Below are 65,946 nucleotides of genomic sequence, written 5' to 3' on the forward strand. Positions count from 1 at the left end.
TATTGAGTACCTGAATGCGATACACGTGATTCTTGCAAGACTAGAAGGATTCATCAGGCGGTAAAAAGCATCAAAATGCCTATAGCATCACTTCGACAACTACCATCACTGGGTACCTCGAAAGCGTACACGTATTCATACAATGCATTCTTCAATCTTGGTAAGATAATATCATTGGTAGAAAAAGAACATTCATTATATGAAAATTATCAAAAATAAAACTAAGAGGATGAAGCAATTTACTTCCAATGCCTCCACTACTGATCGAATCATACGAACTCTGGATAACTACTATTCTGTTCAACCAACAGACATATTACTCCATATAAAAAATAAATGTTTGGTTATGTGTTGTTTAATGTACAATTTATCAACAGGGGTCATTTATAGTTATGGACAGCTTTCCCTGTTTGTGACATGCATGCGTGTGGTGATGTGTGCATAAATACATGTTTCAGGAGTCTGTAGTATGTTCATGTTTGTCCCCTTGTGGTATTAATCTGGAAAACTTTTAAACAAATTTAAGCTTGTTCCAGCACAGGCCACCTATGTCTTTCCCTTGGTTGTCCTATAGATTAAGAATATGGTCAATATAATCTCTCTCATTTGATATAAACAATAAACGCAGAGAATATTTCCCGAACTATTAAGTGCTATCGCTTCACACAAACTTGTATCACTGACTAGGATTGATGTTTAAACGGGAATAGACTATACAATCTCAACAAATGTTTGCATTTCAGGAAAAAACACTTTTGGGGGAAAACCTGTCAGATTTTTAAGGTTCAGTCAGGCTGATCTTGTAATTTCAAAGTAAGAGGAGGTAAAACCATTTGTTTGTATACATGTTTTTGAGTTAACTAACAGCATATTTATCCAATTACAAAAAATATTGCCAAATTTAAAATCATGTAAGCATTTCATTACCCATCCCCATTCAATTCTGTCAAAGGCTTTTTGTTGGTCTAAAAATATCATGGATCCTTCTTGGTTTTCAATGTCACAATAATTAATTATATCTTGCAAAAGTCTGTTAGCATCCATAATGTTTCGGCCTGCTACAAATCCTTTTTGATCTGTATGAATTATTTTTGGTAGTACTGTTTTCAATCTATTACTTTAAATTTTTGCAATTTTATAATCAGTATTCAACAGTGTCAATGGTCGCCAATTCTTAATATCTTCTCGCTCACCTTTCTTATAAAGTAGTTTTATAATACCATTATGTTGTGAGTTTGTAAACTTATTGTTACTGAAAATTTCCATAAACAATTTTATAATTTCATCTTTTATTAAGTACCAGTATGTTTTGTAAAATTCAGCTGTTATACCATCTTCTCAGGGAGATTTATTTAATTTTAAGTCATTTATTGCTGTAATGATCTCTTTCTGTTCTATAGGTCTTTCCATAAAAGTGCTTTCTTCTTCTGTTAGTTTGTTTTCTATACGTTCTGTTAACTGTTCCGCTTTGTCAATATCCAACCCCTCTGAGCTGACGAGTTTTTTTTTTTTTTTTGTTCATAAAGTATATTATCAATCCCAGTTACATAGTGTCCTTCCTCATTTTTTATTCTGAACCATTGTGTATTTTCTGCATTTTTCTTTTCTAATCCAAAGAAATACCTTGTTGATTTTTCTCCTTCTTCGTAATCTTGGACTCTTGATCGGACTTTTGCAGCATCTGCTCTATTATTATGGTATTGTTTGATTTTAGTTTGCAACTTTTCTATTGTATTAAGGGTTACTGGATCATTAAAATTGGCCTTAACAAGTGTATCTAGTTGATCTTCAATTTTTGTTATTTCCTTTACTTTAATATTAATCTGCTTTCCAACTTCCATTGTCAGATCTTTTATCTTTATTTTGGTAATATCCCACCATTCAAGAATAGTTTCATACATGTCTATTTCTTTTATCCAATGTTTCCAGCAAGCTTCTAATGAATTTTGAAAAATATCACTTTTAATAACCTTTTCACTTAATTTCCATGAACCTGGCCCTCTATCAGCCTCATATAAAAGTAATTTCATTGAAATAGACTTATGGTCACTATAAGGATAATGTTTAATTTTTATATTACTCAATAACGATGATATATTTTCATGTGTTAGAATCATGTCAATTCGTGACTTTGATAGTCCACGTTGAAAAGTATACTGAACTGTAACTGGGTAGTGTATTCGCCATATGTCCTGTAAGCTGTAGGTAGCAATCAATGTGTTTAATTCATTACAACCTATGTCATCCATATTTTGGTTTGAATTCCTATCTTTTGACTTATCCAAAACACAATTAAAATCACCAATTAAAATATTTGCAGTATTATTATCAGTTATGATGAGCCTACCCAGTGTGTTAAAAAAAATGCTTCCTTTCATTCCCTTTATTTGGTGTGTAAATGTTAATTATCTGAAAGGTTTTATTTTCTGTTGACATTTTACAGGATAAAATTCTCCCATGGTTATCTCTCAAATCTTCGGATATTTTAATGTAAGATTCTATTTTTCTAGTAAATAGAATGGCAACACCTCTCGATTCGGTTGTTCCATTATTCCAAATACTTTCTCCACCTGTTATATCCTTCCATTCATTTTTCCATTTTACAACATCCGAATCTACACAGTGTGTTTCTTGTATACAAATAATATCAATTTTTCTACTTTTCATCCAGTGCATTAATCTTGCTCTCTTGCTACTATTTCTCATACCATTTACATTTAAGGTAGCACATTTTAAAGTATTATTAGACTTCATTGTAGCACATTATATTTTATACATGTCTTATATTTACATATTTTACATTCTGGATTCATTTTCGACAATTTCCATTTTACCACATCCAATCCATACAGTATATTCATTGTATACAAATAATATCATGTTTTTACTTCTCATCTTGCTCTCTTATTACTTTTTTCTCATACTTAAAACATTTTAAAGCATTGTTATTATACTTTATACATGCATTATATTTATATATTATACACTTATTTGAATAAAGCTGCATTATCACCTTCAAACAATCAGCAAACTTAGTTAGATAATCATGATTATAAACTTAGACAAAACATTTCTGGTGTTTTCAAAATAAACACTTCAATCGCATAGCGCCACACCAAAGCACCTGAACCTCGTTTTGTAGCAAAAACTAAAGGCTATATACACATGTACATGTAAATATTATAAAGAATTTGTATATCGATTTAAGGGTGAACATGTAAATGGTATTGATTTGAGAAGTGTAACCATATATTTTAAACATTTGATCGCTGACACGAGTAATACTGCCAACGCTGCGAACAAATCACAACCATAATTTTAACACCACGCACATAATGGTGCAGTGAGTGTCAATCAACGCACCTGAGCGACACGTATCTCTAGTCACGGTACAATGCACTTGTCACAGATCGACACGTGTAAATATTTCACACATACGTTGTTAAATATTTTTCTTAATATTGCATAGTACGTACCATTTTAGGTCCTGAACTTCACATTCTATTTCACCGGTAAATATAATTCATTATAGCTATTAGCTATTATTATAATAATATTATAGCTATTAGCTATTATTATAAATTCATCATTACAGACTTACTTCAAAGTGTAGATAGAGCCGCGTAGCCCAATCGCAAGCTGAAAGGCATATACCCCCTCGCTCTCCAATCACAATATTGCTACAAATAGCACAAACACCAAGGCGGCAAAATGATAACATGTACATTACACATGTTAGGTATGAGTAGTACTAGCGGATCCAGAGGGGGGGGGGGGGTGTCCCCCTTTCAAATACCTGGATCCGGGGGGGGGGGGGGGGGGGGTCCCCCTTTCAAATACCTGGATCCGCGCCTGAGTAGCGTAGTGATTGATTTATTCTTATTCTTATCTAGAATATTACTTTAATTGAGACTGTTTAGTAAATTTAACTTTTCGATTTATCACAAAATACAGTGCAAGATACAAATAACAACATAGTGTTGAACTTCGCTTCTCTCGAGATCGTTAAAATGTTACATATATATAGTGTTTTGTTTTATAAGTGTCGAAATTTCATTTCCCGGTAAACATTTGCGCTACTTATCTAGGTAGGATTTAATCAAATAATTTGGAGTGTATATATGTACTATACATTTACAACACAATGCATCTCTAGTATCGCTAGTATCAATCGTGATTTCACTACATAAAAATGTATCCCTGTTTTTCACAACATTGGGCTGTGGGCTGAGATACTGTAAGTTCAAAATGTAAGTCCAGCTACAGTAATGGCCGTACAACAACAAACACATAACGATATCGGGCAGTGCACCTGTCAATCATGAGTCAAGTCCTTTGTTTCACTAATCCCCAACACTCTTCCACATCGTGTCGCGCGTTGTCAGTAAACAGGTGACCACTCGGGTTTTGAGCCTGTGTCAGTCGGTGTTTTAACCGAGATGCAACCGACTGAGTGAGTGGAATGAAGATATTATACCTCGCCACTGTGGCAGTGATTTGGGACCATACCACCTGACGAGTACTGTATTTAATTCAAAATTGCATGATCTCGTCAATAATTATGTATCATTGCTTTCATTTTAAGTTTTCTCCTTAAGGTTTTAATCTAATTGTGACAGGTTGTAATAGGGGATATAACTCCTTCTGTGGTGGAAATGCAGGGTCAGAAAGGGCATATAGTCCAATACAACATCCGTGTTGAATTGTTTTCTTCTGTATGGCCTATTCGATGATCACAATGTTTTCAAACTTGGTCTGGGACATTGCTGGCCTAAGTATTGTTCAAGAAACTTAAGACACTCTTCTGGCCCCAAAGGAGGGGGGAGTGGGACCCAAAAGGGCGATTCTGCAATTGTAATGCACAATCTGTAATTATGGTTACAAATCATGAATGCTACTTGGTTTGTTTGAATGAATGACCTTTACCTTCATTAAATACCACTGGAGCTAGACATGCAATAACCTTGTAAATCTTCAACTCAATAACCTTGAGGCCAAGATACCTAATATTGGGCCGGTAGTATGCTGGTGAAGAGATACAAAATTTGTTTACAAACGAGCAATATTGACGTATTTTCAAGGTCACATCAGACAAACATGTCTAAATGTTTTAAACTTTTTTTCTCTCAATATCAAAAAGAGGTCCAGAGAAGGTGATTAATGCTGGCCCATATGGCCTCTTCTTTGGTTGCTGCACAATACCTTAAGTACTCTTTCAGACTCGGATGTCAAAGGTCAATGCCACTATTTCTGTCAATGAAAATCAGTTGCTTGGAATACCACATGTAGCTTCAGATTTGAAAGTCAATCATTAAAGATAATGTAACTATCGATAGAAAAATAATGCACATATCAATCAAAGACCATGCTTTCCCTAGATGAACAAGAGGTCAAGGGTCATTAAGTTCTCTGGGCATGGTATTATTTTTTCTATTTATTGTTTTCAATTTTCTTGCATTTGGTAATTGTAATTTTTTGTCAGAACCAACATCTCATTTGCAAACGAATTTTTACAGTGCAGCGCTTACGACTTTCTCAGCTATACTTTATTGTTATCAACTCAACAACTTCACAATACCTATTATCTGGCATCACAATATACAGCCATGAATGCACTGTTAGGCTAAAATTCTGTTTACAAGGTGCAAAGCAGCAAAATTTTCGCCCGGTGGCTATAGTTCTCGGGGCTATAAAGAGCCCCGGAGAGCTAAAAATTATTAGAAGCCAATGCTACTGGTCACACATTTTTTTTTATATTCTTTACGTAGTTGGATACGGCAGCATTTTAGATACTTTAATATATAAATACTTATTACCGGTTAGCTTGTACCTAAATAAGTATTTATATAATAATCCGAATCTTTATGTTAATGACCGTAGCAACTAAACAACAACTATTCTGAATACATATTGATAAAATTATATGATCTGAACACACGGGAACATTGTACGATGTTTACTTGCCGAAATGTACGCCAATCCAGACCGCCTCACAGCTTCAGGTCGCCGTCTTTGTTCAAATCAAAGTATCTGTGCGTTTGAAAGTGTCAGTATTGCAAAGCTTCCAAAAGATCTTGTGATAAAACAATTAAGATTAATTTCAATTACTTATGCTTTAGGTTAGCGAATCGTAGCAATCATTTACGATGGAACTTTAATGTTGCACTTAATACTGATCACAATATCTTTATTTATGAATTCGATGACGTAACCGGAAGTCAACATGATATTAGAACGTGACCCGGAAAACATGACAATTATAAAAGATGAAGATCATTGAACATTACCGGATTATTTTCGCATTTTTTGAGACACCAATATGCTAAAATACAACGGAAGGTAACAATGATTTAGTTCATAGCTTTCGTATCAAGTTAAACGAACAGTTATTGCGTAAATTTCCGTTTTTGCTTCACCTAGTTGCCAGGGCTAGACCTACTTACGTTTTAAAGTTTACGGATACAGTGTGGTCATATAAATGATTCATCTTCTCAACCATAGTCGATCTAAATACTTAACCGCGGGATTTTTTCTATTAAGAACATTTGTACTTCTCAGGTACAGTGCATCTTTGTTTAAATATGACTGATCTACAGGTCTGATCTGACTACCCTCAGCTGACCCTGACCACAGGGCCACGTTACTATCGTATCCTTTTGTAAACACTTCATACTTAATGTCTGTGTATCCCATGTATTAACTTCATACTTCTGTTTACCATATGACTCTTTCTACTCTATAACTCATAACCTGTGTAAGGTTTACTGGTTATGAGTCACAGGGTAATCAGACACACATGTACAAGTATCAAGTGTATCACAGGTTAAAAGTCATAGGTAAACAGACATATAACAGGAGAAAAAGAAAACGTAGTAGCGAGACCGGGGTTCGAACCCAGGACCTTCCAAATTCTAGACGGACACTCTACCACTGAGCTACCCGGTCCCCGATGATCAACCCAGTCCAGTTCCGCAAGATTCCTCCCTCCTTTTATCAAGTCTTCGCCCCCACAGACAACATAATCGGATATCCCGTACCTTTAGCATCATCCCAATGCTTTAAACAATGATTTGGAAGCTCGCAAAATATGTAACAGGAGAAAGATAGTAGCCAGACTGGGGTTCGAACCCGAGACCCTGCAAACTCTAGACGTACACTCTACCGCTGAGCTACCAGGTCGCTGATCGATGATTCGTTTATTTTCATGAAATAATCCCAAATTAGCTTAAAGGATGATAAAAATGATTTCAATCAATGCCTCCACGACGGATCGAACCTGGGAACTCTGGATAATTACTATTCTGTTAAACCAACACACATCTACTCCATATCAAAATCAATGTTTGGTTATGTATTGTTTAACTCACAACTTCTCAACAGGGGTCATTTATAATTATGGACGGCCTTCCCGATAGTGACATACATGTGTGTGGTAAATGTGTGCATTGATACATGTTTCAGGAGTCTGCGGTATGCTCGTGGTTGTCTTCTTGTGGTATTAATGTGGAAAACTTTTAATTTTTTTAAGATTGTTCCAGCACTGGCAACCTATGTCTTTCCCCTGGTTGTCATTAAAATTAAGATATTTATTAATTTAATCTCTTTCACTTGATCATATAAAAACAGAGAATATTTCCCCAAATATTAAGTGTAATCGCTTAACACCGACCTTGTAAAATAATAATACTAATGATCACATTAAATCGTCTGCATGCAGGCATGCAAGATACCACGACTAATATAGAGAAAGATGATTCGCGCCCCTATAAATTGTGTAATCTACCAGGAATATCAGGTATGCCTTTGTATACTTCCTGGTATACAGTCGTTTCTCCTATTTGGATTCCATGACAACCGTATTACTTAGTTTTTTTTTCAAATTCTGCGTACATTCTTCAACAATACAACGTACGTTTATGCAAACAAATAACAATCACAATTATTTTAAGTGGGTCATTACAACCATGCTATATCAAACGATGCTAAAAATAAAAAGGTTTGAGGGTAAGATACTATTAACAGCAGCTGTTTTACAGATAGTATTTAAAATTTTGAGATACAAGAGAGGCTTGAAAGTTTTATTTATGTTGCGGGAACGGGGGCACACACTAATTATTTGAAATTCTAGAGGCTACTAGATATGTCATTTATCTTTCTTTTGAATTTGTTTTAAATATTTGTAGTAAATGGTAAGGACTGACAATGTTAAAAAACGCATAAATTTGCATTCAAAGTTGGTTTATGTTTAATTTTTTCTGCGATGCGGTAGACGTTCACATTGCCTGTAACCTAAATTACCATACCACGCCTTTGAAATATAACATCAAAGTGGATATAAAAGGATTAACCTCGAAAGGACTTAAAGAAAGATTTTCAAGATTCTATCTGATTATGTTTAAACAAAGCAGTTATTTTAATCTTGGTGACAAACTTTCATATACCTTAGCTGTATATAAACATGCCTGAATAATCTAGGAATATCCCTGGTTCAAATGCCTAACTAACGTTATCTTTAATTGTCTACCAAGTCAATTCTTGACTTGATTATATATGCTTTCTATGCACTTTTAGACGCGGGAACAAATTAGTTACAAAAAATATTTGTTTAGAAAATAACCTGTTAGATGTAACAACATCTAACGTTAGATGTTAGATAATGTTAATTAACATATGCCATTGCAAATGTAATGGAGTTTCCTGAAGGCGAATCCCCTAAATGCGCTTGATTTGCCCGCCGAAGGATTTTGTTTAGTTAGCATATTTTAATTTTATCTAATGGTCTTCCCTAAAAAGGCGTTATACATATTTTATGTTTTCGTTTAACTTAGAGAATAAAAAAAGCTTGTCGCCCATTTAATATTCATATTTGAAATGACGTCAATAAATTACTGTACTATAAATAATGTCTGCTCTGTGTAAAGCAAACAGTTAGTCTTATTAAGCGAAACAGTTCGTACTTATTGCAAACAGACTTCCTGTGCAAATTCTAAAATACACTTTAGAAGGAAGATGAAGTCAGCTTTCCTCATTCCAATTGCCGTCGTGGTATGCCTTTCTGTTTTCGTCGACGTCCAGTCATCTGCAATCGGACATAAGAGAAGCGTAAGTAAACATTTAGATACTTATTCTTATATATTTTTTTACACTTTTGAAGAATATTTTAGCTATATTTGAACTATTTGAACAATTCAAGGAAATAATGAAAAAAGTTGTTAAAACTTAAAAACTTAAAGTATTGATTGTGAAGTCGTAAAGGAGTTGCGTGGCTATTCTATTAAACTGAGGGATACTAAATTTACTCTAATTTGAATCTATTTGCATGTGGACGACATATCATTCCAAGATTTTTTGATTTTTTTTGCCTAAGGAATGTCTTTAACTAGATATGTTATGCAGTCCTTGAAAAGGATTGTTACTACATCAAAAGTATACCATGATTTAATGACTTGTTATATACTAACCTAGCTTTGATCGAGGTTTCCACCTGAAAACCTGATTTTTTATGTTTGATGGGACAGTGGAATAAATGAAATAAAAATTAGATACGGTAATTAAAAATATTGTCCATCTATTTACAATAGTGCGCACGTCACTTAAATTATTCTTGTAAAATTAACATGAATACGAATAGTTTGCCCTAAAAAAGTTACTGATGATGTACAGTATATTGCATGTATTTTATGAAAAAATAAATAATCAAAGATTTTTTTTATAAAATGATTTGGCATAGAAAATTATTCCATATTGAATCTCGATATAATTTCTATCAAGAGTTGCGGCGTTTCAATCTGAAATAATAAATTACTCTAAATTGTCTTTTTGATAATGAGAATGTTTTGTAGAGTGTTTAGATAAAAAGCAATTCAGCTTTAAAGAATATATGTACTGATATAATTGCGAGTGCTGCAAGATGACCCATATTTCTAAGTAAGATCTGTCAAGATTGGTATATTGTGTTAAAACATATTGCTACCAGGAGTTGGTGCAAATATGAAAAATATGAAAATATCATCTTAATAAACGATACGTATATAAAGTTAGGATCAGATATCTATGATGCCTTTCATCCAAAAGAACTGTAATTAATACAATAAGAGAATATACTAATATCAGAAAAACAGTATAAACAGTGAATCGAAAAGAGTGAAATCCAAATGTCAAGTGAAATGGGAAAACGGAAAACAGTTCCTAAATGCTAAACTGAAGAATTGTATACAATTGCGAAAATTCCTCTTCTTTAATTATTTCAAAGCTTCTTACCTATATGTATATTACTTTCCTTTGTTTCGACTACTTGTAAATATATATCTGTTTTCCTTCTTAACAAGAAATACTATGTCACATTAAAATATATTTAAATGCAATGAAAGCTATGTCAGTTTTCTTTTAAAGAGGCTTACCCGCAGACGGACCGGTAAACGGCACATCTCCGATCACTAAATAAACAATTACAGAATATGTATTAAAAAGACGTTTTAAAACTCAACCTGAGAGGGAAATGTATGGAATATAACGGCAAATCTTCTTTGTAAATCGCCGCTGTCTTTGAAGTTATCACTGTGCGGCACTGTGCACGTGCTTGTTTCTTTGATGTTTCAATCAAATTAGACTCCACTTTATAGCGGGGACTTATTGCGGGTTGCGATTAAATAAATAATATTTAAAAAATGAGGTTTTAATATCACTTTTCAGCGTTTTATAAGGAATATAAAATGAAAAACTCAACAATTCCAACAATCTGTCATGTGTAAAAAATCTTTTTCTATTAGCCAATTTTTCTGATCTCTCTGCGGGCAAGCCTCTTTAAGCAATTGTGTAATTATACGTGTTCGATTCTGCATGCGTATACATTCTGTATGTACGAATCTTAGGAAAGTTTAATGTAATACTTGTGTTGCCTCTTTTATGATATATTCATTCCTAAGGGGGGAAAATGAGATAAATATTATATAAGCATGCATACTGTATGGTGTCAATAGATTTCATGATTGTGAAAATATTACAAGGTTTCCTAGTATTTTGGAGGCAGATAATTGAAATTTACATGTAATTGTTTAAATGCAGGTGGAGGTTTCCGCGGAAGAGACAAAGGATGCGTCATCGAAAGGTAAGAGATTTGTTATTAGTTAATAGAATGTTAAAGTTGTATGGTTTAAGACTTCGTTTAACAAAGTTTAAAGAAAAAAAAAGCTGCATCTTTGGCGAACGCTTCATATTTACACTATCATTCTAAAGTTTGATCACTGAAATTTTTTTGGCACAATCTTGTGAAAAACATTTTTGTGTTTTCGGTGTCGGATGAAAAGTGGAAACGAGGACATGGTAATAGCTATGTTGATGAACAATATAATCCAATTATGATAACAATGAAATGAAGAAAAAAAAAGATTTTTTTTATCTGACTTTACTATTTACCATTGGTCATAGATTTATTCTGATGTCAACGACGTTTCGAATAAACTATTTAGAAATATATGTTTTAAGTCGCTGGTTTCTAATCTTCGTTCTCAAGGTAGTAATACACTTGAATATGTAAACGTGGTGATAGCTACAATAGAAGATGATTATGATTTACAAACCTACCTAATGTTTAACTAACCTTTGACGGATTGCATCGATATTTGTAATTCTGTTATGATAAACCATAATTCAAGTTTAAATATTCCATTGGAAAACAGACAGCATCAGGTACTGTCCTTTTATGAAATGGAAACAAAATAATCATGTCAAGCACAATGTATTTTTGATTATATTATTTTTGTTTAGCATCGAGCAGCATGAGCCTTGAGAGCGCTGAGAGCAATTCTGCAGGTAAATAAATTAACTTACGTTACGGTGAACTGCAGATTCAGTACCAAATTAGCGCACTGCTGAAGATTTTGTGCTTTGGATTTGTTATTGTTTACCACCGTGGAAAGGTTAACACAGTCCGAGGGCGAGCTAATTGCGTGTCTGTGTTAGTTGGCGTTTAACCGGCCATCAGAATGGATCGCGAAGTGACATAACAGTCGATGGCACGATATCACATGGTCTCGGCCCGTGAACAGAGGAAAATATTGAGACTAAATATAACTCAGTTTTTTTTTTTTAATTTTAATCAATAAGCATTCTATTTCTCAAATAAAGTTCTTTTCCGCGGTAAAGTATTCATGATTTGTTCAAGCTCGACACATAAATTATTCGGATTTGGACCAAGGATCGTTATTTACTTACTCATCGAGAAAAAAACGATCATATTGTGACATACTGCTTAACAACCATGGTGACAAACAGTAGCTGTCTATTGTGTTCAAAATATTTGACAATGTTTTATCGATTGTTTTCATTACCATTTTTCAAAATAGCGAAAAAATGGTGAACGAAGTGAAAACTTTTGTATTAGTTGATGAAACATAATTGGATGATATACCAGGTATTTTGCAGGATCACATTACGTCATATTTGTCATTTTGATAGTTGCAAGTGGCAGAGTGTATTGAAACATTAAATTTCATTGTATTCACATATCATTTCGATCAAAAGCAAAAATCACAAATTAGAAGCATGCGTTAATTTATTTGCTAACGAAAATATCCCAACCCTCTTTTCTTTTCAATTAAAAAGGAACTTTTTATTTAAAATTTCGTGTAAGTTTACAAGAAGCTCAGAACTGTCCTTTTCTGTCGTTTTCATTGATGTCAACTGCAACATTCTTTTGTAATCAGCGATGTAGATGAAGTGTTGATTATGATCACTGAAAAAAAATTTGCCACAAATTTGTGAGAGAGATTTTTGTATTTTCAGTGTTGGATGAAAAAAGGAAACGAAGACAAGGTAAGAGCTCAGATGATGAACAATATAATCCAATTAAGATAACAATGAAATGAAGAAAAAATATAGATTTTTATCTGACTTTACTATTGACCATTGGTCATATATTTATTCTGATGTCAAAGACGTTTTGAATAAACAATTTAGAAATATATGTTTTAAGTCGCTAATTTCTAATGTTCGTTCTCAAGTTAGTAATATACTTGAATATATAAACATTGGTGACAGCTACAATTGAAGATGGTTACAACTTACAAACATACCTAATGTTTTAACTAATTTTGACCGACTACATTGATATTTGTAATTCTGTTATGATAAACCATATTGCGAGTTTAAATATTCCATTGGAAAACATACAGCATCAGGTACTGTCCTTTTATAAAATGGAAACAAAATAATCATGTATTTTTGATGTTATTATTTTTGTTTAGCGGCGAGCAGTGGGAGTTTTGTGTGTTAGGTGGCGTTTAACCGAGTATCAGAATAGAGCGCAAAGTGACATAACAGTCCATGGCATGATATTACATGGTTTCGGCCCGTGAACAGAGGAAAATATTGAGACTTAATATAACTCTGGGTTTTTTTTTCAATATTAATCAATAAGCGTTTTTTTTTTTTTTTTTTTTTTGTCAAAAACGATCATTTCGGTGGTAAAGTATTCATGATTTGTTCAAGCTCGACACATAAATTATACGAGTTTGGACAAAGAATCGTCATTTACTTACTCATCAACGAAAAAAACGATCATATTGTGACATACTTTTTAACAACCATGATGACACACATTACCTTCCATTGTGTTCAAAATATTTGATAATGTTTGTGGGTTGTTTTCATGACCATTTTACAAAATAGGGAAAAATGGTGAATGAAATGAAAACTTTTGTATTAGTTCATGAAATATCAATGTATAATTTTCTAATTTATCAGGCATTTTGACATGACCACATGTTTGTCATTTTATTAGTTGCAAGTGTCAAAGTGTACTACATAATTAAATTCCATTGTATTTAAATACCTTTTCGATTAAAGTCAAAAATCTCAATTTCAAAGCATGAGTTAATTTATTTGCTAACGAAAATAGCCCCCTTTTAATTGATTTTTGTGTATTTTTACAAGAAGTTTATAACGGTCCGTTTCTGCCATTTTCATTAATGCCAAATGCAACATTCTTTTTGTAATAAGCAATGTAGATGAAGTGTTGCTTATAATCAATGGCATATTTTTTGGCACAATTTTGTAAGTGAGATTTTTGTATTTCCAGTGTTGGATGAAGATCTGATAAGAAAACAACGTAAGAGCTCTGATGATAAACAATATAATCCAATTATGATAACAATGAAATGAAGAAAAAAAAATGAAAGATTTTTTTATCTGACTTTACTATTTACCATTGGTCATATATTTATTATGATGTCAACGACGTTTTAAATAAACTATTTAGAAATATATGTTTTAAGTCGCTAATTTCTAATCTTTGTTCTCAAGTTAGTAATATACTTGAATATGTATACATTGGTGACAGCTACAATTGAAGATGGTTACAACTTACAAACGTACCTAATGTTTTAACTAATTTTGACCGACTTCATTGATATTTGTAATTCTGTTATGATAAAGCATATTGCGAGTTTAAATATTCCATTGGAAAAGCACAATGTATTTTTGATTTATTATTTTTGTTTAGCAGCGAGCAGTAAGAGCTTTGAGAGCGCTGAGAGCAGTTCTGAAGGTAAATAATTTAACTTACGTTACGGTGAACTGCAGCTTCAGTACCAAATTAGCGCACTGCTGAAGATTTTGTGCTTTGGATTTATCAGTGTTTACCACCGTGGAAAGGTTAGCACAGTCCGAGGACGGGCTAGTTGAGTGTCTGTGTTAGTTGGCGTTTAACCGGCGATCAGAATGGAGCGCGAAGTGACATAACAGTCGATGACATGATATTACATTGTCTCGGTCCTTGAACAGAGGAAAATATTGAGACTAAATTTTGCCAGTTTTTTTATTTTTTTAAATTCTAATCAATAAGCATTCTCTTTCTCAAATAAAGTTCTTTTCGGTGGTAAAGTATTCAAGCTTTGTTCAAGCTCGACACATAAATTATTCGGATTTGGACCAAGGATCGCTATTTACTTACTCATCGAGAAAAAAACGATCATATTGTGACATACTGCTTAACAACCATGGTGACAAACATGAGCTGTCTATTGTGTTCAAAATATTTGACAATGTTTTATCGATTGTTTTCATTACCATTTTTCAAAATAGCGAAAAAATGGTGAACGAAGTGAAAACTTTTGTATTAGTTGATGAAACATAATTGGATGATATACCAGGTATTTTGCAGGATCACATTACGTCATATTTGTCATTTTGATAGTTGCAAGTGGCAGAGTGTATTGAAACATTAAATTTCATTGTATTCACATATCATTTCGATCAAAAGCAAAAATCACAAATTAGAAGCATGCGTTAATTTATTTGCTAACGAAAATATCCCAACCCTCTTTTCTTTTCAATTTAAAGGAACTTTTTATTTAAAATTTCGTGTAAGTTTACAAGAAGCTCAGAACTGTCCTTTTCTGGCGTTTTCATTGATGTCAACTGCAACATTCTTTTGTAATCAGCGATGTAGATGAAGTGTTGATTATGATCACTGAAAAAAAATTTGCCACAAATTTGTGAGAGAGATTTTTGTATTTTCAGTGTTGGATGAAAAAAGGAAACGAAGACAAGGTAAGAGCTCAGATGATGAACAATATAATCCAATTAAGATAACAATGAAATGAAGAAAAAATATAGATTTTTATCTGACTTTACTATTGACCATTGGTCATATATTTATTCTGATGTCAACGACGTTTTGAATAAACAATTTAGAAATATATGTTTTAAGTCGCTAGTTTCTAATGTTCGTTCTCAAGTTAGTAATATACTTGAATATATAAACATTGGTGACAGCTACAATTGAAGATGGTTACAACTTACAAACATACCTAATGTTTTAACTAATTTTGACCGACTACATTGATATTTGTAATTCTGTTATGATAAACCATATTGCGAGTTTAAATATTCCATTGGAAAACATACAGCATCAGGTACTGTCCTTTTATAAAATGGAAACAAAATAATCATGTATTTTTGATTTTATTATTTTTGTTTAGCGGCGAGCAGTGGGAGTTTTGTGTGTTAGGTGGCGTTTAACCGAGTATCAGAATAGAGCGCAAAGTGACATAACAGTCCATGGCATGATATTACATGGTTTCGGCCCGTGAACAGAGGAAAATATTGAGACTTAATATAACTCTGGGTTTTTTTTCAATATTAATCAATAAGCGTTTTTTTTTTTTTTTTTTTTTGTCAAAAACGATCATTTCGGTGGTAAAGTATTCATGATTTGTTCAAGCTCGACACATAAATTATACGAGTTTGGACAAAGAATCGTCATTTACTTACTCATCAACGAAAAAAACGATCATATTGTGACATACTTTTTAACAACCATGATGACACACATTACCTTCCATTGTGTTCAAAATATTTGATAATGTTTGTGGGTTGTTTTCATGACCATTTTACAAAATAGGGAAAAATGGTGAATGAAGTGAAAACTTTTGTATTAGTTCATGAAATATCAATGTATAATTTTCTAATTTATCAGGCATTTTGACATGACCACATGTTTGTCATTTTATTAGTTGCAAGTGTCAAAGTGTACTACATAATTAAATTCCATTGTATTTAAATACCTTTTCGATTAAAGTCAAAAATCTCAATTTCAAAGCATGAGTTAATTTATTTGCTAACGAAAATAGCCCCCTTTTATTGGTTTTTTGTGTATTATTACAAGAAGTTTATAACCGTCCGTTTCTGCCATTTTCATTAATGCCAAATGCAACATTCTTTTTGTAATAAGTAATGTAGATGGAGTGTTGCTTATAATCAATGCCATATGTTTTGGTACAATTTTGTAAGTGAGATTTTTGTAGTTTCAGTGTCTGATGGAGATCTGAAAAGAAAACAACGTAAGAGCTCTGATGATAAACAATATAATCCAATTGAGATAACAATAACATGGAGAAAACATTAAAAGATTTGTGTGTATTCCAAAAAATGTAATATGAATTATTATCATTATCTTTTTTATCTAACTTCGCAATTTGCCACTGGTTAAAAAAAATTTATGTCAACGACTTTTTGAGAAAGCTATTTAGAAATATATGTCAAAAGTCGCTTATTTCTAATCTTCTTTCTCATATTAGTAATATACCTCAATATTTAAACATGGTGACAGCTACAATAGAGGTGATTATAAGTTACAAACATACCTAACTTTTTAACAAACTTTTGACTTAAAATATTAATATTTGTAATTTTTTAATGAAAGAATTTTACGAGTTTAAAAATACCATACATTATATACAGTGAAATTCATACGACATCATGTACTGAAAAATGAAAACAAAATATCATGTATAGTAATGTGTAAATTTTGTTCAATCAATTTTGTTTAGCTTCGAAAAGTGAGACTAGTGAGAGCACTGAGAATACTGAGTGCGCTGACTGCAGTTCCGAAGGTATATACATTATGTTATGTAATGCTCCATCTCAAAATTGATTGACTTTAAACTTGAAATTGCATGTGATATTTGTATTCCATTTAAGTGAACATTTGGAATTTATTTCAGAGATACTATTTATAATGCCTGAGAAATTCGTGTGGCACAATGCATCACTCCATTATTTGTTACTAATTAGTTATTTATTACTTTCTTTACAGAGTTAAGTAAAAGTAATGAGAGCCGATAGGTACAAGGTAATTACCCAATTTCGTTATGTTATAAACATAAAACCAATTGCTAACATTTTGTTGGTATAAGACAATTGTTTATTCTAAACAGCAATCGCGTACATGATTACTAGATTTGATATGGTAATGTAAGTTTTCTTCTCTTACAGGTCAGAAGATTACATGAGAGAGGAACGCTGCGGAAATAGACATCATATCTTTACAAATAAATACATCAAAATAAAAAGAAGACATTCAAATTTATGTACATGCTTTTGTTGTCAGATAAGTAAACGAATTTATTAATTCATATACTTTGCTTAATTTTTTGTCTAATATGAACAACAATGCCTGTTTCTGGTTGGAGGTCAAGTCAGACACCACTCCGTTCATTTAATGGTATTTACTTATCGGATTTTTAACAGGTTGTCCTCTCCGTTCCCGTTGTAGTTCAGTTGGTTTTGATGTTTCGATCGCTTCCTTTCAAGCCTCTCCCTTTTTGTGTCTCGGTTATTCTTTGTTTAAATAATCCCCATTAGTTTTGATCTCACGTTCATTCTCTTTGGAAGTCTTCCCGTTTGTTTAGTGGTCTAGATTATTCTTTTAAATGTGTTCGTGCTGATTTTGATGTAGCATTCTTTCCTTTAAATGTTTCCCTATTGGATTTATTGTTTCGATCATTGGTATTGAAATTTCCCCAATGATTTTGGTGTCTCGATTGTGTTGTCTGGGAGTTACTTACGATTTGAAACATCATCAAACAAATTATCTACATTTACTACAAACTCAGGACTTTATTCAGTTCCAGTTAGCCTATATATAATAGTAATCCATGGCGTCGATTAGTTCTGTGTCGATCTAAAGTGAAATATTGAGATAAATGTATTAACATCCTCATCTTTGCACCACGTGATATGCTATCATTGTACTAAAGACGTTTGTAAATGAAACATCTAATAACTTCATTATCAAGTGCTAAAAACTCGCTCCATTAATTGGACGGATTTATCATTATTCTTATTCTGGCAGTTCTATATTGATATTAATATATATTATACTATGCTAATTGCAAGTTAATCTGACTGGTCAGAAATAATGTGATGAATTCACCTGATTCGTTAGTCTCCTTTTAAAGATATTGTTTAAAAAGTCTGCAACCTATGGGCACGCAGTCTACTCCGTTACCCTGACTACAAATAAGGTAGGTTAGGTAGGTCATAAAATACAATGTATTGAAACCCCTGTAAAAACAACAACAAAAAACCAACTTCTAAACAATGATTCTCGAAACATTGGTCAGTGACTAACAAGCAGTTGGTTCGACGGCCGTGATGCGTTTATATATATGGACAAAACTCTGTATGATTGTGTAAGCTAGACTTATATACTTCCACTTTATTTTTTGCAGATTTAATCAAAATTTGATATATCATGAGAACATAAATATCTTTTTCTTTCTCGCTTTTTTCTGAGTTGGTCGTCGAAGTCAAGGTCCTCTGGTTAGCCTAAAATTATAAGAAACCTATTCGAAAAAGTGATACATGGGGGACAACTCGCACAAGTATCTGCTCTTCATATCATTCATAATGGAGCATGTTATGGCAAAACGTTTCTGCCTTTGACGTCAACATTTAAATAACAGCATACCTTCTGACGCCGGAATATGGCCGATTAGGCATTTCTGTCTTGACGCTTGGAAGTGGGTGTGGTCACGTGGAAAGCAATGGATTGGCGGTGTACTTTATCCAACCTTTCTAGTAGTGGTACGGATTTGATGTCGTAACTGAGGTTACTCCTGGCTGAAAGAGGACCGTCCACACTCTCTTTATCATCAAAATCTAAGGACAGGGCCCGGGGAATATACAGACCTGGGAAAATACAGAATCTACTGTAAAATGCTACAATACAAATTTAAACCGGCTATGTGTCTTAGTTGACCTCTTTCACGATTTACCAATCTCATTTATCTCCCCTTAACTAATTCTTCATTCACAGGCACTTTCCTCGTCTATTGATACAGCCAATTGTATATTGGATGCATTGACAGACGAGGCGAGTGCCTTCGCTTCAATATACTGTCATTATTATCATACCGATTTGACTTTGTACAGCCAAACTGATAGTCTACTGTCGAACTCCATGACTGTATTATGTCTGACAGAGAAAAAGAATGAAATTAGCGCATATATAAAACAAATCTATGGGAAATGAAAGATAGAAAAAATAAACCAATTTGTTTACATCTGACAGAAAAATACGAAAGCGTCTTCGTGGACTTTTTTGGAGAAACTTAAATTTAAAGCCCATACTCCAAAACAAAACCATATATATACACTTGTATATATCAATGTTTATATTTTGACCTCTTAACAGTAGTAAGACTTATGTAAGTAGCAAATTATCGGGAATAAAATTGAGATAAAATGTATATTTATGAAAGTATTTATGAATTCCCCCCAAAAATAACTGGGTCCGACCGATCATTTTATTTTTATTTATATATTTTTTTTATTCCGATTTTTTCCACATAATCACATACATCTATACATCGCATATATTTTATTGGATATGTTATTATTTACATTAAACCTCAATATTCAAGGACAATTTAAAATAAATATTTAGATTATCATTATACATATTCATAAAATGAATGTACAGTACATTGCACATGTAAAATATGGACATGTATTTGTTGTTACTTCACGAAACAAGGTAAAACTATAAACAGAAACTGTGTAGTTTACAAACCCATTGGTTTAACAATAGACAAAAATTCCGCAGTTTACCAACCAGCTAGTATGTTAACTTAAAATTTGATTAATAAGATTCCATTTATATTTTACCTTATGTTATTTATTAACATTATCATTATATTCATAACATGAATGAACAGTACAATACATATGTAAAATATGGACATGTATCTGTTTCTACCTCACGAAACATGGTAAAACTATAAATAGAAACTGTGTAGTTTACAAATCCATAGGTTTACCTATAGACAAAACAACCAGCTAATTTGTTAACTTAAATATTGATTGATAAATTTTATTTTACCTTTTCTTGTTTTTGATGATGATATGTTAACAATGCCATATGTTCTATTTTATTGTTATGGTTGATGTATTTTTTGCTTTCAGAAATTATTTGAGTTGTGTTTTTCAATTTACACAAATATATATAGTATCTCATAAGCAGCGATAAAAAGTTTATCTCATAATTATGTTCTATGTCTGTTACAACAAAAAGAAATGTCATTTGGTGTCTAGATCAAGTTATTTGCCATTTGTTTTCCAACATTTCCATAAACAAAACCCAGAAAGTTTTAACAACACTACATTCCCAAAATAGATGAAGGATATAGTTTCTCTTCCAATTGTTTAGACGATAATTTTTTCAGTTTCTGAAAGTTTACATTTAATCAACTTAGTAATTGTATGCAATAGTCTGTGCACTAGTTTATAATGCAAGTTAATAGGTTGATTATCATCAGTTACCTCATTTGGTATAAGATAAAGGAATTCACAGGTTTCATTACTAATATCAGTATGTCATATTTCTTGCCACTTTCTTCGGCTATTAAGTGGTTTTTCAGAAAGAGGTCTGATCATAATAATATATACTCGAGGATTTCCTTTGGACAATAATTGGTTTCTTGGAATTTAGCAAGAAAAGAAAAGGTATCGGACTCGAATTCAGATTTTGCTTGACGTCTATTGGATTGCTGGTTAGCTTTTCCGTATTCCTCGAACGTTGTCAACTTCGCCTATCTGAATTTTCTCGATGTTTTGTTGTATGCATTTGCTATATATCAAAATTAAATATTAAGTTGTATGTTTGTTGTTATCTATCAGTTATTACTAAAATATTTTGATAATATGTTCAAATGGAAGCACTATTAGGCAAGTTCACGAAATACTCGATATGTAAACAACGGCAATGTATGTAGTTTATGTGTAGTGCACCTTTTTGTTGTCTCGTTCTCGGCTCAGTGACAAATCCCGAGATTAAAATAAATTCATAAATAATTCATCAACAGAATAGTAGTACCGAGAACAATTGAGCAATACTGTGTATATTTGGGAAAAAAACAACATAATGAGTATTGCTGAGGCAATACATTTCCCTGCGGGTCACAGCAGCAATCAAGATTCAATTAGGTAGCCCTGTCGAGAGTAAGAGTTATTATTCCCTCGCGCAACGAGTCGCCAAGGGTATATAGAGATATACCCGTACTAAGTACGTATGTATTTAAATAAGTACGTACGTACATATATTTGTCCGGACCATAACATTAAAACAATGGGTGATAATTTCATCAAACTTTATACACATCAGACCACAACAAGGTGGGGTACATTGTGCAGAAACAGTAGCTCTTGCTTCCGTTTGCATAGAAGTATACCCCTTTAAAAAAAATATTTATCTTGTTGTGAGCATAATTTTCAAACCATGCATTATAATTGCATCAAACTTCATACACATCAAGACCACATCAAGGCGGAGTGTAGTACGCAAGAACCGTATTCCTTTTTTGCATAGTTATTCCCCTTTTTTAAAGAAAAATAATTACCTTGTCTGGAGCATAACTTTCAAACCATGCATGATAATTTCATCAAACTTCATACATATCAAGACCACATCAAGGCGGAGTGTAGTACGCAAGAACCGTAACTTTTACTTCCGTTTTCACAGAGTTATTACTCTTTGAGGGAAAAAATCCTACAACAAATTTCTTACACCAAGTATTGCTACCTAGATTATCAAATCGCAGCATCAAAGAATTGTAACTCGTCCTTCGGTTTTCACATTTCGGTTTTCATAGATTTATTCCTCTATCTATAAACGATACTTACAGTATTCTTTTCTACAGAGGATATGGAAACGGGATGCAGTATACAAAGTTGGGTTAGTAAGTCAGGTTTGCCTCAAATGGATTAGTATTGTTCCGCGATGCCTTATTTCCTACCGGTGAAGAAAATATCTATAATAGATTGTTATCAACTGATTTTTGTTTACTTTTTTACTAACAATAAGAAAGGGTCCACTTCGGTATTAAGTTTGTAACTCTTTGCTTTTTGAGTATACCCTCTATGTCACAAAGGGCCTGTTTCCAGTAATGTTAATTCTCCATAGGAGCCTGCCCCCGTATAACTTCTTATCTAGCTCAACTACAGTTTTTTTCTTTTCCGAAGAATAATTATATACCTTTCCGACACCCAGATTTCATAATGTCAGTGAAAATGTATTTTTATAAAGTTGTCATTTTTAGCATCAAAGACATAAGGTCGTAAATAAAAGAAGGTTATCTCGAAATTGTAATTCGCAACATAGTATAAATTTCTTTTGATAAATATTTCCAAAACATCGTGTTTATTCATAAATCATAAAATGAAAATTTTCTCGGATGAAAATGCACTTGCAGAGACACAATTATGAAGAAAAATGCTCTAAAATTGCAATTTTCTCCCGTTATATAGTTTTGGATGCAAATTTTCATCACAAAATCGGATAGAGCGTTACTTGTTTCATATGTGTACCAAAAATCAGCTAATTCCATGTGGTGGAACGTTCTCATATCGCCGCCTGAATGTGGTTGTAAATTGAAAGAAAAGGGGAAATGAGTAACAACCTTGTCTGAAACCCTATTATATAGCTTATTATATACAAAATTTTATATTGAATATCAGAGCGGATATTTTCATGACAGTTTTATGATATCTAACGACTAAATAAACAGTATCGATATAAAGATTTACACTGAGGGCACCCTGATACATGAATACTGTTCTATCTCTAGTTGTCCTCTTTTGAATTTTCTGATCGTGTGGCCTTGTACATTTATCTGTATCTTCTTGTCTTTGTCTATACGTTTACGGAATCATTGACTCGACGCTAGCTATTCTTGTCTCACTTTCCTTGTTTTATTGTCCCATCTCCAAAGCGTTATGGCTCTGTCAGGGTCACACTTTCTTTGTGCCTGCCGACCACGCCACATCGAATAGATAGATTATCCATATGAAATACTTTATTTTGCTCTAAGTAATCAATCAATTCTGCGCTTCTTGGAGGTATTGAATGTGATTTATTATATTGTCTTGTTATTTTGTGTAATTAGTTGTTCGTTATTTATCACACATTTTCGCATAATTGTACCAAACTACTAAGTATTAGCTGTTTACAGCAATCATCGGTGGCTTGCTATTTTGTTACCTTATCGACGCTTCATAAACCAATCGTTATTGTTTCAAGATGGAGGGTAAATGTGTTGGAGAAGGCTGTCAACTAAACTTCAAGAAACGTAGTTGCAATTAGAACAGAAGTGCACGCAATGTAAATAGTCCACCATATAAATGGCTCCTAGATACGCTGGTGCAACAAGGATTGATGTCAGCAAAGGAACAAGCACTTATTTGCCAGAAGTGCTACATGAAGTATCTTCGGAACAAAAATCAGCCTGAACCTGAACCCGGGCAGAACCAGGAAATAGAGGAAGAAGACGACTCCCCGTCCCATATCCTGCCGTTGCTGACCCTTCATGGTCTTTTGAATGGATCATCTTCACACAAAAAATGCTGTCTCTGTCTTGTTACCTTTGCATTAAATGGAACAAAATCATCAGTCTTACCGAAACGTGTAAGACATCACCTGATCTATTCACACAAGCTGTGGTGTCCCACTTCATCCCGCGTCTGCTCCATTCACCTTATTGGTAACGACTAAGATCCGTCTACAGAGGTTGTCCTTGATGGTAGAGGTTCCTTGGAATCTCAGTTATCATCAAAATCGTCCGAAATCATTAATGACCTCCTAGAGGTGTCGCACGTCCTTTCACAGAACCAGTCTGCGTTTGCAATAAGCTTTTCTTCTCTTGATGACTCGGCATGCATGGCCTGGACAGGTTGGTCCAAAGATCAGTTCCTCGAAATCCACTCGCACTGTTCCCCATATCTTTCATCTGGTATATATACCAAGACTACACACGATGCTCTATTACTGTTCTGGGTAAAACTGAAAACCGACATTTCCTGGAGTCAGTGTTCTTCTCTTTTTGGAATTTCCAAGTCAAGTGTGTCCAAAACTTTCCACTCCATAGTACAGGCATTAGACACATCGATAGTCCCACAATTTCTAGGTCCGGATCACTTGACAAGAGAACAGTTGCTCGGGCACAATACTGTCTTTTCAGAAGCATGTTTTGGAGATAAAGCCACTGCCATATAAGATGGCACCTATATTTATATCCAGAAAAGCTCCAATCACAAGCTCCAGAGAATGTCCTACTGTGGCCAGAAGAAGAGAAACTATCTCAAATTCACGAGCATCGCCTTACCAGATGGCTACATTCTGGACACAGTAGGACCATTCACTGGCAGCGAAAATGATGCTACAATTACAAAAAAAGTCATGGACAAGCTTGTTACTTGGCTACAACCAGATGACAATGTTGTCGTTGACCGAGGTTTTAGAGATGTCCTACCAGTTCTCGAAGCCTCTGGCCTCAATGCTAGCATGCCGTCATACCTGAAACCCGGTCAAAGTCAACATTCTGACGTCCAAGCAAATCTTGACAGAACTATCACCAAATCGAGGTGGATTGTGGAATCCTATCATGGTCGTCTGAAACACTGGACGTTCTTCCGAACGCAATTGGTGTATAACAGCTTTATCAATGTCATCGAGGCTTTGCTTCGAACCGTCACAGCCTGTCTGAATGGTATTAGAGGACCGATCTACCAGAGATCTCCAGAGAGAGATGCCAAAGATAGGCTAATGGCTGAACGTATGAAGGACCGTTTGACAACACCGAATGGTTTAGCTCAGAGAGTCAAGACAGATCCGGATCTATCTAGACGGTCCGAGTTTGTCAAGATGGATGCATCTTCAGTACTGTTTCCCCGTCTCGATCTCGATTACTTGAGAACCATTACGTGTGGAACGTATCAGATATCTCTGGCTCCTAGTTACATCGCCGAACATTTAAGTGATGACGGAGACTATGAGGTGTGGCTTTACCAGCACTCCCCAGACCTTCTCCGATGTCAAATACATTCTCGACACAAAAGCTAAACGAAATACAACGTTTGGATACGGTTCACCGTTTCACCCGATGATGAGGCCCCAATAAAGGACTACTACTGCCAGTGCCCAGTTGGAGAGAGAACGATGGGAATGTGTGCGCACATCTCCAGTATCTTGTACTACATTGGGTATTACAGGGCGCTGGAAAACCCTCGACCATTACAACCACAGGTGAAGAAATTCCGACAAAACTTTAAAATAGTTTTCCATGCGGCAACGGAGTGCATATGTCGAAAGTATGTTTGGGGCTCGATATGAAAGATCCCCGTTACCATGTGACTAACCAAACTTATAAATATAGGTGTTATACAATCGCCCGTAGCTATGAACACTCCCGTAAATGCGAAAACCAACCAAAATCATAAGGAACACGTTTTGTTTGTTGTTCTGTCTATTTGTCAGCCAATGTCTTCAACCACGGGGACTTGTGAAGTAGCCATTTTGGATTTTTTTTTATGAAAAAGTTTTCTCACTTTTTTTCATATCTGTGTACATATTCTCAACATACCGAGCAGATACTCTCGTGTTTTTGTTAATTATCTAAAGAAAGTCGAAAATCGGCAATTCAACCATAGGCTAATTCAACCCAAGATTTGAAAATGTTCCACCACTTACATGTTGATGATTTTTCCTCTCATCAATAGCATATTACGTACTGTTTAATAGGATAAAAATTGGTTTGCATCCAACGCCCATAAAAGGGTGTATTCTCTAAAAAACACAGTTTTTGTGTCTAAAATGTTATCATCGAAAATGGCATTTTTGAGATTGTTTCTTCCATAAAACAGCCAAATGGCGCGATGGAAACATGATTTTTTGTCACAATCATGCCATGAATGTATTCTTTACAGTGACCATCATTTGATTAGACTTTCATTAATATTTTACATAACATGCACATTTTATCAACACTTAGACAGCTTCTGAAAGGTACAACTTTGAGGAGCCATACAAAACAAACCAAGTGACCTAAATCTTTATACTTTATAGATTTGTGACCACAACGGCATGGGCAATGCACCACCAACAGGAAATTTGAATCAGAGAAGGGGCCATTTTGGAAACAGGCCCTTTACACTAAAATTGACAATTGTTTATTTAAGAAGCAATGTTCTTCATTTTGTTGGGATTTTTTCCCCAATATAATTTCGAACACAATTTATTTAAATAGAACAAGACATTCATAAGGGAACGTATTACAAACACACACTCGAAAAAGTGACGTGGGAATAAAGTTGGCGCCGTAAGCCTTGATATTACACCCTTTTGTGATATCACTTCCTTGTTCTACATAAGTATGTGCTGCAGTGTCACTCCATGAGCCTTTTCGGTGTCATTAGTGTTATAAAGCGTTATGAAAAAAAATAACTAAGTGTATATATAATAATGCGATTTTTTATGCTAACGACCGTAGGGACTGAACAACTGTTCTGAATACATATTGACAAAACTAGATGATCTGACCACACGAGCATGTTGTACGATGTTTTCTTGCCGAAATATACGCAATCTAATTTCAATCCAAACAGTCTGTCAGATTCAGGTCGCCATTTTTTCACATCAAAGCATGTGCGTTTCAAAGAGTCAGTACTGCAAAGCTTCTAGATGATCTTGTGATCAAAATTTACTGATTATAAAAGAAACAAAAAATATTTCTTAAATATTCTAATTTCAATTGGTTATGCTTCAGATGAGCGAATCATAGCAATTATCTACAATGAATCTTTAATTTTGTACTCACTACTGATAAAAATGTTTTTTTTATTAAGATAGTCTTTATTTCTTTCTTTCATTTTATTTCATCTAAAAGTTAAATTTGATTTTGTTCCCCAATATTTTCGCGGGAAATGATATTTGATGACGTAACAGGAAGCGCATGCTATTTAGAACGTGGCCCGGAAATAATGTTCATCTGTTCACGATAACAATTAAAAACAGAAGGTTATCCAACATAATTGGATTGTTTCCGTATTTGTTGAGACACCAATAAGCTAGATTACAACGAAAGGTAACATTAATTTAATTCATAGTGATTTCGCATCATGTTAACGCACCATTACTGCGAAAATATCAGTGTTTGCTTGGACCTTGTTAGGCTACTTTCGTTTTACACTCGTATTTTCACAGTCATAGGGTAAACAGACACAAAATGTGTCGCATGTTATAACGAATCGTAAGGTAAAAGACATATCAAGTGATTACACTTTTGCTTTATTGGGAAGTGTCGTTTTATTAAATTGTATTGCCTTGGCAAGGCTAAGAATAGACTCCGAGTCAGGTGATCAAGCATCAAATTAGATAGCATTACTTCACACCACATGGATAGCTAAAAACATGCCTCGATTCATATAGTGCATGCTTGCTGAATTTATATATCATTGGTCAAAAGGTACATTAATTTCCAGGAAATTATCCAAAATCAGCCTAGACCATGATTAATTAAATTTATTTCAATGCCTCCACTACGGATCAAACCTGGGACCTCTGGATTACTACTATTATGCTCAATTATTTGAGCTTATAGAAGGTCTCTCTAGCCGAGCACTATATTCCGGCGAGTATTTAGCAGAGTTACAGTAAGATACTCATGTCAAAATAAATGTTTGGTTTTGTGTTGTATTATTCGTACAACCTATCAACTGGGGTCATTTATGGACGGCCTTTCCAGTGTGGTGAATTTGTGCATCAATACATGTTTCGGGAGTCTGAAGTATGTTCATGTTTGTCTCTTTATTGTACTGTGGAACTGTGGATCTGACGCCAATTTTAATGTTACTTACAAAGGCATACCCATATTGCTGAAGACACCAAAAAAAAGAAAAGACACATCACATTTCATAATCGAACTTCATTATCGCAGCTTCTTCGCTAGCCAAAGGTTCATTATTTTGTATTCAACCTTAACATAATTTGCCTTGTGCTTAATATCCCTTGTCTGCCACATAGAAGTATAACCTTTTACAATTTCATTGGATACTCTAAACAAAGACACACTATAATTTGAAAGTATGATTGTTTCTACTAACAAATAAAAGAAAGTACCAGTTATTTGGTAGGTAGGGTTTAAAATAAAACCTGGAGATACATGTATCTCAAGTTTATGTGTAATCGATCTACATATACTAACGAATTAACGTTAATGGACTACACAATGGTAACAAATATTTGCAATTTTAAGGAATAAATACCGAATTTGGGGAAAAAATTAAAGGTAGGTCGGATAAGTAGAAACAATTCTTTATTATAGTTGGCCTATTAAGGCTAAGTCATGAAAATGTTATTTTGATTTTTGAAAATAAAACTTATTGAAAGATGGGATTTTACACACTTGACAGGAAATGAAACAGAAAAAAAACTGAAAACATGATTGAAATGTCTTTTTTGCAGTTCCTACAGACTGTATAAACACATTATGAAGATGTAAAATTAAGTTCATTTTACACAAATTACCAGATTTTATTGTTTACCTTTTGTTAATTTAGTTCGTCTGTATTTCAACACTGTTCTCTGTGTAAGAATAGGGTTTTTCGTTTTTTGCTTTGGTTTTTATAAAGACTGGTAACAATTGTTTAAGTCTAAAAGAATCTGATTGACAGCTTGACTACAGAGCAGGAATTAAGCTTAAATCTTTCAACACAAATACTTGTCATATCTCTTTGATCCATTCAAACCTTAAAGAGGCTTGCCCGCAGAGAGATCAGAAAAATTGGCTAATAGAAAAAGATTTTTTACACATGACAGATTGTTGGAATTGTTGAGTTTTTCATTTTCCTTATAAAATGCTGAAAAGTGATATTAAAACCTCATTTTTAAATATTATTTATTTAATCGCAACCCGCAATAAGTCTAATTTGATTGACACATCAAAGAAACAAGCACGTGCACAGTGCCGCACAGTGATAACTTCAAAGGCAGCGGCGATTGACAAAGAAGATTTGCCGTTATATTCCATACATTTCCCTCTCAGGTTGAGTTTTAAAACGTCTTTTAAATACATATTCTGTAATTGTTTTCAAGAAATAAAGTCGGAAAGCCTCTAATTTTGTCACATAGAAACGTGTACTGAAGTTTATTTAGTGATCGGAGATGTGCCGTTTACCGGTCCGTCTGCGGGTAAGCCTCTTTAACATTTCAGTCATTTCCCAAATCTGTAATTTGCTTCCATGTGGTTAATATTTTAACATTTTCAATTATGGTTGTTTCACTTTCCATTGTGGGGGTAGGGGGACTTATTCATAGCAATCAGATACAACTTTTTTTATACCAGTAATAACGTTCACACTTTATAATATATATATATTGACATGCTCTGCCATTTCCTTTTAACAATAATTTTTTATGAATTTTTGAGTTTGCTTTAAAACTCCCATACTGAAGATGTTGGACATCGTAAATTGACAGATGTGTCAGATCAGCACATACTTAATTCGAAATTGCATTACCGCAACACTAATTATGTCTCTTTGCTTTCATTGTTAACGTTACCCGACTCAAACAGTTTTCTCCTTGTGGTTAATCATCTAACAGTTTATAAAAGAGGCCATAACTCCTCTGTGGTGGAGGGAGGGGCCAGAAAGGACAAATAGTCTAAGAGAACATTCCCGTTAAGTTGTTCGTCTTCTGTATGGCTAACTTAATCATCACAATGTTTTCAAACTTGGTCTGGAGCATTACTTGGCTGGACTAAATGCTTTTTTAAGAGACTTGAGTTTTTTCTCTTGTAGCACTCTGCTCAATTTCACAGGAGTCAAACATGCTAAAAAAAACTTTTTTATCAATAGCCAAGAGGTCCAGAGAAGCAGGTGATTGATACAGACCCATGGGGCCTCTTGTTTGGTTGCTACACAATACCCCAAGTACTCTTTCATGCCCGGAGGACAATGGTCAATGCTACTATTTCTATTAATTGAAAATAAGTTGAAGTACAATATATTTAGCTGAGCTAATTATGCTTATAAGACATTATCAAATTCTACCTTGTGCCTGCTTGCCGGGATAACTTATAGAGGCCTGGTGGTCAAGGTCACCGTTACTAAAGAAAAAAATTGCTTGGATTACTACATGTAGCTTCGGGTTTGAAAGTCAAAGGCCAAAGATAATGTTACTATCAATAGGAAAAAAATATATGCACTTTTATGCTGGGTTGTATGCAAAGTACTAACCAAATGCTATCTTAAACATATTTTCTTATTCTTCAATTAACATTGGGGATAAATACAGCAGCTTTTTAAATACATTAATATAAAAATACTTATTACCGGTAAGCTTGTAATTAAACAAGGGTTGGCAAGCTTGCAAAATATGTCACAGGAGAAAGAGGAAATGTTCCAGATCAGGGTTCGAACCCGGGACCCTTTGCACTCTAGAAGGACACTCAAACACTGAGCTACCTGATCTCCGATGACTAACCTACTCCAGTTCCGCTATAGACTTATGAAGTGTTTACAAAACAATACAATATTGATGTGACTCTGTGTCTGACTGACATTACTAAGACACTGAGCACATTGGGTACATTGATGTCAAAAACAGTTTTGCTTTAGTAGGGAAAAACGTTTTGTTTAATTGTATTGCCTTGGCAAGGCTAAGAATGGATTCCAGGTCAGGCGGTAAAAGCATCAAAATGCATATAGCATCACTTCACGACAATCACATGGGTACCTGAAAGCATACACTGATTCATACAATGCATTCTTCAATCTTGGTAAAGATACATATCATTGGTAAAAAAAGAACATTCATTATATGAAATTATCAAAAATAAGCTAAGAGGATGAAGCAATTTATTCCAATGCCTCCACTACTGATCGAATCTAAGAACTCTGGATAACTACTATTCTGCTCAACCAACAGACATATATATACTCCATATAAAAATAAATGTTTGGTTATGTGTTGTTTAATGTACAACTTATCAACAGGGGTCATTTATAGTTATGGACAGCCTTCCCTGTTTGTGACATGCATGCGTGTGGTTGATGTGTGCATAAATACATGTTTCAGGAGTCTGCAGTATGTTCATGTTTGTCTCCTTGTGGTATTAATCTGGAAAACTTTTAAACAAATTTAAGCTTGTTCCAGCACAGGCCACCTATGTCTTTCCCTTGGTTGTCCTATAGATTAAGAATATGGGGGAAAAACATGTAAGATTTTTTAAGGGTCAATCAGGTTAGTACAGACGAAGTTTTTACTGTATTTGGCCTATTTAAGGCTAAGTCATGGAAATAAGAAATAAAAAAAAATAAAAAACAAACAAAAAACAAACTATTAGTTATAATTATTTAAGATCAGAAACATGACACTTAAAACATGTATGGAATGTGTTTTTCAGTCAGTTCTGTTGTACTTAGTAAACACATTAATTGTAAAGATGTAAAATTTAGTTTATTTTTACACAAATTACCAGCTTGTATTGCCTACCTATTTAAATTTAGTTGATCTGTGTACAGTTTTTTGTTTTTCTTTTTTTTTCTATTAATCCTTTTCAAGTCAAATATATACATGTATATATAAAAGATTATGATTCTTGACAACTTGACTACAGTAAGAATTAAGTTTTCAACATCCATTGCACTCCACATACTGTTTGTTGACATGTTTGTGCGACAATTAATACATTTATTTATTAGAAAACTGTGTTATTATCTCTTGGATCTACTCAAACATTTCCTTCATTTCCCATATCTGTTATTAAAATGATTGTAGAACATTTGTGTTTGCCTTGATAAGATTTTTTTTAAACATTCATATTAACATATTTGAAGTGCCAATCCAAACTTTTTTTGACATGATACTGCAATACTTTTGGTCTGATATCAATATACAAAATGACAGATTTTATCATTTAATAGATCTGGCAACTACACCTTCTAACAGGTCAAAGATTTTTGATGAGACTAATTAATAATTAGCCAGAGTTTCTTCTTGTCCCAACAACGGAAGTTAAACACTGGCAAGCTCTCATACAGTCGTTTACTTTGGTTTGGGAACACATTCTCAAATAGCAGATGATCACATGCTAAAATCAAGATTCGATTTTCCCTTAACTTGAAGGGCTGTGACCTTTTATTTTCTTTCTTATGCATCTTATTCTAGCAGTTGGCTATTCATATTTGTATTCAATTGTTTTACATCTCATTATAATTCATCTTATGATATTTGAAAGCGTTCCAAAAATGGAATAGGTAATATTATTGAGTCACATTGACTTCATCAAATTCATCCAGTTCAAGATTTCTGGAAGTTACAAAAGAGATGAAACATTACAAATTCATTTCTGTTTCCATATAAGTAAGATTTTAACATTTTATTGTTATAGTTGTTTTACTTTATATTGTTGGGAACTGGGAGCTTATTCATATAAATCAGATATACTTTAATATAACAAGGTTTGTACTTGCTTATTTGTATACTTATAATTAATTTCCTTTGATAATATATCCGTGAGATATAGTCCCTCACATCAGTCTTTACATTTATTTCTTTTTAATATCTTCAAAAGTTTCTTCTCATTTCATTTAGCTTCCAGTTTCTTTTGAGTATAAATTGTCATATTTGTTTGAATTTTGACAATTGGTTGATTTTCAAAATTCGCTTTTCGTTTTGCAATTCATCAATATTTTGCATGTCTCAATAACGTATGTATATACATTTTGTACATGCTCTGATCATGCTTGAGTTTGCTTAAAACTTCTTATAATAATGTTGTTGGACATTTTGAATTGGCGGATGTGTCAAATCAGCACATACAGTACACTTCAGGTGTTATGGTTCTAATTCACCCTCAGTGTTGCGAGTGTCACTCGAGTGTAGGGGACTACGTACGGCCCGTGTTTCAACTCGGGTGTTTCTACCGGCCACCAACGGCTATCACCTGGCAAGTGTAGAGGATTAAGACCGTAGAAAAAGGTGTGAAGACTCGCAGCTGAAGACGTGGTCGTGGTCCGAGTTTTGCAACCTTTCACCTTTAACTGTTCTGATTGTTCACCATGTAACAATTAATTTACACGTCTTTCGGATTTTGAGAAAACGTATATAAATACAGTATAGCCGTAGATTGGCTAAATGATCATCGATTCATACGTAATTTTCATTGATTGGTCAAGACCTCGTGTCCTGCTATTAATCTCACGGACGTCAATTATCACACCACAAATATACCTGGTCAGGCATCAGTGCGTGGGATGGTTATCAACTTAGACAAAACATTTCTGGTGTTTTCAAAATAAACACTTCCATCGCATAGCGCCACACCAAAGCACCTGAACCTCGTTCTGTAGCAAAAACTAAAGGCTATATACACATGTACATGTAAATATTATAAAGAATTTGTATATCGATTTAAGGGTGAACATGTAAATGGTATTGATTTGAGAAGTGTAACCATATATTTTAAACATTTGATTGCTGACACGAGTAATACTGCCAACGCTGCGAACAAATCACAATCCATAATTTTAACACCACGCACACAAATGGTGCAGTGAGTGTCAATCAACGCACCTGAGCGACACGTATCTCTAGTCACGGTACAATGCACTTGTCACAGATCGACACGTGTAAATATTTCACACATACGTTGTTAAATATTTTTCTTTATATTGCATAGTACGTACCATTTTAGGTCCTGAACTTCACATTCTATTTCACCGGTAAACATAATTTAAAAATAAATATTTTCATTATAGCTATTAGCTATATTATAATAATATTATAGCTATTAGCTATTATTATAAATTCATCATTACAGACTTACTTCAAAGTGTAGATAGAGCCGCGTAGCCCAATCGCAAGCTGAAAGGCATATACCCCCTCGCTCTCCAATCACAATATTGCTACAAATAGCACAAACACCAAGGCGGCAAAATGATAACATGTACATTACACATGTTCGGTATGAGTAGTACTAGCGGATCCAGAGTGGGGGGGGGGGGGTCCCCCTTTCAAATACCTGGATCGGGGGGGGGGGGGGGGGGGGGTCCCCCCTTTCAAATACCTGGATCCGCGCCTGAGTAGCGTAGTGATTGATTTATTCTTATTCTTATCTAGAATATTACTTTAATTGAGACTGTTTAGTAAATTTAACTTTTCGATTTATCACAAAATACAGTGCAAGATACAAATAACAACATAGTGTTGAACTTCGCTTCTCTCGAGATCGTTAAAATGTTACATATATATAGTGTTTTGTTTTATAAGTGTCGAAATTTCATTTCCCGGTAAACATTTGCGCTACTTATCTAGGTAGGATTTAATCAAATAATTTGGAGTGTATATATGTACTATACATTTACAACACAATGCATCTCTAGTATCGCTAGTATCAATCGTGATTTCACTACATAAAAATGTATCCCTGTTTTTCACAACATTGGGCTGTGGGCTGAGATACTGTAAGTTCAAAATGTAAGTCCAGCTACAGTAAATGTACCGTACAACAACAAACACATAACGATATCGGGCAGTGCACCTGTCAATCATGAGTCAGGTCCTTTGTTTCACTAATTCCCCAACACTCTTCCACATCGTGTCGCGCGTTGTCAGTAAACAGGTGACCACTCGGGTTTTGAGCCTGTGTCAGTCGGTGTTTTAACCGAGATGCAACCGACTGAGTGAGTGGAATGAAGATATTATACCTCGCCACTGTGGCAGTGATTTGGGACCATACCACCTGACGAGTACTGTATTTAATTCAAAATTGCATGATCTCGTCAATAATTATGTATCATTGCTTTCATTTTAAGTTTTCTCCTTAAGGTTTTAATCTAATTTTGACAGGTTGTAATAGGGGATATAACTCCTCTGTGGTGGAATGCAGGGCCAGAAAGGGCATATAGTCCAACACAACATCCGTGTTGAATTGTTTTCTTCTGTATGGCCTATTCGATGATCACAATGTTTTCAAACTTGGTCTGGGACATTGCTGGCCTAAGTATTGTTCAAGAAACTTAAGACACTCTGCTGGCCCCAAAGGAGGTGGAGTGGGACCCAAAAGGGCGATTCTGCAATTGTAATGCACATTCTGTAGTTATGGTTCCAAATCATGAATGCTACTTGGTTTGTTTGAATGAATGACCTTTACCTTCATTAAATACCACTGGAGCCAGACATGCAATAACCTTGTAAATCTTCAACTCAATAACCTTGAGGCCAAGATACCTAATATTGGGCCCGTAGTATGCTGGTGAAGAGATACAAAATTTGTTTACAAACGAGCAACATTGACGTATTTTCAAGGTCACAGCAGTCAAACATGTCTAAATGTTTTAAACTTTTTTTCTCTCAATATCAAAAAGAGGTCCAGAGAAGGTGATTAATGCAGGCCCATATGGCCTCTTCTTTGGTTGCTGCACAATACCTTAAGTACTCTTTCAGACTCGGATGTCAAAGGTCAATGTCACTATTTCTGTCAATTGAAAATCAGTTGCTTGGAATACTACATGTAGCTTCAGATTTGAAAGTCAATCATTAAAGATAATGTAACTATCGATAGAAAAATAATGCACATATCAATCAAAGACCATGCTTTCCCTAGATGAACAAGAGGTCAAGGGCCATTAAGTTCTCTGGGCATGGTATTATTTTTTCTATTTATTGTTTTCAATTTTCTTGCATTTGGTAATTGTAATTTTTTGTCAGAACCAACATCTCATTTGCAAACGAATTTTTACAGTGCAGCGCTTACGACTTTCTCAGCTATACTTTATTGTTATCAACTCAACAACTTCACAATACCTATTATCTGGCATCACAATATACAGCCATGAATGCACTGTTAGGCTAAAAATCTGTTTACAAGGTGCAAAGCAGCAAACTTTTCGACCGATGGCTATAGTTCTCGGGGCTATAAATAGCCCCAGAGAGCTAAAAATTAGTAGAAGCCAATGCTACTGGTCACACATTTTTGTTTACATATTCTTTACGTAGATGGATACGGCAGCATTTTAGATACTTTAATATATAAATACTTATTACCGGTTAGCTTGTAGTTAAATAAGTATTGATATAATAATCCGAATTTTTATGTTAATGACCGTAGCAACTAAACAACAACTGTTCTGAATACATATTGATAAAATTATATGATCTGAACACACGGGAACAAAGTACGATGTTTACTTGCCGAAATGTACGCCAATCCAGACCGCCTCACAGCTTCAGGTCGCCATCTTTGTTAAAATCAAAGCATCTGTGCGTTGAAAGAGTCAGTATTGCAAAGCTTCTAAACGATCTTGTGATAAAAACAATGAAGATTAATTTCAATTACTTATGCTTTAGGTTAGCGAATCGTAGCAATCATTTACGATGGAACTTTAATGTTGCACTTAATACTGATCACAATATTTTTATTTATGAATTCGATGACGTAACCGGAAGCCCACATGCTATTAGAACGTGACCCGGAAAACATGACAATTATAAAAGATGAAGATCGTTGAACATTACCGGATTATTTTCGCATTTTTTGAGACACCAATATGCTAAAATACAACGGAAGGTAACAATGATTTAGTTCATAGCTTTCGTATCAAGTTAAACGAACAGTTATTGCGTAAATTTCAGTTTTTGCTTCACCTAGTTGCCAGGGCTAGACCTACTTACGTTTTAAAGTTTACGGATACAGTGTGGTCATATAAATGATTCATCTTCTCAACCATAGTCGATCTAAATACTTAACCGCGGGATTTTTTCTATTAAGAATATTTGTACTTCTCATGTACAGTGCATCTTTGTTTAAATATGACTGATCTACAGGTCTGATCTGACTACCCTCAGCTGACCCTGACCACAGGGCCACGTTACTATCGTATCCTTTTGTAAACACTTCATAATTAATGTCTGTGTATCCCCTGTATTAACTTCATACTTCTGTTTACCCTATGACTCTTTCTACTCTATGACTCATAACCTGTGTCAGGTTTACTGGTTATGAGTCACAGGGTAATCAGACACACATGTACAAGTATCAAGTGTATCACAGGTTAAAAGTCATAGGTAAACAGACATATAACAGGAGAAAAAGAAAACGTAGTAGCGAGACCGGGGTTCGAACCCAGGACCCTCCAAATTCTAGACGGACACTCTACCACTGAGCTACCCGGTCCCCGATGATCAACCCAGTCCAGTTCCGCAACATTCCTCCCTCCTTTTATCAAGTCTTCGCCCCCACAGACAACATAATCGGATATCCCGTACCTTTAGCATCATCCCAATGCTTTAAACAATGATTTGGAAGCTCGCAAAATATGTAACAGGAGAAAGATAGTAGCCAGACTGGGGTTCGAACCCGAGACCCTGCAAACTCTAGACGTACACTCTACCACTGAGCTACCAGGTCGCTGATCGATGATTCGTTTATTTTCATGAAATAATCCCAAATTAGCTTAAAGGATGATAAAAATGATTTCAATCAATGCCTCCACGACGGATCGAACCTGGGAACTCTGGATAATTACTCTTCTGTTCAACCAACACACATCTACTCCATATCAAAATAAATGTTTGGTTATGTATTGTTTAACGCACAACTTCTCAACAGGGGTCATTTATAATTATGGACGGCCTTCCCCGATAGTGACATACATGTGTGTGGTGAATGTGTGCATTGATACATGTTTCAGGAGTCTGCGGTATGCTCGTGGTTGTCTTCTTGTGGTATTAATGTGGAAAACTTTTAATTTTTTAAAGATTGTTCCAGCACTGGCAACCTATGTCTTTCCCCTGGTTGTCATTAAAATTAAGATATTTATTAATTTAATCTCTTTCACTTGATCATATAAAAACAGAGAATATTTCCCCAAATATTAAGTATAATCGCTTAACACCGACCTTGTAAAATAATAATACTAATGATCACACTAAATCGTCTGCATGCAGGCATGCAAGATGCCACGACTAATATAGAGAAAGATGATTCGCGCCCCTATAAATTGTGTAATCTACCAGGAATATCAGGTATGCCTTTGTATACTTCAATATATAACAGTCGTTTCTCCTATTTGGATTCCATGGAAACCGTATTACTTAGTTTTTTTTCAAATTCTGCGTACATTCTTCAACAATACAACGTACGTTTATGCAAACAAATAACAATCACAATTATTTTAAGTGGGTCATTACAACCATGCTATATCAAACGATGCTAAAAATAAAAAGGTTTGAGGGTAAGATACTATTAACAGCAGCTGTTTTACAGACATTATTTAAAATTTTGAGATACAAGAGAGGCTTGAAAGTTTTATTTATGTTGCGGGAACGGGGGCACACACTAATTATTTGAAATTCTAGAGGCTACTAGATATGTCATTTATCTTTCTTTTGAATTTTTCTTAAATATTTGTAGTAAATGGTAAGGACTGACAATGTTAAAAAAACGCATAAATTTGCATTCAAAGTTGGTTTATGTTTAATTTTGTCTGCGATGCGGTAGACGTTCACATTGCCTGTAACCTAAATTACCATACCACGCCTTTGAAATATAACATCAAAGTGGATATAAAAGGATTAACCTCGAAAGGACTTAAAGAAAGATTTTCAAGATTCTATCTGATTATGTTTAAACAAAGCAGTTATTTTAATCTTGGTGACAAACTTTCATATACCTTAGCTGTATATAAACATGCCTGAATAATCTAGGAATATCCCTGGTTCAAATGCCTAACTAACGTTATCTTTGATTGTCTACCAAGTCAATTCTTGACTTGATTATATATGCTTTCTATGCACTTTTAGACGCGGGAACAAATTAGTTACAAAAAATATTTGTGTAACAACATCTAACGCTAGATGTTAGATAATGTTAATTAACATATGCCATTGCAAATGTAATGGAGTTTCCTGAAGGCGAATCCCCTAAATGCGCTTGATTTGCCCGCCGAAGGATTTTGTTTAGTTAGCATATTTTAATTTTATCTAATGGTCTTCCCTAAAAAGGCGTTATACATATTTTATGTTTTCGTTCAACTTAGAGAATAAAAAAAGCTTGTCGCCCATTTAATATTCATATTTGAAATGACGTCAATAAATTACTGTACTATAAATAATGTCTGCTCTGTGTAAAGCAAACAGTTAGTCTTATTAAGCGAAACAGTTCGTACTTATTGCAAACAGACTTCCTGTGCAAATTCTAAAATACACTTTAGAAGGAAGATGAAGTCAGCTTTCCTCATTCCAATTGCCGTCGTGGTATGCCTTTCTGTTTTCGTCGACGTCCAGTCATCTGCAATCGGACATAAGAGAAGCGTAAGTAAACATTTAGTGACTTATTCTTATATATTTTTTACACTTTTGAAGAATATTTGAGCTATATTTGAACTATTTGAACAATTCAAGGAAATAATGAAAAAAAAAAATTTAAACTTAAAAATTTAAGTATTGTTTGTGAAGTCGTAAAGGAGTTGCGTGGCTATTCTATTAAACTGAGGGATACTAAATTTACTCTAATTTGAATCTATTTGCATGTGGACGACATATCATTCCAAGATTGATTTTTTTTTGTCTAAGGAATGTCTTTAACTAGATATGTTATACAGTCCTTGAAAAGGATTGTTACTACATCAAAAGTATACCATGATTTAATGACTTGTTATATACTAACCTAGCTTTGATCGAGGTTTCACCTGAAAACCTGATTTTTTATGTTTGATGGGACAGTGGAATAAATGAAATAAAAATTAGATACGGTAATTAAAAATATTGTCCATTTATTTACAATAGTGCGCACGTCACTTAAATTATTCTTGTAAAATTAACATGAATACGAATAGTTTGCCCTAAAAAAGTTACTGATGATGTACAGTATATTGCATGTATTTTATGAAAAAATAAATAATCAAAGATTTTTTTTTTATAAAATGATTTGGCATAGAAAATTATTCCATATTGAATCTCGATATAATTTCTATCAAGAGTTGCGGCGTTTCAATCTGAAATAATAAATTACTCTAAATTGTCTTTTTGATAATGAGAATGTTTTGTAGAGTGTTTAGATAAAAAGCAATTCAGCTTTAAAGAACATATGTACTTATATCATTGCGAGTGCTGCAAGATGACCCATATTTCTAAGTAAGATCTGTCAAGATTGGTATATTGTGTTAAAGACATATTGCTACCAGGAGTTGGTGCAAATATGAAAAATATGAAAATATCATCTTAATAAACGATACGTATATAAAGTTAGGATCAGATATCTATGATGCCTTTCATCCAAAAGAACTGTAATTAATACAATAAGAGAATATACTAATATCAGAAAAACAGTATAAACAGTGAATCGAAAAGAGTGAAATCCAAATGTCAAGTGAAATGGGAAAACGGAAAACAGTTCCTAAATGCTAAACTGAAGAATTGTATACAATTGCGAAAATTCTTCTTCTTTAATTATTCCAAAGCTTCTAACCTATATGTATATTACTTTCCTTTGTTTCGACTACTTGTAAATATATATCTGTTTTCCTTTTTAACAAGAAATACTATGTCACATTAAAATATATTTAAATGCAATGAAAGCTATGACAGTTTTCTTTTAAGCAATTGTGTAATTATACGTGTTCGATTCTGCATGCGTATACATTCTGTATGTACGAATCCTAGGAAAGTTTAATGTAATATTTGTGTTGCCTCTTTGATGATATATTCATTCCTAAGGGGAAAAAATGAGATAAATATTATATAATCATGCATACTGCATGGTGTCAATAGATTTCATGATTGTGAAAATATTACAAGGTTTCCTAGTATTTTGGAAGCAGATAATTGAAATTTACATGTAATTGTTTAAATGCAGGTGGAGGTTTCCGCGGAAGAGACAAAGGATGCGTCATTGAAAGGTAAGATATTTTTTTTATTAGTTAATAGAATGTTAAAGTTGTATGGTTTAAGAATTCGTTTAACAAAATTTAAAGACGAAAAATGCTGCATCTTTGGCGAACGCTTCATATTTACACTATCATTCTAAAGTTTGATCACTGAATTTTTTTTGGCACAATCTTATGAAAAACATTTTTGTGTTTTCGGTGTCGGATGAAAAGTGGAAACGAGGACATGGTAATAGCTATGTTGATGAACAATATAATCCAATTATGATAACAATGAAATGAAGAAAAAATTTAAAAGATTTTTTTATCTGACTTTACTATTTACAATTGGTCATATATTTATTCTGATGTCAACGACGGTTTGAATAAACTATTTAGAAATATATGTTTTAAGTCGCTAATTTCTAATCTTCGTTCTCAAGTTAGTAATATACTTGAATATGTCAACATTGGTGACAGCTACAATTGAAGATGGTTACAACTTTGAAAGACTACATTGATATTTGTAATTCTGTTATGATAAAGCATATTGCGAGTTTAAATACTCCATTGGAAAACAGACAGGATCAGGTACTGTCCTTTTATCAAATGGAAACAAAATAATCATGTATTTTTGTTTAGCGGCGGGCAGTGAGAGCTTGAAGATCGCTGAGGGCAGTCCTGCAGGTAAAAACATTAACTTACGTTACGATGAACTGCAGCTTCAGTACCAAATTAGCGCACTGCTGAAAATATTGTGCTTTGGATTTATCATTGTTTGCCACCGTGAAAATGGGCTAGTTGAGTGTCTGTGTTAGTTGGCGTTTAACCGGCCATCAGAATGGAGCGCAAAGTGACATAACAGTCGATGACATGATAGTACATGGTCTCGGCCCGTGAACAGAGGAAAATATTGAGACTAAATTTTACTCAGTTTTTTTTTTTTAATTTTAATCAATAAGCATTCTATTTCTCAAAAAAAAGTTCTTTTCGGCGGTAAAGTATTCTTGATTTGTTCAATGCTGACACATAAATTATTCGGGTTTGGACAAAGGATCGTTATTTACTTACTCATCGAGAAAAAAACGATCATATTGTGACATACTGCTTAACAACCATGGTGACAAACATAAGCTGTCTATTGTGTTCAAAATATTTGACAATGTTTTATCGATTGTTTTCATGACCATTTTTCAAAATAGCGAAAAAATGGTGAACGAAGTGAAAACTTTTGTATTAGTTGATGAAACATAATTTGATAATATACCAGGCATTTTGACAGGATCATATTACGTCATATTTGTCATTTTGATAGTTGCAAGTGGCAGAGTGTACTGAAACATTAAATTCCATTATATTCACATATCATTTCGATCAAAAGCAAAAATCACAAAATAGAAGCATGCGTTAATTTATTTGCTAACGAAAATATCCCAACCCCCTTTTCTTTTCAATCTAAAGGTACTTTTTATTTAAAAATCGTGTAAGTTTACAAGAAGCTCAGAACTGTCCTTTTCTGGCGTTTTCATTGATGTCAACTGCAACATTCTTTTGTAATCAGCGATGTAGATGAAGTGTTGATTATGATCACTGAAAAAAAATTTGCCACAAATTTGTGAGAGAGATTTTTGTATTTTCAGTGGTGGATGAAGAAAGGAAACGAAGACAACGTAAGAGCTCTGATGATGAACAATATTTTATTTTGTCAAAAACGATCATTTCGGTGGTAAAGTATTCATGATTTGTTCAAGCTCGACACATAAATTATACGAGTTTGGACAAAGGATCGTTATTTACCTACTCATCAACGAAAAAAAACGATCATATTGTGACATACTTTTTAACAACCATGATGACATACATTACCTTCCATTATGTTCAAAATATTTGATAATGTTTGTGGGTGTTTCATGACCATTTAACAAAATAGGGAAAAATGGTGAATGAAGTGAAAACTTTTGTATTAGTTTATGAAATATCAATGTATAATTTTCTAATTCATCAGGCATTTTGACATGATCACATCTTTGTCATTTTATTAGTTGCAAGTGTCAAAGTGTACTACGTAATTAAATTCCATTGTATTTAAATACCTTTTCGATTAAAGTCAAAAATCTCAATTTCAAAGCATGAGTTAATTTATTTGCTAACGAAAATACCCCCCTTTTATTTGGTTTTTGTGTATTTTTACAGGAAGTTTATAACTGTCCGTTTCTGCCATTTTCATTAATGCCAAATGCAACATTCTTTTTGTAATAAGCAATGTAGATGAAGTGTTGCTTATAATCAATGGCATATTTTTTGGCACAATTTTGTAAGTGAGATTTTTGTATTTTCAGTGCCTGATGGAGATCTGAAAAGAAAACAACGTAAGAGCTCTGATGATAAACAATATAATCCAATTGAGATAACAATAAAATGGAGAAAACATTAAAAGATTTGTGTGTATTCCAAAAAAAATGTAATATGAATTAATATCATTATCTTTTTGATCATTGTTTTTATCTAACTTCGCAATTTGCCACTGGTTAAACAAAAATTATGTCAACGACTTTTTGAGAAAGCTATTTAGAAATATATGTTTTAAGTCGCTAATTTCTAATCTTCGTTCTCAAGGTAGTAATATACTTGAATATGTAAACATTGATGACAGCTACAATTGAAGATGGTTACAACTTACAAACGTACCTAATGTTTTAACTAATTTTGAAAGACTACATTGATATTTGTAATTCTGTTATGATAAAGCATATTGCGAGTTTAAATATTCCATTGGAAAACAGACAGCATCAGGTACTGTCCTTTTATAAAATGATAACAAAATAATCATGTCAAGCACAATGTATTTTTGATTATATTATTTTTGTTTAGCAGCGAGCAGTAAGAGCGCTGAGAGCACTTCTGAAGGTAAATAAATTAACTTACGTTACGGTGAACTGCAGATTCAGTACCAAATTAGCGCACTGCTGAAGATTTTGTGCTTTGGATTTGTTATTGTTTACCACCGTGGAAAGGTTAACACAGTCCGAGGGCGAGCTAATTGCGTGTCTGTGTTAGTTGGCGTTTAACCGGCCATCAGAATGGATCGCGAAGTGACATAACAGTCGATGACACGATATCACATGGTCTCGGCCCGTGAACAGAGGAAAATATTGAGACTAAATTTTACTCAGTTTTTTTTTTTTTTTTAATTTTAATCAATAAGCATTCTATTTCTCAAATAAAGTTCTTTTCGGCGGTAAAGTATTCATGATTTTTTCAAGCTCGACACATAAATTATTCGGATTTGGACTAAGGATCGTTATTTACTTACTCATCGAGAAAAAAAAACGATCATATTGTGACATACTGCTTAACAACCATGGTGACAAACATTAGCTGTCTATTGTGTTCAAAATATTTGACAATGTTTTATCGATTGTTTTCATGACCATTTTTTAAAATAGCGAAAAAATGGTGAACGAAGTGAAAACTTTTGTATTAGTTGATGAAACATAATTTGATAATATACCAGGCATTTTGACAGGATCATATTACGTCATATTTGTCATTTTGATAGTTGCAAGTGGCAGAGTGTACTGAAACATTAAATTCCATTGTATTCACATATCATTTCGATCAAAAGCAAAAATCACAAAATAGAAGCATGCCTTAATTTATTTGCTAACGAAAATATCCCAACCCCCTTTTCTTTTCAATCTAAAGGTAATTTTTATTTAAAAAATCGTGTAAGTTTACAAGAAGCTCAGAACTGTCCTTTTCTGGATGTTTCATTGATGTCAACTGCAACATTCTTTTGTAATCAGCGATGTAGATGAAGTGTTGATTATGATCACTGAAAAAAAATTTGCCACAAATTTGTGAGAGAGATTTTTGTATTTTCAGTGGTGGATGAAGAAAGGAAACGAAGACAAGGTAAGAGCTCTGATGATGAACAATATTTTATTTTGTCAAAAACGATCATTTCGGTGGTAAAGTATTCATGATTTGTTCAACCTCGACACATAAATTATACGAGTTTGGACAAAGGATCGTTATTTACCTACTCATCAACGAAAAAAACGATCATATTGTGACATACTTTTTAACAACCATGATGACATACATTACCTTCCATTATGTTCAAAATATTTGATAATGTTTGTGGGTGTTTCATGACCATTTTACAAAATAGGGAAAAATGGTGAATGAAGTGAAAACTTTTGTATTAGTTCATGAAATATCAATGTATAATTTTCTAATTCATCAGGCATTTTGACATGATCACATCTTTGTCATTTTATTAGTTGCAAGTGTCAAAGTGTACTACGTAATTAAATTCCATTGTATTTAAATACCTTTTCGATTAAAGTCAAAAATCTCAATTTCAAAGCATGAGTTAATTTATTTGCTAACGAAAATACCCCCCTTTTATTTGATTTTTGTGTATTTTTACAGGAAGTTTATAACTGTCCGTTTCTGCCATTTTCATTAATGCCAAATGCAACATTCTTTTTGTAATAAGCAATGTAGATGAAGTGTTGCTTATAATCAATGGCATATTTTTTGGCACAATTTTGTAAGTGAGATTTTTGTATTTTCAGTGCCTGATGGAGATCTGAAAAGAAAACAACGTAAGAGCTCTGATGATAAACAATATAATCCAATTGAGATAACAATAAAATGGAGAAAACATTAAAAGATTTGTGTGTATTCCAAAAAAAATGTAATATGAATTAATATCATTATCTTTTTGATCATTGTTTTTATCTAACTTCGCAATTTGCCACTGGTTAAAAAAAAATATGTCAACGACTTTTTGAGAAAGCTATTTAGAAATATATGTTTTAAGTCGCTAATTTCTAATCTTCGTTCTCAAGTTAGTAATATACTTGAATATGTAAACATTGATGACAGCTACAATTGAAGATGGTTACAACTTACAAACGTACCTAATGTTTTAACTAATTTTGAAAGACTACATTGATATTTGTAATTCTGTTATGATAAAGCATATTGCGAGTTTAAATATTCCATTGGAAAACAGACAGCATCAGGTACTGTCCTTTTATAAAATGATAACAAAATAATCATGTCAAGCACAATGTATTTTTGATTATATTATTTTTGTTTAGCAGCGAGCAGTAAGAGCGATGAGAGCACTTCTGCAGGTAAATAAATTAACTTACGTTACGGTGAACTGCAGATTCAGTACCAAATTAGCGCACTGCTGAAGATTTTGTGCTTTGGATTTGTTATTGTTTACCACCGTGGAAAGGTTAACACAGTCCGAGGGCGAGCTAATTGCGTGTCTGTGTTAGTTGGCGTTTAACCGGCCATCAGAATGGATCGCGAAGTGACATAACAGTCGATGGCACGATATCACATGGTCTCGGCCCGTGAACAGAGGAAAATATTGAGACTAAATTTTACTCAGTTTTTTTTTTTTAATTTTAATCAATAAGCATTCTATTTCTCAAATAAAGTTCTTTTCGGCGGTAAAGTATTCATGATTTGTTCAAGCTCGACACATAAATTATTCGGATTTGGACCAAGGATCGTTATTTACTTACTCATCGAGAAAAAAAACGATCATATTGTGACATACTGCTTAACAACCATGGTGACAAACATTAGCTGTCTATTGTGTTCAAAATATTTGACAATGTTTTATCGATTGTTTTCATGACCATTTTTCAAAATAGCGAAAAAATGGTGAACGAAGTGAAAACTTTTGTATTAGTTGATGAAACATAATTTGATAATATACCAGGCATTTTGACAGGATCATATTACGTCATATTTGTCATTTTGATAGTTGCAAGTGGCAGAGTGTACTGAAACATTAAATTCCATTGTATTCACATATCATTTCGATCAAAAGCAAAAATCACAAAATAGAAGCATGCCTTAATTTATTTGCTAACGAAAATATCCCAACCCCCTTTTCTTTTCAATCTAAAGGTACTTTTTATTTAAAAATCGTGTAAGTTTACAAGAAGCTCAGAACTGTCCTTTTCTGGCGTTTTCATTGATGTCAACTGCAACATTCTTTTGTAATCAGCGATGTAGATGAAGTGTTGATTATGATCACTGAAAAAAAATTTGCCACAAATTTGTGAGAGAGATTTTTGTATTTTCAGTGGTGGATGAAGAAAGGAAACGAAGACAAGGTAAGAGCTGTGATGATGAACAGTATTTTATTTTGTCAAAAACGATCATTTCGGTGGTAAAGTATTCATGATTTGTTCAAGCTCGACACATAAATTATACGAGTTTGGACAAAGGATCGTTATTTACCTACTCATCAACGAAAAAAACGATCATATTGTGACATACTTTTTAACAACCATGATGACATACATTACCTTCCATTATGTTCAAAATATTTGATAATGTTTGTGGGTGTTTCATGACCATTTTACAAAATAGGGAAAAATGGTGAATGAAGTGAAAACTTTTGTATTAGTTCATGAAATATCAATGTATAATTTTCTAATTCATCAGGCATTTTGACATGATCACATCTTTGTCATTTTATTAGTTGCAAGTGTCAAAGTGTACTACGTAATTAAATTCCATTGTATTTAAATACCTTTTCGATTAAAGTCAAAAATCTCAATTTCAAAGCATGAGTTAATTTATTTGCTAACGAAAATACCCCCCTTTTATTTGATTTTTGTGTATTTTTACAGGCGGTTTATAACTGTCCGTTTCTGCCATTTTCATTAATGCCAAATTGCGACATTCTTTTTGTAATAAGCAATGTAAATGAAGTGTTGCTTATAATCAATGGCATATTTTTGGTGCAATTTTGTAAGTGAGATTTTTGTATTTTCAGTGCCTGATGGAGATCTGAAAAGAAAACAACGTAAGAGCTCTGATGATAAACAATATAATCCAATTGAGATAACAATAAAATGGAGAAAACATTAAAAGATTTGTGTGTATTCCCAAAAAAAATGTAATATGAATTAATATCATTATCTTTTTTATCATTGTTTTTATCTAACTTCGCAATTTGCCACTGGTTAAAAAAAAATATGTCAACGACTTTTTGAGAAAGCTATTTAGAAATATATGTTTTAAGTCGCTAATTTCTAATCTTCGTTCTCAAGTTAGTAATATACTTGAATATGTAAACATTGGTGACAGCTACAATTGAAGATGGTTACAACTTACAAACGTACCTAATGTTTTAACTAATTTTGAAAGACTACATTGATATTTGTAATTCTGTTATGATAAAGCATATTGCGAGTTTAAATATTCCATTGGAAAACAGACAGCATCAGGTACTGTCCTTTTATCAAATGGATAACAAAATAATCATGTCAAGCTCAATGTATTTTTGATTATATTATTTTTGTTTAGCAGCGAGCAGTAAGAGCACTGAGAGCACTTCTGAAGGTAAATAAATTAACTTACGTTACGGTGAACTGCAGATTCAGTACCAAATTAGCGCACTGCTGAAGATTTTGTGCTTTGGATTTGTTATTGTTTACCACCGTGGAAAGGTTAACACAGTCCGAGGGCGAGCTAATTGCGTGTCTGTGTTAGTTGGCGTTTAACCGGCCATCAGAATGGATCGCGAAGTGACATAACAGTCGATGGCACGATATCACATGGTCTCGGCCCGTGAACAGAGGAAAATATTGAGACTAAATTTTACTCAGTTTTTTTTTTTAATTTTAATCAATAAGCATTCTATTTCTCAAATAAAGTTCTTTTCCGCGGTAAAGTATTCATGATTTGTTCAAGCTCGACACATAAATTATTCGGATTTGGACTAAGGATCGTTATTTACTTACTCATCGAGAAAAAAACGATCATATTGTGACATACTGCTTAACAACCATGGTGACAAACAGTAGCTGTCTATTGTGTTCAAAATATTTGACAATGTTTTATCGATTGTTTTCATGACCATTTTTCAAAATAGCGAAAAAATGTTGAACGAAGTGAAAACTTTTGTATTAGTTGATGAAACATAATTGGATAATATACCAGGCGTTTTGACAGGATCATATTACGTCATATTTGTCATTTTGATAGTTGCAAGTGGCAGAGTGTACTGAAACATTAAATTCCATTGTATTCACATATCATTTCGATCAAAAGCAAAAATCACAAAATAGAAGCATGCGTTAATTTATTTGCTAACGAAAATATCCCAACCCCCTTTTCTTTTCAATCTAAAGGTACTTTTTATTCAAAAATCGTGTAAGTTTACAAGAAGCTCAGAACTGTCCTTTTCTGGCATTTTCATTGATGTCAACTGCAACATTCTTTTGTAATCAGCGATGTAGATGAAGTGTTGAATTATGATCCACTGAAAAAAAATTTGCCACAAATTTGTGAGAGAGATTTTTGTATTTTCAGTGGTCGATGAAGAAAGGAAACGAAGACAAGGTAAGAGCTCTGATGATGAACAATATTTTATTTTGTCAAAAACGATCATTTCGGTGGTAAAGTATTCATGATTTGTTCAAGCTCGACACATAAATTATACGAGTTTGGACAAAGGATCGTTATTTACCTACTCATCAACGAAAAAAACGATCATATTGTGACATACTTTTTAACAACCATGATGACATACATTACCTTCCATTATGTTCAAAATATTTGATAATGTTTGTGGGTGTTTCATGACCATTTTACAAAATAGGGAAAAATGGTGAATGAAGTGAAAACTTTTGTATTAGTTCATGAAATATCAATGTATAATTTTCTAATTCATCAGGCATTTTGACATGATCACATCTTTGTCATTTTATTAGTTGCAAGTGTCAAAGTGTACTACGTAATTAAATTCCATTGTATTTAAATACCTTTTCGATTAAAGTCAAAAATCTCAATTTCAAAGCATGAGTTAATTTATTTGCTAACGAAAATACCCCCCTTTTATTTGATTTTTGTGTATTTTTACAGGAAGTTTATAACTGTCCGTTTCTGCCATTTTCATTAATGCCAAATGCAACATTCTTTTTGTAATAAGCAATGTAGATGAAGTGTTGCTTATAATCAATGGCATATTTTTTGGCACAATTTTGTAAGTGAGATTTTTGTATTTTCAGTGCCTGATGGAGATCTGAAAAGAAAACAACGTAAGAGCTCTGATGATAAACAATATAATCCAATTGAGATAACAATAAAATGGAGAAAACATTAAAAGATTTGTGTGTATTCCAAAAAAAATGTAATATGAATTAATATCATTATCTTTATCATTGTTTTTATCTAACTTCGCAATTTGCCACTGGTTAAAAAAAAAATGTCAACGACTTTTTGAGAAAGCTATTTAGAAATATATGTTTTAAGTCGCTAATTTCTAATCTTCGTTCTCAAGTTAGTAATATACTTGAATATGTAAACATTGGTGACAGCTACAATTGAAGATGGTTACAACTTACAAACGTACCTAATGTTTTAACTAATTTTGAAAGACTACATTGATATTTGTAATTCTGTTATGATAAAGCATATTGCGAGTTTAAATATTCCATTGGAAAACAGACAGCATCAGGTACTGTCCTTTTATAAAATGATAACAAAATAATCATGTCGAGCACAATGTATTTTTGATTATATTATTTTTGTTTAGCAGCGAGCAGTAAGAGCGCTGAGAGCAGTTCTGAAGGTAAATAATTTAACTTACGTTACGGTGAACTGCAGATTCAGTACCAAATTAGCGCACTGCTGAAGATTTTGTGCTTTGGATTTGTTATTGTTTACCACCGTGGAAAGGTTAACACAGTCCGAGGGCGAGCTAATTGCGTGTCTGTGTTAGTTGGCGTTTAACCGGCCATCAGAATGGATCGCGAAGTGACATAACAGTCGATGACACGATATCACATGGTCTCGGCCCGTGAACAGAGGAAAATATTGAGACTAAATTTTACTCAGTTTTTTTTTTTTTTTTTTAATTTTAATCAATAAGCATTCTATTTCTCAAATAAAGTTCTTTTCGGCGGTAAAGTATTCATGATTTTTTCAAGCTCGACACATAAATTATTCGGATTTGGACCAAGGATCGTTATTTACTTACTCATCGAGAAAAAAAACGATCATATTGTGACATACTGCTTAACAACCATGGTGACAAACATTAGCTGTCTATTGTGTTCAAAATATTTGACAATGTTTTATCGATTGTTTTCATGACCATTTTTCAAAATAGCGAAAAAATGTTGAACGAAGTGAAAACTTTTGTATTAGTTGATGAAACATAATTTGATAATATACCAGGCATTTTGACAGGATCATATTACGTCATATTTGTCATTTTGATAGTTGCAAGTGGCAGAGTGTACTGAAACATTAAATTCCATTGTATTCACATATCATTTCGATCAAAAGCAAAAATCACAAAATAGAAGCATGCGTTAATTTATTTGCTAACGAAAATATCCCAACCCCCTTTTCTTTTCAATCTAAAGGTAATTTTTATTTAAAAAATCGTGTAAGTTTACAAGAAGCTCAGAACTGTCCTTTTCTGGTGTTTTCATTGATGTCAACTGCAACATTCTTTTGTAATCAGCGATGTAGATGAAGTGTTGATTATGATCACTGAAAAAAAATTTGCCACAAATTTGTGAGAGAGATTTTTGTATTTTCAGTGGTGGATGAAGAAAGGAAACGAAGACAACGTAAGAGCTCTGATGATGAACAATATTTTATTTTGTCAAAAACGATCATTTCGGTGGTAAAGTATTCATGATTTGTTCAAGCTCGACACATAAATTATACGAGTTTGGACAAAGGATCGTTATTTACCTACTCATCAACGAAAAAAACGATCATATTGTGACATACTTTTTAACAACCATGATGACATACATTACCTTCCATTATGTTCAAAATATTTGATAATGTTTGTGGGTTGTTTTCATGACCATTTTACAAAATAGGGGAAAATGGTGAATGAAGTGAAAACTTTTGTATTAGTTCATGAAATATCAATGTATAATTTTCTAATTCATCAGGCATTTTGACATGATCACATCTTTGTCATTTTATTAGTTGCAAGTGTCAAAGTGTACTACGTAATTAAATTCCATTGTATTTAAATACCTTTTCGATTAAAGTCAAAAATCTCAATTTCAAAGCATGAGTTAATTTATTTGCTAACGAAAATACCCCCCTTTTATTTGATTTTTGTGTATTTTTACAGGAAGTTTATAACTGTCCGTTTCTGCCATTTTCATTAATGCCAAATGCAACATTCATTTTGTAATAAGCAATGTAGATGAAGTGTTGCTTATAATCAATGGCACATTTTTTGGCACAATTTTGTAAGTGAGATTTTTGTATTTTCAGTGCCTGATGGAGATCTGAAAAGAAAACAACGTAAGAGCTCTGATGATAAACAATATAATTCAATTGAGATAACAATAAAATGGAGAAAACATTAAAAGATTTGTGTGTATTCCAAAAAAAATGTAATATGAATTAATATCATTATCTTTATCATTGTTTTTATCTAACTTCGCAATTTGCCACTGGTTAAAAAAAAATGTCAACGACTTTTTGAGAAAGCTATTTAGAAATATATGTTTTAAGTCGCTAATTTCTAATCTTCGTTCTCAAGTTAGTAATATACTTCAATATGTAAACATGGTGACAGCTACAATAGAGGATGATTATAAGTTACAAACATTTTTTTAACAAACTTTTGACTTAAAATATTAATATTTGTAATTTTTTAATGAAAGAATTTTACGAGTTTAAAAATAGCATACATTATATACAGTGAAATTCATACGACATCATGTACTGAAAAATGAAAACAAAATAATCATGCATAGTACTGTGTAAATTTTGTTAAATCAATTTTGTTTAGCTTCGAAAAAAGACACTAATGAGAGCACTGAGAGTACTGAGAGCGCTGACTACAGTTCCGAAGGTATATACATTATGTTAAGTAAGGCTCCATCTCAAAATTGATTGACTTTAAACTTGAAATTGCATGTGATATTTGTATTCCATTTAAGTGAACATTTGGAATTTATTTCAGAGATACTATTTTTAATGCCTGAGAAATTCGTGTGGCACAATGCATCACTTCATTATTTGTTACTAATTAGTTATTTATTACTTTCTTTACAGAGTAAAGTGAAAGTAATGAGAGCCGATAGGTACGAGGTAATTACCCAATTTCGTTATGTTATAAACATAAAACCAATTGCTAACATTTTGTTGGTATAAGACAATTGTTTATTCTAAAGAGGCTGATAACAGCAATCGCGTACATGATTACTAGGTTTAGTATGGTAATGTAAGTTTTCTTCTCTTACAGGTCAGAAGATTACATGAGAGAGGAACGCTGTGGAAATAAACATAATATCTTTACAAATAAATACATCAAAATAAAAAGAAGACATTCAATTTGATGTACATGCTTTTGTTGTCAGATAAGTAAACGAATTTATTAATTCATATACTTTGCTTACTTTTTTGTCTAATATGAACAACAATGCCTGTTTCTGGTTGGAGGTCAAGCCAGACACCACTCCGTTCATTTAATGGTATTCACTTATCGGATTTTTAACAGGTTGTCCTCTCCGTTCCCGTTGTAGTTCAGTTGGTTTTGATGTTTCGATCGCTTCCTTTCAAGCCTCTCCCTTTTTGTGTCTCGGTTATGCTTTGTTTGAATAATCCCCATTATTTTGATCTCACGTTCATTCTCTTTGGAAGTCTTTACGTTTGTTTAGTTGTCTAGATTATTCTTTTAAATGTGTTCGTGCTGATTTTGATGTAGCATTCTTTCCTTTAAATGTTTCTCTATTGGATTTATTGTTTCGATCATTGGTATTGAAATTTTCCCAATGATTTTGGTGTCTCGATTGTGTTGTCTGGGAGTGACTTACGCTTTGAAACATCATCAAACAAATTATCTACCTTTACTACAAAACTGAGGACTTTATTCAGTTCCAGTTAGCCTACATATACTAGTAATCCATGGCGTCGATTAGTTCTGTGTCGATCTAAAGTGAAATATTGAGATAAATGTATTAACATCCTCATCTTCGCACCACGTAATATGCTATCATTGTACTAAAGACGTTTGTAAATGAAACATCTAATAACTTCATTATCAAGTGCTAAAAACTCGCTATTGATATTAATATTTTCTTTTTACGTCTTGTATTATAATATACTATAGACACAAAGCATTATACTTTACTGTAATGATAAGAAAGTTTAAAAAAAAAAGTAACAAGGGCTTATTTTACCATTAATCCTCCTACGCTATTTTTCCATAACCAATCCAAAGAATAATTAGGAATAATACACTACCTGATAGGCACAATAGGCTCATTTAATGAAAACGACATCTCATTCCCCACATCGGATAGCAAATTGTTACAAAACAGCGAAATATAACTAGATCGTGTCAGGCACGTGCCATCGCCGAACATGAGTTGTCGATGCTACTTCGTCTCTTGTGTCGAAGCGCCGCTCCCGTTAAATGCATATATAACAGGACAGATGACGCAAGTCCGTAATATGTATTATACTTATATAACAGAACGAGCTCTGCGGTAATGACGCTTCATTGTCCAAGAAAATATGTGCTTAGTAAAAGCAGCCAGATCAAACAAGCGCTTTACATATGTAGCACACTCGCTTCAAAAATGTTTCATCTTATTTACAGCAGTCTTTAGTCTCTATGTAATTGATTAGTTTGAAGTTCTCATTTAACCAAATCTAGAAACAACAGTATACCGACATTACGATCTCGTAATAAGATCTGTGGTCACCATCAATCAATATATGGACGTTTTATATATTATAGAGGCAAGTGTGCGCCAATAATGTTTGTTTGAAATGAGTAGATTAAGATATTTATTCGTAGAAACAGTATCCCCTTGCCAGATATAAATTTCTTTCAACAATTCGGTTTTCCTGTCATCCAGTGAAAAAAATGTTATCATTGGTTCTATATTGTGTAATGGCATACAATAAGATTTCATAAAACATTTATCGGAAGAATTAAGCACTGCTGCAGTGAATTGAGATGGAGTATTGGCATTACTTCACTGCATTTTCATTCACAAGCCATCATCCCAATGATGTCATCCCGTGCGTTTATCAATTCCTGTGTAATACATTTTATTTTTACTCAAATGTAAATAAAAAACACATCGTAATTTAAAAAAAATATAATAATGATAATAAAAACTTCTTTGAAATGCTAGCCGGTGATGTAAATACATGTTTATTTGACCGGTGATTGATACTATGCCAATTGCAAGTTAATCTGACTGGTCAGAAAATAATGTGATGAATTCACCTGATTCGTTAGTCTGTGCTTTTAAAGGTATTGTTTAAAAGTCTGCAACCTATGGGCACGCAGTCTACTCCGTTACTCTGACTACAATTAAGGTAGGCTAGGGTTGGTCATCAAATACAATGTATTGAAACCCCTGTAAAAACAACAACAAAAAAACAACTTCTAAACAATAATTCTCGAAACATTGGTCAGTGACTAACAAACAGTTGGTTCGAAGGCCGTGTTTATATATATGGACAAAACTCTGAATGATTGTGTAAGCTAGACTTATAGATTTCCACTTTATTTTTTGCAGATTTAATCCAAATTTGATATACAATGAGAAAATAAATATCGTTTTCTTTCTCGCTTTTTTTCTGAGTTGGTCGTCAAAGTCAAGGTCCTCGGGTTAGTCTAAAATTATTAGAAACCTATTCGTAAAAATTGATGCATGGGGGACAACTCGCACAAGTATCTGCTCATCATATCATTCATAATGGAGCATGTTATGGCAAAACGTTTCTGCCTTTGACGTCAACATTTAAATAACAGCATACTTTCTGACGCCGGAATATGGCCGATTAGGTATTTCTGTCTTGACGCTTGAAAGTGGGCGTGGTCACGTGGAAAGCAGTGGATTGGCGGAGTACTTTATCCAACCTTTCTAGTAGTGGTACGGATTTGACGTCGTAACTGAGGTTACTCCTGGCTGAAAGAGGACTGTCCACACTCTCTTTAGCATCAAAATCTAAGGACAGGGCTCGGGGAATATACAGACCTGGGAAAATACAGAATCTACTGTAAAATGCTACAATACAAATTAAAAGCGGCTATGTGTCTTAGTTGACCTCTTTGACGATCTACCAATCTCATTTATCTCCCCTTAACTAATTCTTCACTCACAGGCAGGTTCCTCGTCTATTGATACAGCCAATTGTATATTGGGTGCATTGACAGACGAGGCGAGTGCCTTCGCTTCAATATACTGTCATTATTATCATACCGATTTGACTTTGTACAGCCAAACTGATAGTCTACTGTCGAACTCCATGACTGTATTATGTCTGACAGAGAAAAAGAATGAAATTAGCGCATATATAAAACAAATCTATGGGAAATGAAAGATAGAAAAAATAAACCAATTTGTTTACATCTGACAGAAAAATACGAAAGCGTCTTCGTGGACTTTTTTGGAGAAACTTAAATTTAAAGCCCATACTCCAAAACAAAACCATATATATACACTTGTATATATCAATGTTTATATTTTGACCTCTTAACAGTAGTAAGACTTATGTAAGTAGCAAATTATCGGGAATAAAATTGAGATAAAATGTATATTTATGAAAGTATTTATGAATTCCCCCCAAAAATAACTGGGTCCGACCGATCATTTTATTTTTATTTATATATTTTTTTATTCCGATTTTTTCCACATAATCACATACATCTATACATCGCATATATTTTATTGGATATGTTATTATTTACATTAAACCTCAATATTCAAGGACAATTTAAAATAAATATTTAGATTATCATTATACATATTCATAAAATGAATGTACAGTACATTGCACATGTAAAATATGGACATGTATTTGTTGTTACTTCACGAAACAAGGTAAAACTATAAACAGAAACTGTGTAGTTTACAAACCCATTGGTTTAACAATAGACAAAAATTCCGCAGTTTACCAACCAGCTAGTATGTTAACTTAAAATTTGATTAATAAGATTCCATTTATATTTTACCTTATGTTATTTATTAACATTATCATTATATTCATAACATGAATGAACAGTACAATACATATGTAAAATATGGACATGTATCTGTTTCTACCTCACGAAACATGGTAAAACTATAAATAGAAACTGTGTAGTTTACAAATCCATAGGTTTACCTATAGACAAAACAACCAGCTAATTTGTTAACTTAAATATTGATTGATAAATTTTATTTTACCTTTTCTTGTTTTTGATGATGATATGTTAACAATGCCATATGTTCTATTTTATTGTTATGGTTGATGTATTTTTTGCTTTCAGAAATTATTTGAGTTGTGTTTTTCAATTTACACAAATATATATAGTATCTCATAAGCAGCGATAAAAAGTTTATCTCATAATTATGTTCTATGTCTGTTACAACAAAAAGAAATGTCATTTGGTGTCTAGATAAAGTTATTTGCCATTTGTTTTCCAACATTTCCATAAACAAAACCCAGAAAGTTTTAACAACACTACATTCCCAAAATAGATGAAGGATATAGTTTCTCTTCCAATTGTTTAGACGATAATTTTTTCAGTTTCTGAAAGTTTACATTTAATCAACTTAGTAATTGTATGCAATAGTCTGTGCACTAGTTTATAATGCAAGTTAATAGGTTGATTATCATCAGTTACCTCATTTGGTATAAGATAAAGGAATTCACAGGTTTCATTACTAATATCAGTATGTCATATTTCTTGCCACTTTCTTCGGCTATTAAGTGGTTTTTCAGAAAGAGGTCTGATCATAATAATATATACTCGAGGATTTCCTTTGGACAATAATTGGTTTCTTGGAATTTAGCAAGAAAAGAAAAGGTATCGGACTCGAATTCAGATTTTGCTTGACGTCTATTGGATTGCTGGTTAGCTTTTCCGTATTCCTCGAACGTTGTCAACTTCGCCTATCTGAATTTTCTCGATGTTTTGTTGTATGCATTTGCTATATATCAAAATTAAATATTAAGTTGTATGTTTGTTGTTATCTATCAGTTATTACTAAAATATTTTGATAATATGTTCAAATGGAAGCACTATTAGGCAAGTTCACGAAATACTCGATATGTAAACAACGGCAATGTATGTAGTTTATGTGTAGTGCACCTTGTTGTTGTCTCGTTCTCGGCTCAGTGACAAATCCCGAGATTAAAATAAATGCGACGAGTTATTTGTATACATATATGTCGCAAGGATTTCCCCGGTCAAGCGTCCAGTCCAATGATAATTTTAAATTAGGAGAGCGTGAATGAGCATCTTGAATTTCCATAAATACATGTGTACAGCTAGAAATTTAGGTTATTTTGGAGTTTATTATTTAAGTCGTATGTGCGAGATAAGAAGTCGAACAAATGAGATAAAAAGTCGTTCCAACTCGAACAAACAAGATAAAAAGTCGTATGAACGAAATAATTAAGTCGTACGAACGAGTTTATTTGTATCTGATAGAAGTCGACCACCTTCAATCCATAACACGCATTCAAAAGTTGAACCAGACACAAAGTTTGTATACATATACGTGTTTATTCATCAACAGAATAGTAGTACCGAGAACAATTGAGCAATACTGTGTATATTTGGGAAAAAAACAACATAATGAGTATTGCTGAGGCAATACATTTCCCTGCGGGTCACAGCAGCAATCAAGATTCAATTAGGTAGCCCTGTCGAGAGTAAGAGTTATTATTCCCTCGCGCAACGAGTCGCCAAGGGTATATAGAGATATACCCGTACTAAGTACGTATGTATTTAAATAAGTACGTACGTACGTAATATATTTGTCCGGACCATAACATTAAAACAATGGGTGATAATTTCATCAAACTTTATACACATCAGACCACAACAAGGTGGGGTACATTGTGCAGAAACAGTAGCTCTTGCTTCCGTTTGCATAGAAGTATACCCCTTTAAAAAAAATATTTATCTTGTTGTGAGCATAATTTTCAAACCATGCATTATAATTGCATCAAACTTCATACACATCAAGACCACATCAAGGCGGAGTGTAGTACGCAAGAACCGTATTCCTTTTTTGCATAGTTATTCCCCTTTTTTAAAGAAAAATAATTACCTTGTCTGGAGCATAACTTTCAAACCATGCATGATAATTTCATCAAACTTCATACATATCAAGACCACATCAAGGCGGAGTGTAGTACGCAAGAACCGTAACTTTTACTTCCGTTTTCACAGAGTTATTACTCTTTGAGGGAAAAAATCCTACAACAAATTTCTTACACCAAGTATTGCTACCTAGATTATCAAATCGCAGCATCAAAGAATTGTAACTCGTCCTTCGGTTTTCACATTTCGGTTTTCATAGATTTATTCCTCTATCTATAAACGATACTTACAGTATTCTTTTCTACAGAGGATATGGAAACGGGATGCAGTATACAAAGTTGGGTTAGTAAGTCAGGTTTGCCTCAAATGGATTAGTATTGTTCCGCGATGCCTTATTTCCTACCGGTGAAGAAAATATCTATAATAGATTGTTATCAACTGATTTTTGTTTACTTTTTTACTAACAATAAGAAAGGGTCCACTTCGGTATTAAGTTTGCAACTCTTTGCTTTTTGAGTATACCCTCTATGTCACAAAGGGCCTGTTTCCAGTAATGTTAATTCTCCATAGGAGCCTGCCCCCGTATAACTTCTTATCTAGCTCAACTACAGTTTTTTTCTTTTCCGAAGAATAATTATATACCTTTCCGACACCCAGATTTCATAATGTCAGTGAAAATGTATTTTTATAAAGTTGTCATTTTTAGCATCAAAGACATAAGGTCGTAAATAAAAGAAGGTTATCTCGAAATTGTAATTCGCAACATAGTATAAATTTCTTTTGATAAATATTTCCAAAACATCGTGTTTATTCATAAATCATAAAATAAAAATTTTCTCAGGTGAAAATGCACTTGCAGAGACACAATTATGAAGAAAAATGCTCTAAAATTGCAATTTTCTCCCGTTATATAGTTTTGGATGCAAATTTCCATCACAAAATCGGATAGAGCGTTACTTGTTTCATATGTGTACCAAAAATCAGCTAATTCCATGTGGTGGAACGTTCTCATATCGCCGCCTGAATGTGGTTGTAAATTGAAAGAAAAGGGGAAATGAGTAACAACCTTGTCTGAAACCCTATTATATAGCTTATTATATACAAAATTTTATATTGAATATCAGAGCGGATATTTTCATGACAGTTTTATGATATCTAGCGACTAAATAAACAGTATCGATATAAAGATTTACACTGAGGGCACCCTAATACATGAATACTGTTCTATCTCTAGTTGTCCTCTTTTGAATTTTCTGATCGTGTGGCCTTGTACATTTATCTGTATCTTCTTGTCTTTGTCTATACGTTTACGGAATCATTGACTCGACGCTAGCTATTCTTGTCTCACTTTCCTTGTTTTATTGTCCCATCTCCAAAGCGTTATGGCTCTGTCAGGGTCACACTTTCTTTGTGCCTGCCGACCACGCCACATCGAATAGATAGATTATCCATATGAAATACTTTATTTTGTTCTAAGTAATCAATCAATTCTGCGCTTCTTGGAGGTATTGAATGTGATTTATTATATTGTCTTGTTATTTTGTGTAATTAGTTGTTCGTTATTTATCACACATTTTCGCATAATTGTACCAAACTACTAAGTATTAGCTGTTTACAGCAATCATCGGTGGCTTGCTATTTTGTTACTTTATCGACGCTTCATAAACCAATCGTTATTGTTTCAAGATGGAGGGTAAATGTGTTGGAGAAGGCTGTCAACTAAACTTCAAGAAACGTAGTTGCAATTAGAACAGAAGTGCACGCAATGTAAATAGTCCACCATATAAATGGCTCCTAGATACGCTGGTGCAACAAGGATTGATGTCAGCAAAGGAACAAGCACTTATTTGCCAGAAGTGCTACATGAAGTATCTTCGGAACAAAAATTAGCCTGAACCTGAACCCGGGCAGAACCAGGAAATAGAGGAAGAAGACGACTCCCCGTCCCATATCCTGCCGTTGCTGACCCTTCATGGTCTTTTGAATGGATCATCTTCACACAAAAAATGCTGTCTCTGTCTTGTTACCTTTGCATTAAATGGAACAAAATCATCAGTCTTACCAAAACGTGTAAGACATCACCTGATCTATTCACACAAGCTGTGGTGTCCCACTTCATCCCGCGTCTGCTCCATTCACCTTATTGGTAACGACTAAGATCCGTCTACAGAGGTTGTCCTTGATGGTAGAGGTTCCTTGGAATCTCAGTTATCATCAAAATCGTCCGAAATCATTAATGACCTCCTAGAGGTGTCGCACGTCCTTTCACAGAACCAGTCTGCGTTTGCAATAAGCTTTTCTTCTCTTGATGACTCGGCATGCATGGCCTGGACAGGTTGGTCCAAAGATCAGTTCCTCGAAATCCACTCGCACTGTTCCCCATATCTTTCATCTGGTATATATACCAAGACTACACACGATGCTCTATTACTGTTCTGGGTAAAACTGAAAACCGGCATTTCCTGGAGTCAGTGTTCTTCTCTTTTTGGAATTTCCAAGTCAAGTGTGTCCAAAACTTTCCACTCCATAGTACAGGCATTAGACACATCGATAGTCCCACAATTTCTAGGTCCGGATCACTTGACAAGAGAACAGTTGCTCGGGCACAATACTGTCTTTTCAGAAGCATGTTTTGGAGATAAAGCCACTGCCATATAAGTTGGCACCTATATTTATATCCAGAAAAGCTCCAATCACAAGCTCCAGAGAATGTCCTACTGTGGCCAGAAGAAGAGAAACTATCTCAAATTCACGAGCATCGCCTTACCAGATGGCTACATTCTGGACACAGTAGGACCATTCACTGGCAGCGAAAATGATGCTACAATTACAAAAAAAGTCATGGACAAGCTTGTTACTTGGCTACAACCAGATGACAATGTTGTCGTTGACCGAGGTTTTAGAGATGTCCTACCAGTTCTCGAAGCCTCTGGCCTCAATGCTAGCATGCCGTCATACCTGAAACCCGGTCAAAGTCAACATTCTGACGTCCAAGCAAATCTTGACAGAACTATCACCAAATCGAGGTGGATTGTGGAATCCTATCATGGTCGTCTGAAACACTGGACGTTCTTCCGAACGCAATTGGTGTATAACAGCTTTATCAATGTCATCGAGGCTTTGCTTCGAACCGTCACAGCCTGTCTGAATGGTATTAGAGGACCGATCTACCAGAGATCTCCAGAGAGAGATGCCAAAGATAGGCTAATGGCTGAACGTATGAAGGACCGTTTGACAACACCGAATGGTTTAGCTCAGAGAGTCAAGACAGATCCGGATCTATCTAGACGGTCCGAGTTTGTCAAGATGGATGCATCTTCCGTACTGTTTCCCCGTCTCGATCTCGATTACTTGAGAACCATTACGTGTGGAACGTATCAGATATCTCTGGCTCCTAGTTACATCGCCGAACATTTAAGTGATGACGGAGACTATGAGGTGTGGCTTTACCAGCACTCCCCAGACCTTCTCCGATGTCAAATACATTCTCGACACAAAAGCCAAACGAAATACAACGTTTGGATACGGTTCACCGTTTCACCCGATGATGAGGCCCCAATAAAGGACTACTACTGCCAGTGCCCAGTTGGAGAGAGAACGATGGGAATGTGTGCGCACATCTCCAGTATCTTGTACTACATTGGGTATTACAGGGCGCTGGAAAACCCTCGACCATTACAACCACAGGTGAAGAAATTCCGACAAAACTTAAAAATAGTTTTCCATGCGGCAACGGAGTGCATATGTCGAAAGTATGTTTGGGGCTCGATATGAAAGATCCCCGTTACCATGTGACTAACCAAACTTATAAATATAGGTGTTATACAATCGCCCGTAGCTATGAACACTCCCGTAAATGCGAAAACCAACCAAAATCATAAGGAACACGTTTTGTTTGTTGTTCTGTCTATTTGTCAGCCAATGTCTTCAACCACGGGGACTTGTGAAGTAGCCATTTTGGATTTTTTTTTATGAAAAAGTTTTCTCACTTTTTTTCATATCTGTGTACATATTCTCAACATACCGAGCAGATACTCTCGTGTTTTTGTTAATTATCTAAAGAAAGTCGAAAATCGGCAATTCAACCATAGGCTAATTCAACCCAAGATTTGAAAATGTTCCACCACTTACATGTTGATGATTTTTCCTCTCATCAATAGCATATTACGTACTGTTTAATAGGATAAAAATTGGTTTGCATCCAACGCCCATAAAAGGGTGTATTCTCTAAAAAACACAGTTTTTGTGTCTAAAATGTTATCATCGAAAATGGCATTTTTGAGATTGTTTCTTCCATAAAACAGCCAAATGGCGCGATGGAAACATGATTTTTTGTCACAATCATGCCATGAATGTATTCTTTACAGTGACCATCATTTGATTAGACTTTCATTAATATTTTACATAACATGCACATTTTATCAACACTTAGACAGCTTCTGAAAGGTACAACTTTGAGGAGCCATACAAAACAAACCAAGTGACCTAAATCTTTATACTTTATAGATTTGTGACCACAACGGCATGGGCAATGCACCACCAACAGGAAATTTGAATCAGAGAAGGGGCCATTTTGGAAACAGGCCCTTTACACTAAAATTGACAATTGTTTATTTAAGAAGCAATGTTCTTCATTTTGTTGGGATTTTTTCCCCAATATAATTTCGAACACAATTTATTTAAATAGAACAAGACATTCATAAGGGAACGTATTACAAACACACACTCGAAAAAGTGACGTGGGAATAAAGTTGGCGCCGTAAGCCTTGATATTACACCCTTTTGTGATATCACTTCCTTGTTCTACATAAGTATGTGCTGCAGTGTCACTCCATGAGCCTTTTCGGTGTCATTAGTGTTATAAAGCGTTATGAAAAAAAATAACTAAGTGTATATATAATAATGCGATTTTTTATGCTAACGACCGTAGGGACTGAACAACTGTTCTGAATACATATTGACAAAACTAGATGATCTGACCACACGAGCATGTTGTACGATGTTTTCTTGCCGAAATATACGCAATCTAATTTCAATCCAAACAGTCTGTCAGATTCAGGTCGCCATTTTTTCACATCAAAGCATGTGCGTTTCAAAGAGTCAGTACTGCAAAGCTTCTAGATGATCTTGTGATCAAAATTTACTGATTATAAAAGAAACAAAAAATATTTCTTAAATATTCTAATTTCAATTGGTTATGCTTCAGATGAGCGAATCATAGCAATTATCTACAATGAATCTTTAATTTTGTACTCACTACTGATAAAAATGTTTTTTTTATTAGATAGTCTTTATTTCTTTCTTTCATTTTATTTCATCTAAAAGTTAAATTTGATTTTGTTCCCCAATATTTTCGCGGGAAATGATATTTGATGACGTAACAGGAAGCGCATGCTATTTAGAACGTGGCCCGGAAATAATGTTCATCTGTTCACGATAACAATTAAAAACAGAAGGTTATCCAACATAATTGGATTGTTTCCGTATTTGTTGAGACACCAATAAGCTAGATTACAACGAAAGGTAACATTAATTTAATTCATAGTGATTTCGCATCATGTTAACGCACCATTACTGCGAAAATATCAGTGTTTGCTTGGACCTTGTTAGGCTACTTTCGTTTTACACTCGTATTTTCACAGTCATAGGGTAAACAGACACAAAATGTGTCGCATGTTATAACGAATCGTAAGGTAAAAGACATATCAAGTGATTACACTTTTGCTTTATTGGGAAGTGTCGTTTTATTAAATTGTATTGCCTTGGCAAGGCTAAGAATAGACTCCGAGTCAGGTGATCAAGCATCAAATTAGATAGCATTACTTCACACCACATGGATAGCTAAAAACATGCCTCGATTCATATAGTGCATGCTTGCTGAATTTATATATCATTGGTCAAAAGGTACATTAATTTCCAGGAAATTATCCAAAATCAGCCTAGACCATGATTAATTAAATTTATTTCAATGCCTCCACTACGGATCAAACCTGGGACCTCTGGATTACTACTATTATGCTCAATTATTTGAGCTTATAGAAGGTCTCTCTAGCCGAGCACTATATTCCGGCGAGTATTTAGCAGAGTTACAGTAAGATACTCATGTCAAAATAAATGTTTGGTTTTGTGTTGTATTATTCGTACAACCTATCAACTGGGGTCATTTATGGACGGCCTTTCCAGTGTGGTGAATTTGTGCATCAATACATGTTTCGGGAGTCTGAAGTATGTTCATGTTTGTCTCTTTATTGTACTGTGGAACTGTGGATCTGACGCCAATTTAATGTTACTTACAAAGGCATACCCATATTGCTGAAGACACCAAAAAAAAAAGAAAAGACACATCACATTTCATAATCGAAAATTCA

The 65,946-nt window shown here is 33.7% G+C and overlaps 1 protein-coding gene and 4 long non-coding RNA genes across 7 annotated transcripts in view; all 5 read left to right on the forward strand.

The window, feature by feature from the left end:
• Window positions 1-17,917, forward strand: part of LOC117330786 — a 44,280-nt gene extending 26,363 nt beyond the window's left edge. The window contains exons 3-4 of the long non-coding RNA XR_004533400.1: window positions 17,597-17,632; window positions 17,776-17,917. This is a non-coding gene — a long non-coding RNA (uncharacterized LOC117330786). The remainder of the gene's footprint in view (window positions 1-17,596; window positions 17,633-17,775) is intronic.
• On the forward strand, window positions 8,841-11,796 carry LOC117330787. Its single transcript, XR_004533401.1, has 3 exons — window positions 8,841-9,102; window positions 11,065-11,107; window positions 11,767-11,796. It is a non-coding gene; the product is annotated as an uncharacterized LOC117330787 (long non-coding RNA).
• Window positions 17,918-42,110: 24,193 nt separating the features above from the next.
• Window positions 42,111-48,896, forward strand: LOC117331212 (vicilin-like seed storage protein At2g18540). The gene is made up of 10 exons (XM_033889808.1): window positions 42,111-42,171; window positions 43,125-43,154; window positions 43,824-43,853; window positions 44,356-44,391; window positions 45,370-45,399; window positions 46,068-46,097; window positions 46,599-46,634; window positions 47,607-47,636; window positions 48,305-48,334; window positions 48,838-48,896. Exons 1-10 carry the CDS (start codon window positions 42,111-42,113, stop codon window positions 48,879-48,881), a joined length of 357 nt encoding a protein of 118 aa, XP_033745699.1. The 3' UTR covers window positions 48,882-48,896.
• Window positions 48,897-49,844: 948 nt separating this feature from the next.
• On the forward strand, window positions 49,845-52,114 carry LOC117330790. 3 transcript variants are annotated; one of them, XR_004533402.1, is made up of 3 exons: window positions 49,845-49,875; window positions 50,544-50,573; window positions 51,074-51,115. It is a non-coding gene; the product is annotated as an uncharacterized LOC117330790 (long non-coding RNA). The 3 variants fall into 3 exon arrangements; XR_004533404.1 differs by lacking the exon at window positions 51,074-51,115 and adding an exon at window positions 52,086-52,114 and having other exon boundaries at window positions 49,851-49,875; XR_004533403.1 differs by having other exon boundaries at window positions 49,851-49,875; window positions 51,071-51,096.
• A 1,247-nt stretch (window positions 52,115-53,361) lies between these two features.
• LOC117330791 lies at window positions 53,362-53,906 on the forward strand. Its single transcript, XR_004533405.1, has 2 exons — window positions 53,362-53,610; window positions 53,765-53,906. It is a non-coding gene; the product is annotated as an uncharacterized LOC117330791 (long non-coding RNA).
• Window positions 53,907-65,946: the final 12,040 nt, after the last annotated feature.

The sequence above is a fragment of the Pecten maximus genome, chromosome 7 (genome assembly GCF_902652985.1).
Source record: "Pecten maximus chromosome 7, xPecMax1.1, whole genome shotgun sequence".
NCBI lineage: Eukaryota > Metazoa > Mollusca > Bivalvia > Pectinida > Pectinidae > Pecten > Pecten maximus.

Coding starts and splice junctions, on each gene's coding strand:
- LOC117331212 (XM_033889808.1), top strand. CDS start 42,111: ATGTATTTTTGTTTAGCGGCGGGCAGTGAGAGCTTGAAGATCGCTGAG. Junction 47,637..48,304: donor AGAAAGGAAACGAAGACAAG/GTAAGAGCTGTG, acceptor TTGTATTTTCAG/TGCCTGATGGAGATCTGAAA. Junction 48,335..48,837: donor AGATCTGAAAAGAAAACAAC/GTAAGAGCTCTG, acceptor ATTTTTGTTTAG/CAGCGAGCAGTAAGAGCACT.